This window comes from Macrobrachium rosenbergii, unplaced genomic scaffold, assembly GCF_040412425.1.
Source record: "Macrobrachium rosenbergii isolate ZJJX-2024 unplaced genomic scaffold, ASM4041242v1 13864, whole genome shotgun sequence".
Classification (NCBI taxonomy): Eukaryota; Metazoa; Arthropoda; class Malacostraca; order Decapoda; family Palaemonidae; genus Macrobrachium; species Macrobrachium rosenbergii.
Window position 1 is genome coordinate 671827 of NW_027100715.1, and position 72089 is coordinate 743915.

At 38.4% G+C, this 72089-nt stretch overlaps 1 protein-coding gene and 1 long non-coding RNA gene across 2 annotated transcripts; one reads left to right on the plus strand and one right to left on the minus strand.

The window, feature by feature from the left end:
• Window positions 1–8597: 8597 nt before the first annotated feature.
• Window positions 8598–58158, minus strand: LOC136837804 (uncharacterized). Its single transcript, XM_067102712.1, is given in 13 exon segments — window positions 8598–8776; window positions 15530–15685; window positions 16061–16221; window positions 18358–18563; window positions 19896–20046; window positions 37895–38089; window positions 38356–38514; window positions 44579–44738; window positions 44741–44746; window positions 49423–49548; window positions 53603–53846; window positions 53980–54012; window positions 57761–58158. Coding segments are annotated over 13 exon segments (2124 nt in total). The 3' UTR covers window positions 8598–8647.
• LOC136837799 (uncharacterized) lies at window positions 9735–15433 on the plus strand. The gene is made up of 2 exons (XR_010852778.1): window positions 9735–9875; window positions 15378–15433. It is a non-coding gene; the product is annotated as an uncharacterized lncRNA (long non-coding RNA).
• Window positions 58159–72089: the final 13931 nt, after the last annotated feature.

The window sequence follows — 72089 nt, forward strand, 5'->3', positions numbered from 1 at the left end:
GAATCTTTCAAGACTTTTGGTGGTTACTCTTTAGCTAGTCAGTGCTAAAGACAGTGAAAAGAGAGAGCTGGAGTGGTTGGACAGCAAGATAGAGATCCAGAAAATAAAGGAAATGAAGTACAATGATCTGAGGGTGAAACTGGGAGACACCCCCGTAGTTGCATTAACATTAACAAGTAATAGAGGATGCTGCTAGCACCCTTCATTAACGCTTACAGTCATGCCTTTCTTTTGTAGGGCTCGATACCCTAGTTTTCTAGAGGTTTTGTGTCAGTTGTAACCATAGTATGGAATGGTCTTCTCAGTCATGTGGTTGAGTCACTGGAACTTCAGAACGTCAAAAGTGGTTGAAAATGCTTTTTGTTGAATAAGTTCTAGGGTCTCATTTCATAGTTTATCTGGTTTGTCTTTTTTCCTGCTTATTTCTCTTACTTAGGGCCCTTTGGCCTGTAGAATTCTTCTTTTCTAACTAAGGTTTAACTAAGGTTGCAGCTTGGCTAGTAACAATAATTATTGTTATAACAATTATTGCTGCCAGGTGAGTCCACTCTCATTGTGACGCTGGGTATCGCTGCCATATTTATATTAATTTTTGTTATAAGAGACTTTTAGAAGATGAATTTTGATGAGAGCATAAAGTGATTAAGTGATACCAGTGTGCATGCTTTATAAAATGCTCATGATACCAGTCACCCTATGCATTCAGATTTTCCAAGACTACCATCCACCAGATACTACCAGATATGCATCTGATTGATTGTTTTATGAAATTTTAGGCCACCAAGCATAGCACTGGGTTACTCTTTAGCCATTCAGTGCTAAAGACAGTGTGGCGGAATTCAAACCCACAAACAAAACAACACACAACACTCACCCTGATCTTCGGTTGCTGGAGATGGATAAAGGTCCACGGTCGCCAATCACAGCACACAAAAACCACAAAACAAAACTTAAAACCGACCCTCCACCAACAACGAACGAAGAAAAAGAAGAGACACATGAACCATTAATGTTACTACAAAAAAAAACCAGACGAACTCCCCGTCCACTTTCAAGGTTTGACCTCAACTGCCCAAGACTTCCCCAAAACCGAAAAACTCCCGACAGACAGACAGCACCGTAAACGAACTCCAACAACCGAACCACTCACAACAATTACAATTACTCTTCTCTCTCTCTCTCTCTCTCTCACACAAAACGTTGGGAAATACTAAATACAAACAAATTTATTCATCCCTCTATAACAGTGAAAAGAGAGGTCTGGAGTGGTTGGATAACAAGATCCAGAAAATAAAGGAAATGAAGTACAATGATCTGAAGGTGAAACTAGGAGACAACCCCCTAATTGCATTAACAAGTAATAGCGGATGCTGCTAGCACCCTTTAGTAACGCCTACGGTCGTGCCTTTCTCTTGTAAGGCTCGACACCCCAGTTTTCTAGAGGTTTTGTATCAGTTGTAACCATAGTATGGAATGGTCTTCTCAGTCATGTGGTTGAGTCACTGGAACTTCCGAACTTCAAAAGTGGTTGAAAATGCTTTTTGTTGAATAGGTTCAAAGGTCTCATTTCATAGTTTATCTGGTTTATCTTTTTTCTTACATATTTCTCTTACATATTTTAATTAGGGCTCTTTTAATTTTTGTTATAAGAGACTTTTAGAAGTTGAATTTTGATGAGAGCATAAAGCGAATAAGTGATACCAGTATATAATTATTATTAAGATATGTAATGTATTGTGTTATTTCCAAAAGAACTCCACAGTCAAGATGTAATCCTGTCTACGATCTCCCACGTGTTTGATCCACGTATATTTGATAAATACCCCACATGACACAGTCGCACAGTGCATAAGAGAGCTTATAATTCAGCATGAAAATTTTGTGATTTTCCAGTTTCCAATTAATTATAACTTTTCACAAGTTGCAATTCATTCAGCAAGATCAAGTATATTTTAGAATAAAACAATCCTGTGAGTTAATAACTTCATGGTCTAGTTACGCTGCCTATTGAAAGTAGTAATTGCCCTAAAGATTTTTACTTGTACTATTTTAGCACCTGCTTTTGTATGTCTGTATTTGTTTTGGTCTCTGTCATTCATTTATTTTTATCAATATATAGCTCTCCTCTGCGATATTTTTATTTCGTCCTTTGGCTTATTTGCTCATGAAGAATAATAATAATAATAATAATAATAGACACCGTGACAGAGTGGTTTAGCTCATCGATGGACTGGTTTAGCAACATTGGGGTTGGCCAGTCATTGGATGGGTGACCGCTGTCCTCGGCGTTGATTCCTTGGGAAAGGATCTTTACCAAAATTTCCAGTCTACTCAGCTGTAAACGAATACCTATTCTCGATGGGGTAGGGTCCAGCTATTGGTTAAATAGCAAAACTCAGCAATGATGGAAAGAAATGAAAGAATAAACGACGACGTGAATGGAACCTTTGGCAACAGAGGAGCTTTGTCTGGCAGCCAGGTATACAACCCAATCGACAGGGAAGACAGTTCAGGTACTTGGAGGTCATCATCCAGCAACTGACCACCACAATGACAATAACCAGCAACCAGAGACTGGAGCTACAGAGGCATACCAGAAGAAGAAATGGACAAGAGAAGAAAATAAGGAAATATGGATATGCTACATCAGAAGCAACCCAACAGAAAGAGGATACAGAAGAAGACTGGTCATCATCTGGAATGACAGAAGTAACACCCCTCAAACAGAACAGAGGCTGGCAGATCAAGTAAGGAACATAAAGAAGAACTGGCTTTCCACAACAGAGAGGAACTGGAAAGAGAAATAACACCCAGCAACTAAGGGCAAGAAGACAAACTAAGAGACGATGCCACAGAAAACAACAGGAATGATGAGCTACCAAACAACGATACAAGAGGAAACACCGAAGATGTAACAGAGAGGTTGGAATGGGTGGAAAAGATCAGACAATGGATGAAGCCAGATACAGAAAGAACAAAGATCCCCTCCATGAAAGCCTACAACACAAGGAAACTAAGTGAAGTTAATGAAATAATGATACTAATCCACACCACCAGTATCACAGAAACAAATAACCTGGCATATGCAGGAGCAAGACTAGTAGTAGAACTCATGGGGATACAAACACCAACACCACCATCACAACCAACCCAACAGAAACTGCCTTGGAAAAGGTGCCTGGAAAATCAGATCACAGCAATGAGATCTGACTTGAGTAAACTGAAAGAGATGGCAGAAAAGAGGCTAAGAAGCAAGAAAACAAGAGAGGAACTGAATGAGAAATACAAAGCACAGGAGAAGGGACTAAACAACACAATAGAAGATATAAAAACGAGGCTTAAAGCCAAAGCACATAAGATCCAATGGTACATGAACAGGAATAAAGGATACCAAGAGAGCAAATTCTTTGGAACCAACCAGAAAAGACTATACAGCCAACTAAGAGGGGAAGATAACCACCAAGAAATTCCTGAAGCTGAACCAAGTAAGAGACTCTGGGAAAACATATGGAGCAATCCGGTATCACACAACAAACATGCAACATGGCTCCAGGAAATCAAGGCAGAAGAAATGGGGAGAATAAAACAAAAATTCACCGAGATCACAACAGACAGTCAGACACCAACCAAAGAAAATGCCCAACTGGAAAGCCCCATGTCCTGATGAAGTCCATGGATACTGGTTCAAAAGCTTCAAGGCCCTACACCCACGAATAGCAGAACAACTGCAGCATTGTATCACAAACCACCATGCACCCAAAAGGATGACCACAGGGAGAACATCCTTAGTACAGAAAGGCAAGAACAAGGGAAATATAGCAAGTAACTAGAGGCCTATCACCTGCCTTCCAATAATGTGGAAGTTACTAACAGGTATCATCAGTGAAAGGTTATACAACTACCTAGAGGATACAAACACCATCCTCCACAAACAGAAAGGCTGCAGAAGGAAGTGTAGGGGCACAAAAGACCAGCTTCTAATAAACAAAATGGTAATGAAGAATAGTAAGAGAAGGAGAACCAACCTAAGCATGGCATGGATTGATTACAAGAAACCTTCGACATGATACTGCACACATTGTTAATAGAATACCTGAAAATATATGGGGCAGAGGAAAACACCATCAGCTTCCTTAAAAATACAATGCACAACTGGAATACAGTACTTACAAGCTTTGGGATAAGACTAGCAGAGGTTAACATCAGGAGAGGGATCTTTCAAGGTGACTCACTGTCCCCACTACTCTTTGTAGTAGCCATGATTTCCATGACAAAGGTACTGCAGAAGATGGATGCTGGGTACCAACTCAAGAAAGGAGGCAACAGATTTAACCATCTGATGTTCATGGACGACATCAAGCTGTATGGTAAGAGCATCAAGGAAATAGATACCCTAATCTAGACTGCAAGAATTGTATCTGGGGACATCAGGATGGAGTTTGGAATAGAAAAATGCACCTTGGTCAACATACAAAAAGGTAAAGTAACAAGGACTGAAGGGATAAAGCTACCAGATGGGAATAGCATCAAACACATAGATGAGACAGGATACAAATACCTGGGAATAATAGGAGGAGAGGATATAAAACACCAAGAGATGAAGGACACGATCAGGAAAGAATATATGCAGAGACTCAAGTCAAAACTCAATGCCGTTAACATGATGAAAGCCATAAACACATGGCCAGTACCAGTACTGCATAGCGCAGGAGTAGTGGAGTGGATGAAGGCTGAACACTGTAGCATAGACCAGAAAACTAGAAAACACATGACAATACACAGAACACTACACCCAAGAGCATATACAGAAAGACTGTATATAACACGAAAGGAAAGGGGGAGAGGGCTACTAAGCATAGAGGACTGCGTCAACATCAAGAGCAGATCACTGGGGCAATATCTGAAAACCAGTGAAGACGAGTGGCTAAGGAGTGCACGGGAAGAAGGACTGATAAAAGTAGACGAAGACTCAGAGATATACAAAGACAGGAGAATGAAAAACAGAACAGAGGAATGGCACAACAAACCAATGCGCGGACAGCACATTAAACAGATAAAAGAACTGGTTGGCAATGAAACATGGCAATGACTACAGAGGGGAGAACTCAAGAAGGGAACAGAAGGAATGCTAACAGTGGCACAAGATCAGGCCCTAAGAACCAGATATGTCCAAAGAACAATAGATGGAAATAACATCTCACCCACATGCAGGAAGTGCAATATGAAAGAAGAGACCATAAACCACATAGCAAGTGAATGTCCGGCGCTTGCACAGAACCAGTACAGAAAGAAGCATGATTCAGTAGCAAAAGTTCTCCACTGGAGCCTGTGCAAGAAACACCAGCCAGCTTGCAGTAATAAGTGGTACGAACACCAACCTGAGGGAGTGATAGGAAATGATCAGGCAAAAATCCTTTGGGACTATGGTATCAGAACAGATAGGGCGATACGTGCCAATAGACCAGATGTGACTGATTGACAAAATCAAGAAGAAGTATCACTAATTGATGCTGCAATACCATGGGACACCAGAGTAGATGAGAAAGAAAGAGAAAAAATTGGTATCAAGACAAGAAAATCGAAATGAGAAGGATATGGAATATTCCAGTGGAAATTGTACCCATAATCATAGGAACACTAGGCATGATCCCAAGGTCCCTGAAAAGGAATCTGGGAAAACTAGATGCCGAAGGAGCTCCAGGACTCGTGCATAAAAGTGTGCTACTAGAAACAGCTCACATAGTGAGAAAAGTGATGGACTCCTAAGGAGGCAGGATGCAACCCGGAACCCCACACTATAAAAACCACCCAGTTGAATAGGATAACTGTGATAGACACACACAAAAAAAAATAAAAAAACAAAAATAATAATAATAATATCTTGGAAGAAGACCCTCTTTGAGGGAAACTTTGTTGAAAAGAATGGTGCTCGGACTTCTCAACTTGGCATATGAGTTTCTTCTTTGTTTCAGCAGGTAAATTATAGAGCAGCTGTCCAAAGTTTATTTATTATCCTTATGCTCGGCAGTCCTTACTACCACCTAAAATGGGTGAGTGGTACCAGGGGTACATGCATGGAATATTTATACCTGAAAATGGGTTGACAAAGAAGGGAGAAGATGGTTTTTGATTGGTTGGTCATATTCATGGAGCTCTCCTATTGGCCGCAAAGTCTGGCTGACTGATGGGAGCACCGGTGAGATTGAAATAGGTGTCTGGGTCTTCTTGGGGATAAGGAGATGGCCACCATTACAGTGCACAAGTTTCTTGTTAACTGTGTGCTGACGGTGGGCATAATCCCTGTCATGAAGATACTTAAGGGCGAGGGTAATTTCAACCTTATGATGTTCTCAGAGGGCATCCTGATCCTGCTAGTCACTTCAGGTGTGCAAGTGCCTGTCCCTCTTTATTTTTCGTGATGTCCAACTGCCGATGGACAAGTTGGTGACAGAATTGCAGTGCATCCCTTGAGTTTCTGGGATAAGGGCTGGTGCTGCAGAACAGAATATCTTGGGAGACCAACTTTGAGGAAAACTTTGTTGAAAAGAATGGCACTATTTATGCTGTTGAGCTTATTTTGCCTTCTCAACTTGGCATATCGAGTTTCTTCATATCAGCAAAGTTGAAAGGCACAATATAAGCTCAGTGGCATGCAGAGTGCCATTCTTTTCCACAAAATAGTATTGTAATATCAGAGGTAATCACTGCTTTCTGTTCCATAACATTTCTTTCTTAACACGAAAGCCACAATTATTTCACTTCTGACATTTCATATAATTAAAACTATGCACAGCTTTCTGCAGCATTCCTACCAGCTTAGCTGCATCATTCTCTTAATGTCTTCAGGTTGGAATAGTCTAGAGGTCTACATCTTTCAGCACCTTACCACACTTCTGGCCTCTCTAAGTCAAGAGCCTGTGATGGCGCATACCCAGCTTAATTAAACCAACCAACCATTGATCTGTCACTTTTAATTCACTCCCTTTAATTTCCTTAGACTTAGTTGTTCGTTTCTAACTGCATCACGATAAAGTGTTCGCCTCATATAAGAACAGATCCTTCAGACAAGCACTGTGGTCTGGGTAGATGACTTTAAAATAAGTTTACTTCTGCTACCTCTATGGCACTTAATGTATCTTTTTACTCTCGTAAAATCTTAACTTGACCTTTCACTGTCATTACTCGATAATGACAACAAGTGGTCTGTCCCTCAGCATTATGTGGTGGTGAGCAATTATCAATTCTCCTCAGCTGGTTCAATTGCCAGTCTCTCTCCATGGATTAGTTCCTCAACCATCTATTTTAAATTGCAATGACAACGGCCTATCAATTTTAACCCTACTGCTGATGTTATCTCTTCCCAGTCCTCCTATCCATCTACTGTATATTCATTGCACCTTAACCATAACTAATCTGAGTATTTGACCTATCCTTCCAACTTTGGATGCTTGGAAGTTTATTGTTCACTCCCACTGCTGCTGGTATCCATTTTGCAAACCGTAACTGACAGAAATGACCACCCTCCAAGATGACAAAGAAAGAGGGTTGTTTTTCTCCTGTAGCACTAGTTAGTTATGGTCTCTTTCTGAAATATTTTGGGGCAAGGTTGATTTTCATACCTTTTATGGCACCTGGTTTGCATTGCCTGCCGACAGACGGCTTTGGAGTGGTCTTTCCTGATATAGAAAGAAGCGGGAGATTATTAACTGTTGTATCTATCTTTACAGCAGAATTGCATGCAATTTTAAAGGCCATTAAGGAAGTATTAACTCTGCACGGAAATAATTTTACTATATACTGTGACTCAAGAAGTGTTCTTCAGTCTTTGGAATTTTTAACCCTTCACACCCACTGATTTTAGACGGTTAGTGAAAAGAGGTAAATAAGTCAGTTTTTGCTGAGTGCCTTCCCATGTTGGGGTTCTTGAGAATGAGCAAGCTGATCAACTTTCCAAGTCAGCAGTCACCTCTGCAGAACCCAAGAGATGCCTACTACCATAGGGATGTTTATCCTCTTGTGGGTCAGAAAATGAAAAAACTTCAGCAGTTTCTTTGGGAAAACCAAAAGATGTGCAATATTACATCATCAGTACTCCTTGGTCATATACTTATATGCCAAGGAAACTAGAAACTGTTGTGCAGGCCAAGGATTGGACATACAAGACTCCCTTGACTGTGAGACATTTGCTAGTTGAATTTCCCAGTTTTGGGAACCTAAAAGACATAAATTCCTCTCATGGGGACATGACGGAGAAGGACATTTATCATGTCCCCCTGTCGTTGGTGGAATTCTCATGTTATTGCTGGAATTCTCATGGAGAATTGTAATATAGATCAGTTATGTATCATTGTTAGAGAGGCAGGCCTCCTCAGTAAATTTTAAGTCTTATATATTTAATTTTATTATGGCATCAATAACCTAGATGTTGTGACGCCAGTTTTATTAACCATAAATCAGATCACCCACCTCCTGCCGGTTTTAATTCTTCTCTGCTGTGGTTTTTGGTACTTGATTTCTCTTACTTGTTAGCAAAGATATATAAATTGTAAATTTTTTCAGATACTTACTGTAACATTTAAATGATTAAAAAAGGAATCTTGATAATTAGTATATTTATTATTCTAAAATTAAAAACTCAGATTTACATTTATCTAGTAATAACTAGTCTTTCAAGAGAATATCCACTGCAAGACACATTTCCCTGTGGAGGAGCCTTGTCATTCCTAATTCTTTCTATGAGTGGCTCTAAGGCAATCAATTCTTGCAGAAGCTTGCGCTGAAAAAAAAGAAACAATTAAAACCATATTCAAGGACTGATAATATAAAATTTTAAGTACAGTACTGTACAGTAATTTAATACTCAGAAAGATAACTCAGTAACAACTATCTTTTAGAACTACAAGATGCAGTAATTATTACTGGGGGAGATCTCTTCCACCATGTATATCCGTTTCACCTTGTACTGTTCACTCGGTCTATGGTGCACCTATATTGAAATAACATGCCACAAGAAAAGAATATTCTTCAGCTACTGCTAAGTGCAGTTAACATCAGCACTCATAAGCAGTGATGAAAGAGATCTAGCAACTACCTGCTCAACTGCCAGAAGATGAGTGACAATATCTCCTGGTAAGTACAGTGGTCATACAGACTTCCAAGTACAAAATATTCTACCCATAATACACACATACAATTTTTTTAAGAAAATGCTGTTTTGCAACAAGAACAAAAAATAGTGCACATACAAACCAACTGAGAATAAAAAGAGTTTGGAAAGAGGGGAAATGGTAGGGAGAGGTCTCACCCATCAATGATAACTTTATTAATTTATATATTCACAATCCAATTATTCTGTCGTGATGTTCACAATATAGCAATTGTTTTTAAAGCAAAAAATATTTATACTAACCCAATACAATCTAATCATAATCTGCCTTGTTTCAGGTAAAATGACCAGGCTACATCAAATTATAGAGTTAAAAGAAGAAAGATCCACCCTGCATGCCTAGCCCACAACCCACTGTCAACTCCCAGCCATACCTTTCCTAATGAGCCAGCCCCATTGGAAGGGTGATAGGAAGGGAGGAGAGCACAGATAATCATCACTGGCTTGTATAAAATCTTGTCTTAAAACATAGTACTGTAGTTGGTTATATGAAACATTTTAGTCAAAATTAACCTGAATCGCAATTTAGGAGGGAGGAAAGGCAGAAGAACCCCTGAAGACAGTAGAAGACCCAGACACAAGAACAAAATAGGAATGCCTCTTTATGGGCTGCCAAGAAGCAAGAGTTCGTGCCAGCACAAGGATGGCATAATCTAACCTAAAACGAACAAAGATCCTCTCAAAAGAACACAAAACCCAAAAAAGTAAGGTGTGTAATTCTTGTAAGTGGTGACCAGTTGAACCAATAATGAAATTTAAATTCCAGGTAGCTTCTGTAAGTATACAATTGAAGGCACTCTGGATAGTAAATCCCTGTTTTGTAAAAGGTGGGTGCTTCACGAAAAACAAGCCCTACCCTTGGAAAGGGCCTCTTCAGAAACATCAGTGCTCAACTAACCAGGTGACTGCAGAGGCCAAGAGTTGATTCCAGCTACTCAGAGAGGACAGACAAGAACAAGAGAATCAGAAATACGAACTGCTGGGGGTATGACTTGAGAGGCCCCACCCAACTACGAACCCAAAGCCAAAAGAAGTCCCCAGGAATGTCAACAGTTGATATGAGACTGTCAGAAAAGGTATGAAGCCCTTGGAAGGGGATAGAGCAAGCAGAAACAGCCTCGAGGATGTGGTGTCTGATAACCATAGAAGTGACAGGAGAAGCCATGAGGATCAACAAACAATTCAAAGGCTAAAGAAAGTCTTTGAAATTTCATGAGTCCAAAGATGAAAACAAGAATAGTTCTGTCACCGTTAAGAGCCTGTTAATCTGGAGGAAGCCTGAAGAGAGCACAGGGCCAAGACCAGGTAAAAGAGAAAGCCACAGCATATGAGAATACCGCACATCATTTCAAACATAAACGCTAGTGAGTCTCTAAAGGAAGGAGAAGACCTGCCATCCAGCTGCTACACTGAATGAAGCGAGCCATCCTTCCTAAGGTTGGGCCTGATAATTGGGCTAAAGATTTACTGACTATAAAAGGCAGTAAAATTATGGAAGAGATCACTCCTGAAGTTTCTTTCAAGCCAGAAGAAAACAGAACTGTGAACAGCAATAGAAGTAGTCAGAAACCAGCCACCAGAGGTGAAAAAGATGGAGCCATGAGAATCATCCAAGCCTTGGGGACACCTGGAAACTCCAAGCCCATCAATAGAGCGTGAACAAAAAAGAACGCAAAGATACCTGCACTGTTCCCCAACTGGAGAGCAAAAAAACAAACTAGACTCCAGAGACAAAGACAGATGGAGCTAGACTGACATAAAGATTGCAAATAGGTACACCCAGGGCATCCTCATCACATCAATGGGCTTCATGGAAGGAAGGAAGAAACGATAGGATGATTCAGGACAGAGGCACAACTAAAAATATCATTATATTGCAAGTGAAGAACTCACTACTGTATCATCAACATGAAAACATGCTCTTATCCTTCCCTAATCAAAGAATGCCAAGAAGTACTGAAAGACCATAATCCTGATCCACCAACTCAAGAAGGGTTAAGAAAGATGGAGACTAAGCAGAGTAGCCTGTAGGATTAAGGTGTCAAAGAAAACTCTAAAAGAACCCTGGGATGACAGGCCTATAACAAAGAAATGTGGGCCAACACTGAGACAGCAGAGGTCAGCATCACCACTAACAAAGATTGGTGCATGGATAGATAAAGCAGTAAACACCTTTCCATTGAAGCAGACATCAGCATAACAAACTGTTGCCCATGAAAATGCAGGTCTAGAGAACTATGCCAAAATGCATGGTAGCAAAGATAGTGTGTGACAACCTGAGCGTAGCACAGACTCAGGAAAAGGAATCAGTAAAGAAAACCATGGACCTGTCAAAGAACAAAACGCTATCAAGAGTTGGAGGAATGGAACAAGCATGCATGGATCCTTAGGTATAACTTAGCATGCAATCCATGCACACTGATGACTGAAACAAACTGAAATATGCCTTAATGATCAATGCAAAAGCAAGGCAAGGAAATTATCAAAAGCCACTTTTGAAGTGACAAAAGTTGGAAGATAAGGCCACACAGACCATGCTATGGCCCTGCTCATCCTTCACTGATCAAACTACAGTCCAGCCTCTACAGTGATCTCCAAAAGACAGGAAAGAAATAAAGGCAATAAGTCATGACATAAAACAGGAACCCAGGTCAAGGAATAGCAGGAGGGGTACACAAGTCAACTTAAACCTGACCTCGTGCTGAAAAGACTTCCAAGTTAGGAAGGGACAGCAGAGAGTAAATTTCTCGAGGGACGTTCATTCCAAAGGAGAGAGAGACTTGCTAACATGAAAAGGAGAATCATAAGAAGCAGTGGGGACAGAAGAGTATGAACAAGGATGAGGCACCAAAAGGAAAGAAGATTATGCAGAGGTGGTAGATGCAGGCAGCCCTCAAAACACCTGCAGGGGATGAGCAAGGGTTATGAAATGCAGCAAACATCCACCAATGACTATGAAAATCTCTGCTCCCTCAGGGAGTGAGCTTCAGCAGAAGGGAATGTGACAGACGGGCACATCATTGCAATTGTATGCATACAGAACAACCGATAAACATGGAGAACCAATACCCACCTGAGGAAAAGGAAAGGGCCCAATGAGTAAAGGCCATATTCACAGTTGAAGGTAGACTACCAGTGAGAAGAGACTGGTGGACCCAGGACCCCTACTATAAATACTCCAATCAAGGCAATAGTGCAACAGACTCAACTAATGATCTATAGAGGAAGGGGCACTGAACCAAGCCTTCGGCAAGAGGGAACAACCAGCCTGGAGAAAATTCAAGATAAGTTCTTAATGAAGGAAATCTGTCCAGCATCCATAGGGTCGACAAAAAAAACCAGTGATGCCACAATTCCCCAGAACAAGAAAGAACCAAGACTTGAGATTCCCCTTCTCAACATCCCCATCTGAATACTGAAGGGCAGCAACTTGAAGCACAATGGAGAGGAAGGATGATCATGCAATATCTTAAAATCTATATATGTAGAGGATCTGTGAAGCAAATCATCCTGAAAAGCCATAATGACAGGGAAGACAGATGAACATGGTGAACATGACGAGATTGCAAGCAGGAAGTCATGAACTGCAATAATCAAACACAACATACAGGCACAAGCAGAGGGTAGAAGCCTAGGGATGACCATATCACAAGTAGGACTTAAGGAGGCACATCCCTTTGAGGCAACACGACAAAGCTAGGGATTTTTGCTGCAAGACAACACAAACTAGCAGCTCTCCCAGTGTAATTCCCACGAATCCTAGGGAGGGAGCTGCAAACAAGAACAGTAGAGTGCAAATGTGAAAAATATGGTTAACCATCATGACACGGCACCACAGCACCTCACCACACAGGAGGCGGGAAGATTCTGAGAAAGCTGCCAAAAACCTAAGTACTGGAGAGAGCTCACAGTCCAGAAGCACATAATACACAATGGACGTTAAAAATGACTCTCCCAAATCTAACAGTCACCACCTACAGCAGGCAAAGCTGAAGGCACTGTGAAATACAAACCTGCCAGAATTTAAGAGAAGAATCAACTTCACTTAACAGATAAATAAACACTGTGGAAAGGTTTGAGAACCCTCTCTCCATTTTCCTCTAAAAGAAAAATACTTAAAAAAATGGAAGGAATGCATTCTTGTCTCAAACCCTCTCCATTTTCCTCTGAAAGACTAATCTCCCAAACAAGACATTTTTATTAAGTATTAAACACTGATTCAGTAAGGCATCAAGAGATAGTGCTAATATGCACAGGCCGAAACCAAGGTATAAGAAGACACCCAAGTTGAGAGTTAGGTTATTTAAAAGTAAGAAGGAACAGCAGATGGTAGGACCTACATTAATTTGTCACCCCTCTGTAGTGTCTTAACAGTTGGTGCTTCCCGGTCTGTCTCTTCAGTAATGCAGTCGCTACATCTGTATTCAAAAGTCTCACCCAAGGATGTGTAATATCCTCATGTGAATTTCCATCTTAAGAAGAAGGTACGAAAACTATCCTTTTGGAAGTTGTTCCCTTGTTAGATATCTCCCACTCCCTGCAATCGTTCTGTTGCCACTGGCAGGAGGATGATTGTAGGGAGAAAGAGACATCTAACAAAGGGAACAACTTCAAAAGGATAAAGTGCAACCTCCTTCTTAAGATGAAAGTCAGCATCAGAATGATACACATCCTTGGGCAAGACTGAGACAGACACAGCATTACCAAAAAGAAAGAGACAGAATTACCAACTGTTAAGGCAGTACAGAGGATGACAAAATAATGTAGCCCCTACCATTCTATGAAAGGAAAATGCTGCTATATATATACATATACAATAAGGTAACAGTCTTCCCTTAGTTCAGGCACAAGTAGGGAGAAGTGAAACAGCAATATAATAAAAAAAAAATCAACAAAGAAAAGAATATACAAACAGAAACATGTAGAAAGCAACTGTTACTAAGAGCACAGCAAAAATAAAAGGTTGATGTGAATACATAAAAACATTCACTGTAAATAATGAGGGAAAAAAAAGTACCTCTCCAAATCCAAACTTATAGATAAGTAAGCTGGGGAAAGAGCACAAATAAAAAAAAAAAAACACAAAATTTACTAAAGTCCAAGAAACCAAAACATTCCTCATATAAATGGAAATGAAGCACCAGCAATGAAAAGAAAAAAACAAAAGGGTGTTATGCAAAGGCAAAAATTATTCTCTATACAAGCCAAGTCAGGATATAAAATAATTAAAATGGAGCTTACAAATACCCAAAGATAAACAGTGAACAGTCACAGGAACATGTTGGCAACATGACAAGATACCAACCAAACAAAAATACTAAAGTGGGAAATGGATAAACTTGCCAGACCCTTCAACACATTAGATGGGGGAGGGACAGGGACAAGACATGTGAACTACTTCAGAAAATGTACCCATGACAAAGTACACATAAGATAAATGAACCCGAAAACAAGAGCTCGGTATATGCTTGGAATGCACTGCACATATTTGAGGGAAAAAGGGCTACACAGAATAAAGTTCATGTTTAGTGGCTGACAGTGGACTGGACATGCAAGGCGAAATCTTTCTTATTTTAACTCTCCATTTGGAAGTAGATTTATAGCAGCATCCTGGCTATTAAAATTTTACAGTAGCATTCTGGCTTTAAATTTTAATTTTAGCCTTGAACTTGTCAGAGGAAAATTATTTTTCCTGTTGCAACACCTAATCAATATTTTTTCTTCTACATTTAGACAAGTTTTCTAGAACTGTGATAGGTGTAAATTAGTTACATGTCAAACCCACTGTGCATAGAAATTTTTCCTGTTCATACCAGGGGCTTAGTGAACCTGGAATACTGGATACTAGATCATTATAGATGTTTCACAGCTCTGATAAGTAGCTATCATCCTTACCAATAGGCCCGACACTGAAGTAATTTGTCAAAATTAGGTCTATAATTATGAAAATACAATACAAAGTATTATACATATACTAGAACACCGGATTTGAGGATGGTAACGCCTCAAAAAAAAAAACTCCAAAAGACATAATGATAACAACAAAGTATAACACTACTATCATGAAATTTCGAAAGTGAAATTACAAAAAAAATGACGGTACAAAGTGTGAACAAGGGTATGATATTAAAAGATCAGATACATCTTATAATCTACAATAGTCTATATTTTGTTATTTCTTAATAAATCCTTTACATTTTTCTATTTGCAGATTTGACTGTCAATGTGGCCTACAATTTCATTTTTTGCTGTATCTCTGTTACGCAAGGACTTAACTATCCCATGAAAAAAAAAATCATCTTCAACAAGCAATCATTACCAGCTTCATGAAAAAAAAAAATACTGAATACCAATGAAGCCTACCATGTCTGTAATTCGACTGAAACATGACAGCAACAGGCGATGAACGTCGACTTCAGATGACATGATTAGCTGATGGTATTTTGTATCAAGAATCAGGCTCAACCACTCACTCACTTCTGCTACAGAAAGATCTTCATCTCCTGGACAGAGCAAAACCTATAAAACACATACTTAAATATAAAAAAAATAATAAATAATTCCTCATTCAGGTATGTGTTTAATCTCCTGAACTGTTCGATAAACAATCTTAAATTACATCTATAAAATTTGGAAATAACTTGGCTTAGTTTATGTTCATGATAGTTTTATGACTGGCTGACTGAAAATTATGCTTTTATACTGTTATAAATATGAACAATATAGGGAAAAAATTAAACATCTATTTACCTGAATATTTCAAACAATCAAAATACACTGTATTAAAAAAAATGAATTTTGTGGGAAAGGCCACAAAAACATTCAAACGATGCTCTTCAAACAAACAGGTCAACTAAACACACAGTATTGGCAACATACATTACAAATTCCTACCTCCCCTGCCACTATTAAGAAGTACAGGTACTGAATTAGGGAGAGAGAGTCATCAAATGATAACATGTTGAGTTCTTTTGCAAGATGGGCATCTGTGTACGATTTTCTTAAGACAGCATTGATAAAGAAAGCTTTCCCTGGACCAAAAGGGCATCTCACAACTGAAAAATAAAAACAGAAATTGATAAAATGATACAAAATCAATACAAAATTTCAGATATAAGATTCAAAAACCAATACTTCATAACTAGGTAAACTGTAAAAATGAATGAATGAATGAATGATTCCATTAAGCAGGATTGCCCATTGTGTGCAGGCAACTTTGTCGCCTCTTCCAAACCAACAATGAATAATTACACTGATGCCTTGGGTTCCAAACAATGATGAATGATTACACTGTCTTGGGTGCATAAGCCTACGCAAGATCCAAGCCTCCTTTAGGTGTAACTCCACAGTTAACCCAAGATCAGACAAGCAATCAATAAACAGCAAAGGTACCATACATCAAAAAATCAAGCTCTTCTATACTGCATTCATGGACTCTATGGTTAAAATATACTGCCTCTTACTTGGTCAACTATGAGGCTATTATAAGCAGACTTTATAACCTTTATGTTGGAGGCTAACATGCGATCTTCATAGGTTTTAAGCAGCCAACAAAATCACTCTGTTGATGGTACACATACTGCCCTTAAACCTGGCATGTCTGACATGATCATTGGCAGTCTATAAAAAGCTTCATCACAGACTTTTTGATATCCCAAAACTAACACCAAGTTCTCTACTTGAAATAAGTACCATGATTGCCCTTTACCAACCACAAGGACAATTACAACATTTCCCAGCATCTAAGATACTACTTTTTTCCTGAAACGAGTCTTGGAAATTTACTGTATGTCCTAGAGGCCAAATTTTACATTTTTCATGCACTTACCCTAACCTAGGGACTAAGTTATTTTTGCTAGACAGTAATCAAAACTCCTGTGAATGACCTAAATGAAGTTTATAAATTAATACTTATTTACAATAGTATATAAACAAAAGTATCCTAAACAAACACATTTTTATGTAGTCACAAATACTATTCATTCTTGTACTGGCATACTAAAGTAGATAGCATATGAGTCAATAAACAAGTAGTAACTTGAATGCTGTGCAGTACATCAAAATTAAACAACCCTAAATTTATGGGAATACTATTAGCTAACAAAAAGTAAAACTGTGGTATGGTGAAAAGGTTTACTAATTAAATCTTACTATGGCAAAACTACTGTAACAAAACATTTCTGTCATGTTTGTACAGTATTCCAACAAATTAAATAGTAAGAATGCAAAATATTTTCATGTTTTCAAGAGTCAAATGTATTTTCATATTTTTAATTTCTGTATTGTATGGATTTTAATCTTTATTTAATTTAACTGTGCAAAATATTATTCCTTGATTCTAATATTTTCTATTGTGAGGCTTAGTTTTTCATTTATTAAAAAAAAATTGCTGCATAAGCCTACATCCCATACTTTCAAAATCTTAAAATATTGCACTAGTTGTAGCCCCATCCATTTGCATACACTTAGACAATGTAGACCAAGAAAATTTCTGATGAAACTCGGCTGGGCAGCTTATATTATGCACATTACTTTTCAACCTGCTCAAGTTTTTTGTACGCTAGTTTGTTAACTTCAGAAAAGCTCATTAAATATTAAAAGTCATAAACTTTAATAAATATAAAACAAAGTTCATTTTTAAAAAATGAACTAAAAATTTACAATAATCAATATGCTGTATCAACCGAAGTAATGATATATCAATGCACTGCAGCACACCACCCAAAACAAAATCTTCAATTCATAAAATTGGTGCAACCTTATTTCTATTTTGTTTCAATATTTTTCTGGTCAAAATTGAGGTGAGTCTTCAGCACCAGGGAATACAGTATACATCAGGGTAGGTGAAGTAATGGATTCCCCTTAAGGGTATTCTTTGCTGATTTTTATATAGTTATGATAGAACAACGCATCTTTTCTAGCACCTGCAATCCTTGCCTATTTAGTATTTCAGATACATAGAAGATACCTCTGTTGAAGTACCAACAAAGAGAGAACTAACCCAATTATGGAAACATTTAAGATTTGTTCTAAAATTCACTAATGATTCTTTAGCTGTAACTCTTAAAATAGGTTAAAAAAAAAAAAATAAAAAAATTTCATTTATTAGTATGGGAAGATGAAATCAGCCAGCATCACAATAAGTAACAGGTGTCTGCTACAATGTTTACTAAATAAAACCCTCATCTTACCTCCTTCCTCTCCTTGACATTTGACTTCCATCGGCATCACAGGGTATTTGAACAGCCCATCAAATTCAGAATCCTTACATCTAAGGTAGCACTGAATAACCTTGACAAGGTATGATTCTGGTACATCTTCAAATACAGTAATAACTTCATGCAAAAGCGCAAGTTCCTTATTTTCAACCATGGGGCTTATCACAGTTCCAGCAAGTCTGAAAATAGGCAAATTTTAGATACAGATCACTACTTGAAATGTTGGTCAACATCCTGAAATACACATCAAAGTACTCAAAGTATGGTGTCAAGTACACTACCCTCACAGATAAAAACACAGAGTAAATAACAGTACAGGTATTCCCATATCACTAAAACAAAACAACAAACTGTATATAAAATAATAATGAAGTTAATGGCTTTTGAAAATAATTGGTACTTCACAATACTGGAAAAATCAGTGTAATCCTGGAAAAGTAATGCAACATATGTCTCCTTAAATGAAGCCAAATGGAGGAATAAGAAGGAGCTTTCCAGAATACTAGAGTGCATGCACAGTGGGGTCTTCCAAAATTGAAGATCTATCAGGTTGGTGCAGCTCATCAAACTCCAAAAGGTACTAAACCCATACACTGATATAGTAGATAAGAAACACACACATTATACATTAGATAGCTCTCTCTCTCTCTCTCTCTCTCTCTCAATAAATAAAATATTTCTGAAAGAAATAAAACAGAGTAAGAGAGTACTGTAGTTTACTTTAACATGAAGCATACTCATGTAAGCACAAACTCAAAATTACAAGTAAGTAACACTACATTACTGCACTAATTACAATTCCATACTGCTTTAAATACATGTCAATAAAAATATACTTTACCAGAGAGAGAGAGAGAGAGAGAGAGAGAGAATGGGACCTAAGTGCAAAGTTTACTTGCAAAGATTCATACATGCATTTCATTGATGCAGGCTAGCCTATAAGCTAGGCTTACACACTGACTTTACATAAAAAAATACATGATCATGGAGTAAATTTAATGAATTTAACTTACTGAAAATTTTATTCTAATAGACAATATCTGAAACTGTTTTATTTTCAACCTACAATTTTGTTTTCTGTTTTCATCTCATTTGCAAATTTAAGGACTCATAAATTTATTGTCATCATCGGATTTATCCACTGGAGGCAGTGGTGGTATAAAATGTTTTCTGCTATACCTAAGCTGCTTTAGTAAATTACAACAGAATTATTATTATAAAGATTTTTTTCTGGTGTCCTAGCTGCGTCCTCAGTTGTCCAAGTTTTTTCTGCCATGCTGCAGTTTTATATTTCAAAAACATTAAATGCTTGCATAAAAACGCAAACTTTTTACTTAACATTCCTTCTGAAAATTAGAGTAGGGGGAGAGCCTCACTTCATCAAGTATGGTAAAATGCAAAACCATTCTAGAATTCAAAATTAGTGTAACTGAAAAGATAGGAAAGTTAAGAGAAAAATTTGGTTACAATTCTTCATGGATTCATGGAAATACTGTACTGTTTATACTTACATGCTTTCACTTAAAGAAAGTTTATTTACACTCCTGAGGACATCAATGAGCTTTTCACTTTTGTTTGCATAAATTGTCTGTGTTTCACCTTTTTTCACATCAACTGTTGCATCCCAGCCATAGCATGTTTCAGGGGGACATTCTGCTTCAGCTGTAAATATAAATAACATCAAAATACATGGTTTTATGATGCCTAGATTATTAAATGACACTTAATTCAAACTCTCCAGTACATGAAATATTTAATGCCTAAGATTCTAGAGAAAGCCTAGCCTTTCTAAAAAAAAAAACCTCTTCTCACTCTTCTAATTAATGTAAATTCCTAACAAACCTCTAAAACTTAAAGGGTATCCTTTCAATTTAAAGGCCACAGTTTGTAAAATGCAAGAAATGTGCACTTTTTAAAAATCTGATTTTCTAAAAACAAAATTAATTCATACAACTTATTTATAACACAGCTCATTTCATATATATAAAAAAACAATCCTAAACACATCAGTCATCTTTTAAAAAGAAAGATTATTGGCAGCTGGCAATCCAAATGGATTAAGGGATCCACAGGTACCCAGGGGCTTATTGCCTCATATCTTGTGTTGTCTAGCACATGAGCTGTGAGACAATGAGTCTTCTTTAATCTGTCAGACATAAGTCTATGAAACTAGGGACATTCAAAACCATGCATGTGACTACAGAAGAAAACATGAAAATACCTTTCTTAAGCAGAGAGAGAAGGTTAATATATATGGGAAAGACAGGAACAAGAAAATAATACAGTATTACAGCTACAGTGCACTTCAACTTAACGGATCTCAACATAGAGGGTTTCGTTACTTAGTGAACTCGCTGGTGTCTGCTAAAAAATTAAAATTATTTTTTACTTAGCGGAAAATCCAGTAAGTATGATAGGGTTATTGGACGATAAACTGTGCATGCCTAGCGGGCGACCTCTTATCATGAATGGATAATCCACTAAGTAAGCGAAGGGTATCAGATGGTGAAAAAACGAATACAATCGACCCCCAGTATTCGCAGGGGATACGTACCACAGCATCACAACCACCCGCGAATAGCTAAAATCTGCAAATACTTAAAACCCCCTCTAAAAATGCTTTTACCTGCCTATCTTGAATGTTCTATTACCAATACCTTAAACTATTATCATATTACTGTCGTATTAATCTTTGAAATGTTATTAATATTTCAAAGTCATCTTAAGCATTTTACCCTTAAAAATATATACATATGTACTTCTAACCCTTCCAGCCAATAAGAGAGAGAGAGAGAGAGAGAGAGAGAGAGAGAGAGAGAGAGAGAGAGAGAGAGAGAGAGAGAGAGAGAGAATGAACTGAGTTGCTTACATCAATTAAACAATTAAAATGTCAATAATACAGTACTGTATATATTACAGTAAACCCCCATATTCGCGTTCTCATGGTTCGCGGGTTTCTCTGTGGAACATATCTAGCCATCATTCGCGGAAAATTCGCCCATTCGTGGTATTTTTCACTAATTACTGTATTTTCATATAATTTTCATGAATAAATGCACTTTTTGTGATAAACTAATAAAATACTCAGGTATAAGCATTTTTACAGGGTTTTTCTTGGTTTAAGCTATCAAAATGGGCAGTTCTAAGTGTTTTTAGAGGTGTTTTAAGCATTCGCGGATTTGACCTATTCGCCGGGGGGGTGTGGGACGCATCCCCCGCAAATACGGGGGGTTCACCGTATATCTTTCTATTAACCACTCTCCCTTTCTATCTATCTATCTATCCATCTCTCAACTCTGGAGAGAGAGAGAGAGAGAGAGAGAGAGAGAGAGAGAGAGAGAGAGAGAGAGAGAGAGAGAGAGCGCACTGAGTGGGCAACATATATCTGACCAAGGGTGGGCAACACTTTCTACCCTTTGTGGTCAATATATCAAGATACAGTATTTGACATATTTGACAGGTTACACCCTCGCTCTAAAGCTTTCGGACAAGGCTGGGAAAAAGATGAGGGAAAAAATTTATTGAACTAGAATCTTACTAATTCACTATATATTTTCTTTAATTAGTTCATATTTTGCTGAGTTTACATTAATATTATCTGAAAATTAGTAAATCGTTTATTTATCATACAAAACAAATACAGTAAACATATACAATACAGTATTACATATGCATAAAAATTCTCGCATCTCAGAGAGAGAGAGAGAGAGAGAATTATAATTTTTATTTAATGTTATTATTTAATCTTATTAAACTTAATACTAATATTTGAAAATTAGTACAGGCAGTCCCTGGATATTGGCGGGGGGTCCCGTTCCAACGGCGTGACAATAAGCGAGAATCACTGATAACTGAAAATCAGCAATATTTGGCGCTTTTTCGGTACTTATCGGCGCAAATAAGCACCAAAAATCGCCGACTTTTGGTTATCAGCTCCTCTGTTAGGTATGTATTGGTGCCAATACACGATTATCGGCGTCGTTAAGTGGAAATTGGTGCATATCGGCACTGAAAATTTGCAGATTTTCGTCACTAAACAAGTGGCCAAAAACCGGATCGCCGATACCCGGGGACTGCCTGTATTGTAAATCATTGTTTTATCATAAAATGTATATGCAGGTACAGTACAGTACAGTACAGTATTTAGTCACGAAAATAATATGAAAATATTGCTCTACGAAAAAAACTGCAAACAGGCGAGATTCCCATGAATAATTTATAGATAGGTTCCACAGAAAAAACCCCAAATAGGTGAGTCTGCGAATAGTTGGATCAACTGTACTATACAGTATGCACATGACCTAGGCTTTCTTGTTTGAGCTTGTGAAAGTGGACGGTGAGCGAACGAACAAATCCACACACATGACCAACACTTCCCTGGGAGTGCCTGTGAGGGTGGATGGTGAATGAATGCACACACGCACACGACAACGTTTTCCTCTGTCCCTGTGAGGGTGGAAGGTCAACAAATGCATGCACACACACAACTGAAGACTTCCTGTTTGGGCCTTGAGCATGGGGCCTTTGTTTAAGTGACCTAGCATGTACAGCTGTTTTTATGCTTCAATTGGTCATTCTGCATCAGTTGTCTGCCCAGTGTAGAAATTGTGATCTGTTATCAACATGATCTTTTTTGTGCTTGCATTTACAAAGAAAAGTATGTGTGGTTATTTATCTTGTGAAAATTTTTTTACTAAAATGTACAATATGATAACATAATTTAATGTGCTTGCAGTACATTGTTAAATTTACGATTAAAAGGTTTTTTATTCAGTGAGACCATCACGCTTTGTTCTTCTGACACTTACGTCTAGAAATGCTGAGGTAATTGGTTAAATACAGTGTAATTGCATGCAATCACAATTACAGAGGTTGCAAAATGTACCACAGTTGTACTGTATGTATAGAAATTTTTTTCTGAGCATATGAGCGTGTCATAGTAAGTAACATCTGCATTATTTCAGAAACAATACGCACTTACTGTGAGACCACTGCTCTCTCTCTCTCTCTTACATTATTTTTTTTTGGTTTACGGTACTTAACACCAGTAAAGCACTTTGCTGTTCTTAATACAATGCAGTAATGTAGTGTTAAACATTTTTTACTATGTTTGCTTGTGTACAGTATATACACATGCAGCATAAGTATCGTGTCAGGATGAACTATGCACTTAAATGTGTTTGTTTGTCTTCTGCACGTCCTCTCTCTCTCTCTCTCTGGGATTACTCTTAAAAAGGAACAATGTTCATGTTTTTTATACTATATGGGATTTGTATCCAGTACTTTACATATACATATCTTGTAAGCATAAGTAAAAACAGTTATGGATATGCATACGTGTTTAGAAGCAACTGATTTTGCAGATATTTCTCTATATTCAAATAATAAGTAATTCATTATTTCAAACTGAATGATAATTATAAAACACTAATTAGGATAGGCTGTAAAGTGCTGAATATGGAACCATGCTCCACTATAAGCTATGTGAATAGGCCCCATGGTATCTGATTGTGTAGGTCATTGCCAGTCTTCATTACTGAGCAGAAGGGACAGACCCTTAACTATCCATAAGTTGAGGTGCCACTGTATTAAACTAACCATATACTGTAGATCACATTAGGCACACATTCATAAAAGAAGGAGCAATAATGGCAAAAATATATCATGGATGCAGGTAGACCAGATGGTCAATTAAAAGCTTTTCCCGAACATTCTACCTTTCATGCTACTTGCAACTACAACTTTCATAACTTTTGCCAACTATAAAACACAATATGAGTATAGTAAAATTGGGGACAATGATGGAATGCAAATACTGTACCACGAAAAACTGGTGCACACTACTAGTTGCGAAATTATTCCTCCATTGCAATGCCCACTTTTATTACTCGAATAATAATAAAGTTTAGCAATCTGAAAAAAATCTGACACTGACCTTTGGAAAAGAGTTTCAACAATGTGACTTTGAAAGATTTAATAGCCAAACATAATTTATTGTACCTTTCCTGCTTAAATAAGTTATATCTTTCACAGAACATATTACTAAATATACCCGATCTTTATGTGGCTTCCACTACTGGATCGGACCTAGCGAATATGATATTTTTATGATAAAATAAAGTTTTGTACATACTTACCGGCAGATATATACTTAGCTATAGTCTCCAGCGTTCCGACAGAAATTCAAATTTCGCGGCGCGACAGGTAGGTCAGGTGATCTACCATACCCGCCGCTGGGTGGCGGGAATAGAACCATTCCCGTTTTCATGTCAGATTTTCTCTTCCACCTGTCTCCTGAGGCTGGGCGGAGCCGTGTCGTATATATCTGCCGGGTAAGTATGACTTACAAAACTTTATTTTATCATAAAAATATCATTTTGTACATGAAACTTACCCGTCAGATATATACTTAGCTGATTGGCACCCTTGGAGGAGGGCAAGAGACAGCTAAGAACTAAAAACAGGAAAAACAACATATGTTGTAGGAATAAACAAAACCATGGTTCTTACCTGATTGGGCAGAAGACTTCATGGATACTGTCTATGAGTCTGCATGCCTCAAGAGCTTCAGCGAGGAAGTGACCTAAGACTGACAGCCCTTCTGGATCATATCAATGGGGATAAAACCCACTTACATGACAGAGCCTGTTATGGATCGTGTCAATGGGGATTAACCCACTTACAAGACAGAGCCCTCTACCTGAATCATATCAATGGGGGCTATCCCTCTTACATGACAGAGCTAGGTAATAAACATACAAGGAGCTAACAACCAAAACCGACCACCTGACCAAGCCTAACCTTGTTAGTAACCTGAGATGAAAAAGAGAGAGACCTGCAACACTCTTTTTCAACCGAACCATAAAACACAACAAACAATTAAAAATAACACTAAATTAAATAGGATTAGATTCAGCTCCTTTTTGACCCAGCGTCGAATCCATGGATACGTAAGCTCCTAGAGAGAAGCACTTCTCATATGTCACCTGAACATCTCTCAAATAATGAGAAGCAAACACTGAGTTACATCTCCAGTATGTAGAGTCCACAATAGACTGGAGGGACCAAGACTTGTGGAAAGCCAGAGAAGTAGCTATTGCTCTCACCTCTGAGCATTAACTCTTAGGAGCTGAAAATGTTCTTCTTTACATGAAAGATGAGCCTCTTTTATAATATCCTTAATAAAGAAAAGCCTGGGCATTCTTGAAATTGCTCTTTGAAGAATCCTTGACAGAACACCAAAGACTTTCGGTGTTGCCTCTGAGCTCTTTCTTTCTCTCAAATAATGTTTAAGACTTCTTACTGGACAGAGTGTGTGTTCCAGCTCCTGTCCTGAAAGATCGGAGAGTCCTTTGACCTCAAAACTCCTAGGCCAAGGTTTTGAAGGGTTCTCATTCTTTGCTAAGAAGAGAGGCTGAAAGGAGCAGATTGCAGAGTCCTTCTTAAAGCCTACAGAACCTTCCAGCTTGTAATTCGCTCACTCTTTTGGCAGAAGCAAGAGGAAAAGAAACAGCGATTTTCTGGTCAAATCCCTGAAGGGAGGCAGATGAGGCGGCTCAAACTTGTTAGACATTAAGAACTTTAGGACCACGTCCAAATTCCAGCTGGGAGGTCTAGGGGACTTATTTTAGAAGTTTCAAAAGACCTTATAAGGTCGTGAAGGTCTTTATTATCCGAGATGTTCAGACCTCTGTGTCTAAAGACTGAAGACAGCATGCTCCTATACCCCTTTATGGTGGAAACCGCCAGGTTACATTGCTCCCTTAGGTAGAGAAGGAAATCCGCAATCTCCATTACAGAGGTACTGGAAGAGGAAACTTTCTTAGATGGCACCATCTCGAAAGACTTCCCACTTCGACTGGTAGAGGCGCAAGGTAGAAGATCTTCTAGCTCTGGCGATAGCCTTAGCAGCCTTGTGCGAAAATCCCTTCGCTTCTAACCAGTCCTTCGACAGTCTGAAGGCAGTTAGGTTTAGGCGGGAAGATTCTTGTGAAATCTGTTGAAGTGGGGCTGTTTGAGAAGATCGCTCCTGAGAGGGAGCGACCTGGGAAAATCTATCATCCATTCCAGTACCTCTAGAACCAGTCTCTGGATGGCCAAAGGGAGCCGATCAGGGTGAGCTTGGTGCCCTTTGGCACGAACTGAACTTCCTGATTACCTCCCTATTATCTTGAAGCGGGGAAAAGCGTAGCCGTCTAGACCGTTCCAATCTAGGAGAAGGCCGTCTATAGCTACTGCTCTGGGGTCCGAGATTGGGGGCAGAAGTTCTCCAACCTCTTGTTCCAATGGGTTGCGAAGAGGTCTATATGAGGTCTCCCCACAGGAACCATAGCCTTTCATGAAACCTCCTGATGAAGGGACCACTCCGTGGGAAGAACTTGATCTTTTCTGCTGAGCAGATCCGCCCTCATTCCTTTCTCCCTGAACAAATCTGGTGAGGAGAACGATGTTTCTCTCCCCTGCCCACAACAGAAGGTTCCTTGCTGCAATGTACAGGGGAGAAGGAATGTGTCCCTCCTTCTTCCTGATATAAGCCAGGGCTGTGGTGTTGTCTGGAGTTGACTAGAACTACTGATCCCTTGACCAGAAGTTCGAATCTGGAAAGAGCTAGGTGAATGGCTACCAGCTCTTTCATATTGATGTGCCAGGCCTTCTGATCCGTGTCCCAGGTACCTGACACTTCTTCCGAGCCTAGTGTCGCTCCCCAACCCGACTCGAGGCGTCTGAGAACAACACTAGGCGAGGCTCGGCGGTTGTAGAGGAATTCTAGACCCAGCTTCTTTGGGTCTAACCACCACGGAGCTGTTCCTTTACCAGAGATGATATTTGGAAGGAATCCGACAAGTCTTGGGACTTCGATCCCAAGATTCTTTCAGGAAGAACTGAAGAGGTCTGAGGTGAAGCCTTCCCAGAGAAACGAACTGTTCCAGCGAGGAAATGGTCCCCAGCAGACTCATCCATTCCTCGCCGAACAACTGTCTTTCTCCAGAAAGTCTGTCACTTTTGAAGGCAGCGTTCCCTTCTTTCCAGGGAGGAAACGCTCGAAAAGAATCCATCGAATCCCCAGGTAGACAATTTCCTGCTGAGGAATCATCTGAGACTTCTCGAGGTTCACAAGAAGTCCTAGAGATTGGACCAGGTTTAAAGTCCGAGAAAGGTCCTCCAGACAACGGTTCTTTGAACTGGACCGGATCTGTCGTCAATCGTCGAGATACAAGGAAATCCTCACTCCCTCCAAGTGCAACCAGTGAGCCACATTCCTGAGAATGGTCGTGAACACTTGGGGAGCTGTGGAGAGTCCGAAGCAAAGAGCCCTGAACTGAAAGGTTCTGCCGTCTACCATGAACCTTAGGAACTTCCTGGAGGAGGGATGGATGGGAACGTGGAAGTAAGCATCCTGAAGGTCCAGGACACCATCAATCTCCTTGACGAAGACCTTTCGACAGAACTGAAGGCGTCGTCTCCATAGAGAACTTCTTCTTTCTGACGAAAGAGTTCAGGGAGCTCACGTCCAAGACCGGTCTCCACCCGCCCGAGGATTTTGGAACAAGAAAAAGAGCGGTTGTAAAATCCCGGGAGTGAAGATCTTGCACGGTTCTATGGCAGACTTTTCTAGCATTTGATCGGCGGCTAGAAGAAGGGCTTGCCTCCGCACAGGATCCTTGTATCTCGCCGATAACTCCCTCGGAGTTGTAGTCAAGGAGGTTTGAAAAGAAGGGAATGAGGTACCCTTCCTCAAAACAGAGAGGGACCATTCGTCCGCTCCCTTTTGTGCCCAGGCTTGGCGAACTGTAAAGTCTGGCACCTACTGGAGTCTGGAGGACTTGATTTTCACTTGGACTTCCTGGAAGGGAGTCCTGAAGAGCCTGGATCTTCTCTCAGGTTTTTCTCGCCTCCTAATAGACCTGGATGAGCGAAAGGGCTCCTGAAAAGGGGGCTTCTCCTTCTTAGCAATAGGCGCAGCAGGTCTCATCCTCTTCGACGACTGAGCTAGAAAGGTCTTGAGAAGCCTTCTCCGACAAAGAACGTCAGAGACTTCCTTTACAGTTTCTTGTGGGAAAAGATGGCTAGAAAGAGGAGCGTACAAGAGGAAGACCTCTGGGAAGGAGAGCCGATTTAGAGGAAAGCGCTGAAGACTGACCTCTTCTTAAGCAGGCCAGTGCCGAACAGGAGCGATCTCCATCGAGCCGTCCTTAACAGCTTTGTCAAGGCAAGACAACACACTGCTGAGGTCCTCCATACTGACTGAATCCTCTTGAAGACTTCTCTGGCTAAGGCCCCAAGAGACCAGTCCAAAGTTGAACACTTCAGCACGGAAAAGGCCCTTGAGGAAATGGTCAGTTCACACAGTCCCCAAGAAGCCTTGGCCGAATTAAGGAGAGTCTTCTGGAAGAATCTACCAGCGAAGAAAAATCTGAGCCAGCAGAAGAGGGGAGAGCTAATCCCATAGGCTCCCTGGTCTCGTACCACATTCCTGCTCTTCCCGAAAGCCTAGGGGGAGGCAAAGAAGACAGTCTTGCCTGCATCCTTCTTTGAGGAGAGCCACTCTCCGAAACCTTTAAGAGCTTTCTTCATGGAGATCGTAGGGTAGCATTTTAACAAGAGGAAGATTTGAAGCCTTGGTGCTCGAGAGCATAGAACCAGGGAAGGAGGAGAAGCAGGCTTGAGGGAATCTCCATACTCCTGGACTAGTAGAGCTGTCAACCTCTTGTAATCAGAAATTGTGATGTCCTTAGGAGATTCGTCCTCCGATAACGCCTCCAGGCCAGAAGGAGGAGGAGAGCGTCTAGAAGTAGCAGGGCATTTAACAGAAGAAAGCGCCTAGAAGGAGAAGAGCCTTTGTCCACTGGAGAGCGATGATCCGGAGAGAAGCGCCTATAAGCTGACTGGCGCCTGACAGAAGAAGCAGCTCGAACCGAAGAGGAGCCCTTGCTGGGAGAGGCGCCTAACAGGCAGGAGGCCCTGAGGCGAACGAGCAGGGCGTCTGACTGAGGAGAAAGTATCTCCACAGGAAGACCGGCGAGCCGATGGCGCGGCGCCTGGGTGGGTGTCTGCCGGGAGGAGGCGCCGCTCTTAGCGCCTACCAGGAAGGCGCCTACCAGGCGCCTATCAGGAAGGCGCCTACCAGGAGAAGCGCCTATCAGGAGGCGCCTACAAGGAGGCGCCTGGAGAGGAGCGCCTGCAGGAGAGGAGCGCCTACCAGGAGAGGAGCCTGGAAGGAGAGGGCCTGCTGCTGGAGCGCTTAACAGGAGAAGGGCGCTTCCTAGAGGCGACTTGCTGGGAGAAGAGAGTCTCTTGGAGGACTTAATCTGGAAGAGAGGCATCCTTCCGGAGGGGAGGTGCTCTTTGATAAAAGGAGCCAGCAAGAGCAGCGAGTTGAGCCTGGAGGCCTACCAGGATCTGCTTGGTGGACTCCTGAACACCAGAAGAAGAGGAGGAAGATCTTGAGTCCTCTTCTTGAAACAGAGAAGCCTTCAGGAAAGCGCTCAGGGCTAGAATCAGCGTCTCCTCTAGGAGCCTTCCCAAGTCCTCTTCAAAGGGCGCGACTCCTCAGCCGAACTCCAACCACGTTTAGGAGGCGAAGAAGCAGAAGAAGAGAAACACTTCTTTAAGATCCCTTTTCTCACGGCGATCTAAGGCAGCCTGGGGCGTCAGCAGGCGCTGCGAAGGGCGCCTGACCGTTGGGAGGCGCTCTTCATCTAGTTTGCGGTCGACATTCCTCCTCCACTGGGTCTGGGAGTTTGGAAGAGGTCTAGGCCTAGGAAGCAATGCGGGCGGTCAGACGCCCCTCCACTACACTGGGACACTACACAAATCACTATCACTTATCACTTTCTTTTTTCCTCCATAGGTGCATCCGCAACTGCATCTTAGCGGATCGAAGCCTTTTGCAACCATCTCCGGTCATGAATCCACAGGTTCGGCGAAAGGGTGAAGGAGCTGAAACAACTGGGTGACAGGAGAATCTGGAAAGTGTTAGGATCTAAATCTACCTCCTTGAAAAGACCTACTAAGCGCTTCTGGAAGAAGCCTTCCTAACTCTGATCCTTCTCCAACTTGCGTACATAAGAGTTTAACGCCTTCCATTCCAGTTCAGTGAGATTCTCATTCAACACACGTGTTCTCAAGAGCATTCATTCTCCCTACACCTCGAACACACAGAATGAGGATCTACCATAAGCTTTCGGTAGTCTCAGTTACAATCAGACCTTACACACACACGAAACACAGTTAACACTCTGATCAGACATTCTTAAGAAAATACCAAAGCCAAAATCAAAACAGTCCACAAAAGCGTATGCCAAGCCAAAGATCAATACGTCACCAAAGGTCAGTCCAAAATAATCCTCAGCAAGCGAAAAATGAAAATCAAAGCAGAAGGAACCAACAACAGATGTTGCGGAACCAGCGACAGAAAATCTGACATGAAAGCGGGAATGGTTCTATTCCGCCACCCAGCCGGCGGGTATGAGTAGATCACCTGACCTACCTGTCGCGTGTGCATGAGAATTTGAATTTCTGTCAGGAACGCCGGAGACTATAGCTAAGTATATATCTGACGGGTAAGTTTCATGTACAAAACTACATTTCTTTACTAGATTTATAGTAACCATGATGGAACTCATTGATAAATTCACTAGGATGCATATTTTCTGAATGATGTTAAGTATACAATATAAAATGCAACCACTGTCTATCCCCTTTGTCAAGCAGGAACAAACCATCAAACTGTGTGAATAGTGTTTCCACACATCTCTCTTTTTCATATCCTTAACGCTGACTTTTGTAAAAGTGGCTGCTCTACCAGTTGGTGACAAATGAACTGCTAAAGTAGAATTTTACTGTGGTAATTCTTTAAGTTCTACCATACCAATATCAAGGTTCCGACTTTCTTAAATAGCACCACTTTCAAGTTTTGGTGATCACTTAGGAGACCAAACACTTATATTACAACTAGAAGTTTTGTTGAAGTTCTACTTCTGAGGTAAACAACAGTCTTCACTCATCTCACAAAGACTGCTACCTTAGCCACACCAACCACAGCTGATGACAGTTAGCCAGGTATAAGCAGTAATGACATCATGGCTACTGTCGCCATCACAAATGATACCTTCACACTGGCAGTACTGAACATGAAAAACAAATGGACTTATTTATAAAATTCAACAATATAACCATTCAATAATAGTCCATCTATAAAACATTTTAAAAAAGAAATTATGAAATGAGCCATTCAAAGAGTGTCAGAAACACCAAGAAAAGGATCATCAAAAACAAGCTGAGCAGAAGTACAAGGTGAGTGATGAGCTTTGTTGACGAGACGCTGTACCTAATTCCCAAGAGGAAGATGCCTTAGTCATCTACATAATTACCACTAAAACTAATTTGGGATTCAAGTCCTGCTCTCTCCAGACTATCAAAACAAAGCTTTTGCAGATAAATGGATTGTAATTTCATATGAATACAAGTTACCAACATACTAAACATTTTTACTTAGAGATTTCCTTTCCCAGGTTAGACAAAAATTGAGTTCCCTTCCTTTTCTTTAGTCTTGTGCAATTTCTGTTTGAATTTTCACTTGGTGTCAGTCTTCTCTTGTGTAGTTTCTCAATACTTTTCTGGTCCTTTATACCAGTCTTCATGCTACTACTTCCAGAATTATATAAATTTTCACAATAAAATTTATTTGGATGCTTACCTACTGTTAAGATAGTTTATATCTCCGTGTTGATAGGCGAGTCGACATTCAAACAAAAGAAGAAGATCGCTTGGCTGGTCCGGATGACTTGTCTAGTACACGTTCTTCACCAGGGGTGTTTCAAATGTCTTGGCTCTTGTCAAAATTCTCCTTGACAACCCCACTAAGTTTGTAGGAAGGTTGGGCAGGTCTACATTAAAGACAGCTGATTCCATTTTTGAAAATATAGTGGGTAGTGCAGCTAGACAAAATCCACTCAGCCAATCAAGCTAAATGTTTCTTGCACAAAACCCAAAACATTCTTACCCAATCTGGAATAAATACCTCTACAATATAAATGTACGCTCCTATACAATGTATGCACCTCCATGCTCCCCAACATATCAAAACCCGGGATTTAAAACAAAGAGCCTAAAAGGATTGCTCTTTCTTCAGTTCAGAAAATCACACCCTCAAGCTACAGATTTTTCATAAAACTGAATGAAACTACTTTCTTATATGGCAGTCTGCTCAAATATGTCACAGAGAACATCGTGTTCTTTGACAAAGGCAATCTAAGTTTTCTTACCTTTGCCCCCTTCCAGGCAAAGGTATGAAGTAAACAGATCTTAATTGCCCTAACAGGACAGAGAAGTGTTTCCTCTTCCTTCCATACCACAGAGGTTGAATTCAGACTTCTTACGGTTCTTGGTAAAATCTTAGGATTAACATAATTCTCCGCTCTAAGAAAAATAAAAAAGATAAAATAGCATCCCCTTTACACCAGCTTTATAGGAGAATGCTTGTGATAAACCTAATCTTTTAACTGCCACTAGTGGTAACAAAAAAGTGTTTCATAGTAAATATTTTGGTAGTGTGGGTCAATTGTTCTTCATGGAAGAATACGAGAGAGATCTACCGAGAGTGCTCAAGAGTCTGGAAATAATTCCCTAAGAGGCCACTAGGGCTCTACATTGGTACCTATGTGTTCAAAACTTTCCTCATAATTTCTAAATTGGGTAAACTTGCATAAATGCATTCACTGCTCAAGCCTGAAGGCCCTGAAAGGAGAAGTAATGGATTGGTTGTTTCTGTTCATCTGTATGCTAATAAGTTCACATTTTGAGCTCTCCCCCAACTCCAGTGACTGGCAGGCTTGCAGATGTAATGACCAATCTGTCGGCAGAACTTGTCCTTCTTGGACCATCAATTGCCAAAACCTTGTTCTTCCCTGAAATGAACTGAAACCAATACTACGTTGTCTATTTCTGCCCAAAGAAGCAGTCTTGCTGCTATGGTTTAGTTTCTGACCAAGTGTCTGCATTGTAGAAACTCTTCCATGTAGCCAAGAGTTCAAGGTCGTTTAACAGCAACTCTTTCTGCTGATCACTACATCCTTGACCTCTCTAGGGTGTCCAGACCTCACTGAAGCATCTGAAAACAAGGAGAGGTCTGGGTTCACTACTCTTCCAGTTAAAACTACCAGGAATCTTAAACACTCTTTCCACCACCCTATCATCTCTCTTAAGGATTATCCTCAGCTCTCCGTTGGGCGAGTCGGTAGAGCTTCGGACTGTCACTTGACGGGCCAGAGTTCAATTCCCCGGCCGGCATAAAGAGTTAGAGGAATTTATTTCTGGTGATAGAAATTCATTTCTCGCTATACTGTGGTTCGGATTCCACAATAAGCTGTAGGTCCCGTTGCTAAGTAACCAATTGGTTCTTAGCCACGTAAAATAAGTCTAATCCTTCGGGCCTCCCCTAGGAGAGCTGTTAATCAGCTCAGTGGTCTGGTAAAACTAAGGTATACTTAAGGATTATCAGGTGTAGTGTTGACCATTCTATGGTGTATTGTAAGTCAGTGTCACAACCCTTATCCTAACTCTTGTTTGTTATGAGATGGAGGGATAAACAAAAAACCTGGATGTAGGTTTAAGAATAAGTTTATTAATTTAACTTGTTGTTTCAAAGTCCCTCCTGCAGAAACTGGTGATGAATATGACCCTGGATTTACTTAAAAGGTTAATGAACATTTGCTGTACCTTTGCAATTCTGTTATGCTGAGACCACACTGTAATTGTGCCTGATTGATTATTCTAACAAATTCTCCAGTAAGATCATGTGTCCAAACAAAGAAAGACATTACCTAGTAGGGAGCTTCCTTAAGGGCTATAATTCTTTGAAAAGCAAGATGTGTCTATTTACCTTCCAACACCAAAGCCTGTAAATTGCAAGAGTCTACCCTCATTCCCAGACAGAGAATCATCTGAGAAGGAATTAGGGAAGTCTACTGAAAATCATAATGCACAGAGACTGAGCCACATGAAGCAAAAGAACCTTGCCCTTCAGAAAACCATCAGAAGAGTTGGCCAACTTGAACCAGTTGACTCAGTACAAAATTATTCTTCCTTGTAAACGATGACACCATCGCCCCTGTGGTCAACAAAATCTTTGTGAATACTTGAGGCACTGTACATAAGTTGAAACAAAGCCCTTAGAAATGGAATACCTTCCTTGCATATGCACATCAAAGGAACCAGCATAAGTGAGGATATTTTGGTAAACAGAAAAAATGCATCCTGCATGTCCACCAAACCATCCCATAGTTCTCTTGGAAAGTCACTAAAACCTTCCTGGATAAATCTCATACAGAATGGGGACAGGTGAATAAGGTTGTTCAGTCTCGATATGTTCAACACTGGGTGCAAATCTAAGGTTGCTTATGGTGCTAGAAAAAAGTTGGTAGTAAAATCCTGGTGAATTGCCTACACCAACTCCACTGCATTCTTCTAGAATTACAACCTCTTACTAAAGATCAAGATATTTCTCCTGGTGGAGAAGATATGAAGGAAAGGTTATAAGAGATGCCACCAGTAGAGGGGAACCAAAAAAGGAATCATAACTCTCCCTCAGTACCTCTACCATCCAGGGTTCTGCTCTTAAGTCTCTCTAAACATGCTAGAAGGCTTGTAATTGACCTCTTACCAGCACCTGAGTGCTCAAAAAGTATAAAAGACAACTTAACTGGACGGCTTGAAGGAAGAGGAGACAGGCCTTTCATCCCTAAGTGAGAGATTATCTAAGAAATTCTTTATTATTCTGTGCTAATATATCTACCTTTATTGCCTTAAAAAGAGTCGGGCTTAGAAGATGACCCAAAGGAGAACAAAACAGATGCCATCTCCTGTGCAGGAGAAACCTTTGACGAAAGGTAGGAGCATAGTTATTTTCACTTCTTCAAAATCAAGTTAGTATAAGCATGACAACATTCTCCTGCAGCGTCTGAAATGGCATTCACCATTCTTCCCAAGCTAAATTCCAGTTGGCATCATGAACCCTAAGCTGGCACAGAGAAGAGGAAATCATACTGAGTGAAAGTTTAGCAAAAGATAATACTTCAAAAACTCTGAACAGAGACCTGGACAGAAACTCTCTGTCTCAGCACATCCAAAGCACTATATCAGTCTCAAGAGCATGTCTCTTCAAAGAAACAAGACAGACAAAGAAAACTGAACCTTCAACTGAAGATGTTTTAAGTGTCAGTAAAGTGCCTGTATCATAACAGGCAGCTCTTCACAACTTCAAAAAACCAGGAAGACAAGAGCGCAGACTTGAAAGAGACTTTGTGTGCCAGAGTACAAATCTCATTGAAATGTACTCTAACTGTAGGAGAAGCCTTTGGTTTCTTTAAAGACTTAATGGGACCGAAATATTCAAAGATAACAGTCATTTTTTTCTTTACAGGACCTCCTTCCTCCAGTAAATGAGGATCAAAAGAAGTGCAACACTCCTGCAAATCCCAGGATTGGAAAGAGAAACCTTGTTGGAAGCAGAAGGAAGAGACTTGCAAATAGATGAAGAAACAAAATGTAAACAACAAACAGGTGCATTTTGAGGAGGGTGAGGAATAGCAGATAACAGAAAAGATTTAGTATAAGTAGATGTACAAGAGATTGATATAACAATCAGCTGAGTCAACATAACAACGGATATTAGAACTCACAACAGACACATTACAGTATTATAAATAACACTGTCTATACAGTCAACCTCTACTTATTCGTGGTTCAGCATTTGTGGCTTCAGTTATTCAAGGATTTTTCTGTGGAACATAATATATCCACATTATTTGCGAAAAATTCGCCTATTTGCAGGATTTTTCATTGGGCAATTACTGTATTTTCATATTTTCAGGATTAAATGTTTTAGGATGATAGTTTACGGTATATTTGGTGTTTGAATATTAAAATAGGCAGTGATAAGTGTTTTTAGAGGGGGTTTCGGTATTCGCAGATTTTCAGTATTCGCAGGTGCATGTAGTATGCATTTCCTGCGAATACCGGGGGACGGCTGTACTTTTATCATTAGTCCTCTCGGTGCTAACAATCTCATTACCAGATGCCAATGATAGATAGGTCGAAACAAGGTGCATTTACCCAAATTATCTTTCAGCGAATGCATTAAATGAGACTTTGTGTGAAAAATGAGAGGCAGGCAATGGATGGCACATCTCCTGCAGAACCAACCCGGTTCCCTGGCAGCGGACTCTTCCAACTGTTGCAGGGCAGTCCTGAACTTGGGCTACAAACAAATGAGGGCACCGACAGGAGAACACAAAAAAGATCACACACTATAGGGGGACCGGAACAGTTCACTCACAAAAATAGTCAAATCTCTTACTGACTTAAATAAGTTTTACATCCTGTTCTAACTTCTCAATATGCTTTTCCTGAAGCAAAAGGGGATTGGAAGGCAGAACTAATGAGAAAGTCTCAGTACTAGCTAAAGCATTAGCAGAAGAAAAAGTCGCAGACTCAGTAGGGCTAACTACAGACAAAGTACCCGGAAAAAGGGGGGAAATGACAGGTTTATGACCTGACCTATTTGCTTTCGCAACCTATCTGCTTCTCTTCTCCTCCTGTGTCTAACAAACTCAAACATAAAGTCCTTACAACAATCCCTACATTCCTCACATCTATTTTCTAGATCACACTCTATATCCCTGCAGCCAGCACAAACAGTGTTCATTTATGTAACTCAAATTCAACATCCTATTAACAGAGAAACCATTCCTACAGAACCTGACATTTTCAGCCTTGTTTCCAGTGAAACACATCCTAGGAAAAATAAATTTACTGTACCATGAGAGCAACATACAGCCAAGACCATGAAATACCAACGAGCACTGTGGCAATGGCAGCAAGGAGAATTCTAACAAGAGCTAAAACATTCAAAAAACATCTGGCGGAGAACAAGCAGAAAGACAGTCATCCAGGACAGCCAAGTGGTTTTCACTGTTAGAATGCTGACTCGCTTATCAGCAAGGAGATATAAGCTATCTTTAGCAGAAAGTAAGATCCATCCCAAATAAGTACTTTTCTGATTAACTGCTCCAAACCCCTTTTAGCCACAGATGCCCACCTAGTCTTAGTTTTTGGCATCTCTTACTTTTTGTACTAAAGACACTACATCTCTGAACCTTCATTACTAATATGACCTTCCTAACACATTCAAGTCAAGAATCTTAGCATTTTTTAGTTAAGTCTGTTGAAAACTCCTATGTTTTCTTTTAAAATGCCTATATCTATTTGCTTAGTAGAATAGTAAAGGTCTTATATATGCATCATACACTTTTGCTCAGTTTACTAAACAATGTAAATAAATAGAGATCATCAATAATAGGTTTGTAAATCTCTTGTTTTTAAAACACAATTCTTTTGAGACAGCTAAATAACCATGGCATATAATTTTCATATCTCTTAATATTAATATAGCTAGTTTTTATAAAGATAAATATAGCCAAGAAGTCAACACACATTTTCCAAGACTTACATGAAATTCGAGACCCAAAAACTGTAGCAAGAGTGGAATTGGCGAGGACATACGGTGTGCAAGAAAGTGATCCACCATCAACAATAATTACTCCAACTGAAGAAACCCAAGCATATGGAGGATCATAATACATCTTCAGACATCGAGTACTTGTAACCATGGCAAATTTAACATCCCAAAGTACCAACAAACTGCCTGTAAGAAAACATTATGCTCATCAGAATGATTATTAATATACTGTAGTAGTAAAATTAATTAACAACTCATATAAAAATGATTCCAACTGAAAATTTTGCTTTGATTCAGAGCTTCTAACAGATATGTCAAGAACAAATAACTCATTACAGTATAAGGATTTTGTAGAAAACAGACAGTCCGCTATTTGTCAAACAGCTATAATATCATAAATGCAATATAAAGTATTAACATGGCTGAAACAGCCATGAATGAGTGTGGCTTACCAACACATGTATGAGTAAGACAAGAAAAGGCTGATAACTGGCAACAGTTAGTGATTCCATTATGATTTTCTCTTGCCAATTGTGTTGCCTGTACAGTTGCTCTGGAAAGTTCTGGCATACTTTTCAGTGGATTTCGTTCACCAAAATATATTTTTTTCCCTTTTAAAATCACATAGAAACCAAACTTTACAATTAGAATAAGATTACTCTGCATACAAACAATATATAATTTATAAAACTGGCAGAAAAATAAGATGAATGAAAAAAATTTAATGAAACATATTGAAACCCAAAACTGTCATTTGATGAAATTTGAGGACTGAAGTACGGAGGACAGTGAACCAAAATCTCAATAACTGTGAGCATTTACTTTTACTATTACATTCAGATATTTGTGTTTAAGGCTAAAGTAATAAAATTATTGCTGATATCTAGAAATATTCGTTGCAATTTAACAGAAAAAAGGGATAATATTTCCTCCGTATTTGAGTTTCGCTGTTCGTCATGACGTTACATACTGTGTGGGCAGGGAAAACAAACAATTTAACATAAATAGTTGAATGGCAACTATATCAAGATGAAACATCATCGGCCCACACACTGCCATCTCTCTCAGAGAATCAATTGCAAATTCACACAAGGCCATTGTTTCTGCGGGAGAAATTTCACAGCAGCTTGGCGCGTGCGAAAGGACTGTATATAGATGGATACAACAAGAGAGGGAAAGGGGAAATGTCAAGAATCTTCACAAAGTGGACGACCACACCACACAACTCTTCTACTGATCAAGATCAGCTGATCACAGACATGGTCCATAGAACTCCAACTCCAGCAATAAGGAAGGAGACAGGGATTTAAGTTGGAGTCATTCCCATAATCCTGGACAGATTGCATGAGACTGAAATATATCACCACATTCTATGAAAGTTCTCCTTACCCAATGTCATCAAAAGGACAGGCTTTTATCTGCTTTGAAATATTATCCAATGACTGATGAGTTTTGGAACAAGGTCATCTTTTGTGATGAAAAAACATTCTCTACTGATGCACACAGTAGCTTTCACTGTTCGTAAATCTGCAAACACAGTACGTAAAAAAACGGTTATAAGGGTAAAAGTTGAATAAAGAATATGTAGACTTTAAAAATGGGAGGCTTAACATTCCCAGTAAGAATGTGTCACTCAAGATGAATTTTAGTTTTTTTTTTATTGTAAGACTGTCATAACAATCATATTGTTTCATTCCATAATATTCCAGTCAAAAGAATGAAGGCTTTATTGTCAAAATGTCTATCTTAAGAATTGGCCATTTATATTATTATAGGTCTATTATAAAAATTAGACCATTAGACTTCTTATTATAGGCTTATTATAAGAAATGTCACTATATTATTACAGGTATATAGTATGGATTTGATCTTTTTATCACTAGATATTTGTGTCAGTATAGGTATACCGTATGCATCAATGTTTTATTTATTATGGAGCTATTATATTAAGTGTATATTTTATGGATACTTTGTCTATTCTAGTTCTTTTCTTTGATAATGATCCACCTATGCTTCACACACATGTTAAAATGTAAATAATTCTAAGAATACTTTTGCATAAACAGAGATAGGGAATAGAACTAGGATCTATGCCCATTTTCTTCTTCATCATCTTCATTATCATTTTCATTGTCTTTTACAATTGTTTTATTACCTTCAGGTATTATATACCCTGAAAACGTCTCATCATGGTTGAGTGGAAGAATTACTGCAGCATCCCTATGGTGATGGATGGCTGCCAGTGATCCAGGGGAAATGATAGAAATAGACACATGAATGAACAGATCCCAGTATATTAGCATTCTAGAGGGAATTTTGGTGCCATCAGTGAGAGCCATACTAATCCCAGAGCCAGAGCCAATATATGTAGTCATGGACAACACTTCTGCCCATAATGCTATCCAAATTATAAAAGAACAGTTCAGAGAACATCCACTCGTAATCAGAACCGAATTACCAGCAAAGTCACCTGACTTGAATGCCATTGAAAACCTTTGGGGGTTATATAACTAATAAATGGGATGCAAGTAATACCAAGACCAGGGATCACTTAATAAGACATGCCAAGCCAGTCTGGGAATCACTTAGACCTAAACAGGAAGAAATAAACATTTGTGAAAAGACAGTGGGTTCAGTGTTCAAGACATGAGGTATGTTAACCCTTAAACGCCTATTGGACGTATCATACGTTGACTAAAATTGTCTGTTGGGTGCCAAAACAAAAAATTTGTCTTTTGTCGACCGAAATGGTCGAAAAAATGCAATTGTACAAGCTAAAACTCTCACATTCTAGTAATATTCAATCATGTACCTTCATTTTGCAACAAATTGGAAGTCTCTAGCACAATATTTCTTGTAACTCACGAAAAATTTCATAAACCTTCGTCATTTTGTCAATTTTTGCACTTTTCTATATTAGCCGTTACATAAAATTTTATATATGAAAATGCAATTTCATGTACAATACAGCAAAAATACAACCCATGGTTGTAGCTTTATCAGTTTGAAATATTTTCATATAAACCACGATAACTGCCAAAATTTCAACCTTGGTCAACTTCGACCGAAATGGTACAGCTAAAACTCTTACGATTAGTAATATTCAATCATTTACCTTCATTTTGCAACAAATTGGAAGTCTCTAGCACAATATTTCGATTTATGGTGAATTTTTGAAAAAACTTTTCCTTACGTCCACGCCAGAAATTCTTTAAATCACGTTGTCGTAATGTTTGCACTGTTTTATATTAGTCGTTACATAAAGTTTTATATATGGAAATGCGCGAAATTTCATGTAGAATACAACAGAAAATAACTCATGGTTGTAGCTTTTATCAGTTTTGAAATATTTTCATATAAATCACGATAACTGCCAAAATTTCAACCTTTGGTCAACTTTAACTCGACCGAAATGGTAAAAAATGCAATTATAAGCTAAAACTCTTACATTCTAGTAATATTCAATCATGTACCTTCATTTTGCAACAAACTGGAAGTCTCTAGCACAATATTTCGATTTATGGTGAATTTCTGAAAAAAAATTTTTTCCTTACGTCTGCGCACGGTAACTTCGCCGAACATCTCAGAAATTCTTTTGTCATGTTGTCGTAATGTTTGCATCGTTTACATTAGTCGTTACATAAACTTTTATATATGAAAATGTGCGCAATTTCATGTAGAATACAACAGAAAATAGCTCATGGTTGTAGCTTTTATCAGTTTTGAAATATTTTCACATAAATCACGATAACTGCCAAAATTTCAACCTTCGGTCAACTTTAACTCGACCAAAATGGTAAAAAACGCAATTGTAAGCTAAAACTCTTACATTCTAGAATATTCAATCGTTTAACTTCATTTTGCAATAAATTGGAAGTCTCTAGCACAATATTTTGATTTATGGTGAATTTTTAAAAATAAACATTTTCCTTACGTCTCTTGCGCTGTAACTCGGCCGAACATCTCAGAAATTCTTTTGTCTCGTTGTCGTAATATTTGCACCACTTTATATTAGTCGTTACATAAAATTTTATACATGAAAATGTGCGCAATTTCATGAACAATACAACAAAAAATAACTCATGGTTGTAGCTTTTATCAGTTTTGAAATATTTCCATATAAATCACAATAAATAGAAAAAATTTGACTTTTGGTCAACTTTAACTTGACCGAAATGGTCGAAAACTGCAATTGTAAGCTAAAATACTTACAGTGTAGTAATATTCAATCAATTAGCTTCATTTTTCAACAAACGGGAAGTCTCTAGCACAATATTTCGATTTATGGTGAATTTTTGAAAAAAAATTTTTTACGTCTCCGCTGCGTTACTAATTCATGCATCATTTTGTGATAATATTTTCTCTGTGTTGCTTTGATCGTTTTAAAATTTGTTATATACCAAAATCATCGCAATTTAGTGTACAATACAACTAAAAAAATTAACTCATTAGCTTTAACCGTTTTGCTTACAGCGATTTGTATACAATTATATACGAGTTATTTTTTTTTCGCTGTCATATATTCCAATATTTATATATGATAAATGATATTTTTTTTTATTTCTGATGGTTGCATACTAAACTTCAGGCAATGACAAAAAAAATGAGCCAAAAATGAACTCTTAATCTTAAAACCTAAGCGTGCTGTGAGTTTTGAAAAAACTTTTTTTCTTCGGTGCTAACTCACTAAGCATGCGGCATATGGAAGACGTTTTTGTAAATAGGGCTTCGGCGTTAAAGGGTTAACTGATAACTGGGGTTCATAGGGGGCAGCACGGCTCTTTAATTTTTCTATTTATAGTTATATGGTAACTGTCTGACTATGTACTTCATTCATTTGTTTATTTATCTACTTTATTTACATTTGTTTTTTATAAGAAACATATAGACCTATGTAAAAAGTGTTGGACATATTGGATATTGTTGAGTAGGGATAAATATATTTATTCATTTTATATTCAATATTTCATTTATCTAATATCTTAAAGGACAATGTTGTAGTTTGTTACAGCAATGTTGAGCAAATAAATACATACGATGGCAAAGCAATGGGAATCTTATGCACCACCAATCTCTCTCTCTCTCTCTCTCTTATAATTTTGGCATGTTAAAATCTATAACAGCAAAAGGAAAAGCATTAAACAGGAATTTAGTAATACAATAAAACAACACACTCATTATTTCTTCTGAATCTGTTTTTTCTTGTAGTAGGCTATATATGACCTGGTAACAGTACTGTTTTATAAACTTGTCTGAAACACAATGGAAAATGTGCCAGAACTTTACAGAGCGACTGTATATCTTTAAATAGTTTACACACAAATCAAGATACTATATACCAAGTGTTCTTTGTAACTGCCATCAACAATCAGTGAATCCTTTTTTAAAGTGTGGCATGAGCTAGTATAGAACTATAGAGCAGAGAGGAAAATAAGAGAGAAGAAAATGAACAGAATAATATTACATTTCTTAGAGATTTATGATACATATCACTTGGTAAACTGCATACAAAAGAAGTAGCGAAGCAAAAATAAAAAAAATCATGAATAATAGAAAACCAGGTGGGTCAAAGAGGCTTTTAAAAGTTTACAACAAGAAAATATAATTAATGCATACAATCCTGGAATTAGGACCTGATAGTCGGTTAAAAGCCTTTCAAAACTTTCACATTTTAAAAAGATATACAGTAATAACCACTTCAGGCAATCTAAACATTCAGGAAGCAAGTTAACAAGGTAAGAGGTTGGTACAGAAAACAATAATGATGGATATGAAAGCAAGAGAGCTTACGAAGAGCAAGATAACAATATCTATGGAGATTGAATAAGAAACTAGAGAGCCTGATAAAAGCAAGATAACATTTACTTAGAAGGCACTTAAATAAAGTGGGGATTTCCTTAATGATCTACCAGGTAACTTATGCTCTCTAATTAGTGTAACTGATACATGGTTTTGAAATACACATTACATAAAAAGTACTGTGGTTAAATCTATCTTCAATCATGGGAAGTTGTGTCCAAGACTACAGAAGGCCACAATACTCAGGCTATATGTTACAGCCCCAGATCTAAGAACATCTGGCATTTGGCATCTAACTGTGGCATCCAAGATGATTCAGCAACAGCAAATAGTTAACTACATGCTACTGTGAAAGTTGGAGAAAATAAAATCTGGAAGGTTAAGTGGAGAGGCAGGTCAAGCACTTGATATACCAATCTATCATAAACTCATACCAGTGAAACAAGGTACTCATCACCTCTGGAATGGAGGATGCACTTAGCACTGCTCATTTTCAACAGCTATTTAACACTATTTGTTTACATGAGGGTATAATGAAAAGCAAGAAGCTAAAAGTGTCCTTATCCCTGTAAAGTGACTTGTGAGATGCAAGCAAGTATGAGGGAAGGACCTCCTAAGCCATAGGGCCTCTTACAACTCTATCACCACTAACATGGCAATTCAGATCCATGACTTTCCATCCAGATTAGCAAAATATGAAATCATAAACTGATCCATGACTTTCCATCCAGATTAGCAAAACATGAAATCATAAACTAACTTGTATCTTTAAATAATCATATAAAAGTTTGCATGAGATGGCAAACACAAGGAAAACCATAACACAATACTGTTTGAAAACTAAAAAAAAAAAAAAGTTTTCCAAAAAATACTTACCTTCATCTTTAAGATCAGCCCCAATCAAAGCAATGTGACTTGATGAAACAGGCAGAATTCTGGCATTCCTTGAAGCATCAATCACATTCACAGTTGAATACTGCCGGCCTGGAAGCCTCTCTATTGGATCATTATGTAGGTTGTGACAATACATAATTCCACTGGACCCTACATATATAAAAAGAAAAAACTGTAAAATCCGTCAAGTTCTGAGTATTGTAAGTTTATCGTACTATACATTAAAAAATTAACTTCAACTAGCTGTATAATGGCTAAACAATACTATATAAGATGGTAAGAAGTGAAAAGCTACTTATTCGATCACTTTCAAAACAAAATCTTTGACAGCTGCATCATTACAAAATAATGGAACCGATAACACCTACAATTAATAAACAGTTCTTTCTGCCATAAACCCAAAAACATACAGGTATGTACACAATAATTACTTTCCATGTTAAATTCCCAAAAGATTTTCCATTGAAAACAACTTTTTTGAGAGAAACCTGAAATTCACATAGGTTTCATGCTGTGTAAGATTAACTAATGATCCGTGTCACTCAGATGATCAAGTTGCTGATTAAAATGTACCTGATGATAAAATATGTTAGTGTTTCATATAAAATGTAATTGAATTTCAGTAATTTCATCATTTACATACCTTATCAAAATACAGTATACGACTTTTCAATTTCAATTAATCTATCATTATATCATAAGATCAAGTTGATATATATCAGTTACTTCGGAGGCCTATAATCTTGAGGTTATCTGGTGATGAAAAATCAAGGAAGAATGTCAACATCACTCTAACTGTATGGAACAGTAACATATCTTTCATATACAGTACAGCCCCTCTTGATTGTACATGACCCATAAAAAAATAAAAAGTATTACAGTCATAGCATTTGATCTTACATGAGTTCGACCTGAAAGCGAATTCACACACACAGTAACTTTTCATCTGGAACCTAACTAATTGGCAGACGCGATTTTCCATCACCCATGTGAAATTCTTGAGAAACCTTGCAGAAGTGGTTATGTTTAATTTTTGAAGTAAAATTTATAAATTTTCATGCTTTTATTAAATTAAAAATTGTCAATAAAAAAATGCATTTCCAGCTTTTGTGTGTCAAATCTGTATGAAAAACCTTACAAATTTTTATTTTTGTACATTCATCAATATGATGCAAAGTTAGTGTACTTTTACAAGATGTATAACCCATTTACAAAGTTACTGCACTAAAAAAAGATGATACAGTCTCTCATCTAAAAATGCTTGTTTAATGTTTAAAGTACAGTACAGTACATTTATAAGTTTTCATGCTTTTAACTGTAAAATCAATATGGAAAATTTATATTTTTGTACATAAATATCATCAAGTATTATGCATAAAGGTTTTGTCACTGTGACTTTACATGAATGAGAACAGGTTGTTCACTGCATCAGTTTGATAAAAATGATATTTTTAATGTAATATCAGAGATGTAACTAAAAGTTGTATAAATGTCATTTTTAAAATTACTTTGTTAACCTCAGAGAAAAGTGCTGGATAAAATCTTTATGAAAAATAAATTAAAAACAGCACGTTCAGTTGGTGTACTTTACAAGATGTGATACCCAATCACAAAGTTACTGCACTTTTCAAAGATGATACCCCTGCAGAAAATATGTTTAATTTTTTGAAGTATTTGTTTTATAAGTTTTGCCGTGTTTTTAAAAAATCAGCATGGTAAATTTGTATTTATATATTTGCACATAAATACTATTCAAAAAAGTGCAATACTGTTGGTTATGTGTTACTGCCTGCACCTCACATGACCTGGAGATGAGGTTGTTCATTGCAACCAGTTTGATAAAATCCAATGTATTAACATACTAAAACATATCAGAGACATAACTAAGAGTTGTATTATCTGTCATTCTCATTGAAAATTACTTTTTGTCTTCAAGAAAAGTGCTAGTGCATCTGTATTACTGTATAAAATACCAGTAAATTAACCATTATGAAACCCCAATCTCATCGACAAAATGTATTTGGTTTAAAACTAATAATATACAGATTATAGAGACATGCCTAATCTTACAAGAATAAAGGTAGCCAATCATAACAGGCCGGTTTGCGACTGTTAGAATGCACTGATCAGCATCAGTTACCTAATTTCTTGACATCGTATCTCATCAGTTTCAGAAAGGCTCAAATACTGTATTTCAGTGTTTTTACATTTAATCATCAAGATGCCTGTTTATGCTCCTTCTAAAGCTACTAGCAGTCTTCCTAAGCAGCAGAGGAAAAATGACCATAGAAGAAAAAGTTAAAGTGCTATAGATATGTTGAAATCTGGTCAGACTAATATCTTTAAGCAAGGTCAGCAGTTGGGGATAAATGGATCTTACATGCTCTCTCTATAAAGAAGAAAGAGGTGGAAATACAGGAAAATGGTCTCCAGAGCTATGTCAGTGTGACACAAGGTTCTTTACAGCAGGTTTCTGCCCAAGAGCATTTCTTCAAACATTGTAAAGATGGAATCTGTCCATTCGTTATGGATACACATCTAGCTGTTCAAAGACTTGCCCCCTTTGCAGGGAAATGTGATTCACAAAAAAATTTGCAACTTTATAATAAGATTGTGAAAAGGTTCATTGAAGAACTACAGCCAGGAACATCAACATCACCAGACCGTAATAGTTTTCAGGCCAGCAGGGGTTGGTTTGACAAGTTTAATAAAAGTGTTTTAACATCAGGAGTGTGAACTCTTGCGGAGGCTGCATCTAATTAAGAACAGAAGCTGCAGAGATCTATCCAGAAACCTTCAAAGGAATCATCCAGGAAATGGGATAAAGGCTCTGAACAGGTCTTCAACATGGATGAGACTGGGCTATTCTGGAAGAGAATTTGTCAAGAACATACCTGATGTTTCAACATCCAGGTTTAGGCCTTTCCTGGATTTAAGCACTCTCTAAAAGACAGATTAACACTCATCATGTTGGGAATGCTGCTGGCCATATGCTCAAACCAGGCCTGATTTATAAGTTTCAAACCCCAGGAAAGAATAAAAAATAAAAATAAGTAAAACCCTGCCTGTCTACTGGATGTACAAATATTTAGGCCTGGTACCAAAACAGTAAAGCATCCGACTGGTTCCACCGGTGTTTCATAACAAACCTGATAGACGCACACCTACTACTTTTCATAAAACCATGGGCCTTGAATTTAAGGCCTCTGCTGATCATGGACAATGCCGGAGGGCACCCCACAGACCTGAATCTTCCATGATATTGTGCAGATCTATTCAAAATCCCTGCCAACACCACCTTAATAACATACAACACTGGACCAAGGTGTGAAATGTATTTTATAATAAATGTAAGGCTCTGCAATACCTGGTTAATGCAATGGATGCGATGGAGACTCTCACCTTGAAAGAAAATTGAAAAGACATTCACCATAATGAATGCCTTTCAATAATTCAATCTGCTCTCAAGATATGAAAAAGGAAACACTCAATGCATGCTGGAAAAACTGTTTGGCCAGATGCAGTCCATGAGGGGAGGAGGTGGGCTTCTGCGGAGGAGATTCACAATGGGGCTGTCAACAAGGCTCATTGAAACTGGCAAAATTGCATTGGGGTGAAGGATTTACTGATTGCATATATAAGAAGAAGTCAACACTCTGATCGATGGGCCTGGCCCCTGACAGATGATGAAAGTCTGACCAAGTCAGCAAGTGAAGAGGAAGAAGTTCAGCTCAAGAACAAGAGGATGATGAGGGTCTTTCAATTGATCGTCTTGGGATAATCCTGAGGGCACAACTGCAGGTGTTATCATATACAGAAGAGTGGGGCTCAGTTTGAACTTGCTCTGATAACCGAAAATAAGTAGATTCAGCCATGGAGACATACAGAACCCTCTAGAACAATGAAAAAAAGCAGCAGCAGAGTCAAAATAACCTGGTTCTTCAACCCCAAAACCCAAATGTAAGACTGTTGCAAGAACCCCCACCCCAAAAATCCCAGAAAAAGTACCTGTAACCTGGCAGAAGAGTTTCCTCATCTGAAGAAGGACTCTCGAGCTCCTTAACTCCTCACCAACACCGTGTCAGTCATATCATTGACATTCATCGGACTCCATCAGCTTATTCATCATCACCTTCAAATCAACATTCATCACGGTGAGTACATTTCCAAACTTACTGTTTTTATTACAATCCAATATGCCAAAGAGGTTGAGACATCTCTCTCTCATAGTTGCTCAAACATATTTTTACAACTTATTATTTCTCTACCTGGTCATTACCTGTACAGTACTGTATATAATTTTAAATTGATTGAATTTTGAAACTGTACTACCTTCACAGAACACCAAACATTATGTAGAGTTTTTGATATTTTATTCAATTGTGCCTCTGTTATGACTGTGATTCAAAGCGTTTTACCTAGTGGCATAAAAAGTCGGCTTTTTACTCTGGTGACAAAGAAACCGGGATCCCATGAATTAGGGTGACATTAGTTTATGTACTCATACTGTAAATGCACTATTAAAACTGTGCAGTACAATTTTTATGTCAACCATTTACTGTATTTCTTTTTTAAGGGTAATAAACTAAATTTTAAATAAAATTACACTAACTTTTAGTTCATTTAAAAGCCAGTTAATACGTTGGGAGCATGATTAGGTCATACTGATTTAGCAAGACTTAAACTCTCAAAGTAAACATTTATTAGCCATTTTTAAAGACCATCCAAATTCCAGGAAACCAATCTTCTCTGGCTCTTGGAACTTCAAACAATCTGTAAGTTCTGAGGTATGACTCATTTGAAAGTTAGCATTTGTTCATACTTACAAAGAGTGTAGAGTTTAGCTGAAAGCATACAAATTGCAGTAAGCCTTTCATCTTTAACCACCATATTACAGCAGACTGGAGAAGATCCATCACCCATTCCAATTTCCACACTTTCAAACGGCTTTCCTAATTTTGAAGAAGTAAAAATGAATAAACTTCTGAGCACATATATAAATTAAATTTTGTCAATAAAATTAACTTCCAGCTTTCTAGAAGCTATTAACACACCTACAAAATACCTATTTCCTATTAGTCAATGCCTATTCACATAAAGGACCCATATGAATACTGGTAAGCTGAATATAAATTTAAATAATGGCTAACCTAAAAATACAGAATTTATGTACAGTCTCTCATCTAAACATATTTTTGGGGAGATTGGCTGACCATTAAGGAAAATATCTGTTACATGAGGGAATTTGTCAGGTGTCCTTTGTGATAACTTGCAATATTTATGACATACATCTATCTGAATTATGCATAATGGTTGGTTAACTGCATTACTGTGCACTTACAGAATGGAACAACTTTATTCACTGCATCCAGTATAATTAAAAAGTCCACATATTTTTTATTTGCTTACATATGAGCTTTTCAGTCGAGAAACATGCCAAATGCCATTTTTAAAATATTGAAGACGGATCTGTGATGATTTAGGATAAAACTCGAAAAATAAATTAAAAATGAAAGCTCCTTAGGATGGTGCTTGGCATGTTTCTCGACTGAAAGTCTCATATATTTTTTGAGGTCTTTACTACTGCATATCTCTCATTCCCATTTATTTGTTTTCTTTTTGCCTTGTTTTTAAAGCAATATATACTTCACCTTTGCAATAGCTTGTAGTATTTATGACATGGATCTATCTGAATTGTGCGCAATGGTTGGTTAATTGTGTTACTGTGCACTTACAGAATGGAACAACTTTATTCATTGCAACTAGTGTAATTAAAGAGTCCACATGTATTTTCTACCTGCTTACATATTTTTTTGAGGTCGTCACTACTGCATATCTCTCATTCTCATTTATTTACTTTTTTTGTCTTGTTTTTAAAGAAATACATCCCAATTCAGTATTATATATTTTCATTCTCAACCCTTATTTAAAGCCAATTAGTAGAGTTTGGTACCAACAAAAGCCAGCTCAATTTAAAACTAAAAATATACAGCATTATGAATATATTCTAATCTTTCTCATTAATAAATGCCACTAAATAACTCCCGGTTTGCCTGTCATGCACTGATGAATAGCACCTATTTCTTGACATCTCATTCTCATCAGTTCAGACAGGCATAAAATCATACCTGAGGTTACCTAATGGCAGATACTGTTTATGATGCTAACAGATACTAGCCTGAACTCCCAAACGCCTGTTGAGATGGCACCAGACGTGACTAAAATTGTCTGTTGAATCCCAGTGGGCGTTAGATGAAGACGTCGACTACAAAAAATTTCAACCTTCGGTCAACTTTGACTCGACCGAAATGGTCAAAAGCCACAATTCTAAATAAAAACTACATTCTGTAATATTCAATCATGTACCTTCATTTTGCAACAAATTGGAAGTCTCTAGCACAATATTTCGATTTATGGTGAATTTTTAAAAAAACCTTTTCTTACGCCCAAGGTAACATTGCCCTGAAAATTTCTGAAATTCTTTCATCATTTTGTCGTAATTTTTGCACTGTTCTTCATTGGCGGGATTACATAAAATTTTATATATGAAAATGGCGCAATTTCCTGGAACAATACAACAGAAAATAATTCATGGTTGTAGCTTTTATCAGTTTGAAATATTTTTTCATATAAATCACAATAACTGCCAAAATTTCAACTGGTCTCCAGCCTCCTGACGCCGAAATGGTAAAAAACGCAATTGTAGCTAAAACTCTTACATTCTAGTAATATTCAATCATTTACCTTCATTTTGCAACCAGTTGGAAGTCTCTAGCACAATATTTTCGATTTAGAGAATGAATTTTTTTAAAAAACTGGTTCCCTGGACAAAGGAGGATCCCAGAAATTCTTTGAATAGCCGTTCCTTTAAAATGTTTCCACTGTTTTTATATTAGTCTTTCTACATAAACTTTATATAGCTGACAATTTCTGAATACAACAGAAAATAACTCATGGTTGTAGCTTTATCAGTTTTGAAATATTTTCATATAAATCGCGATAACTGCCAAAATTTCAACCTCGGTCAACTTTAACTCGATCTGGGAAATGGTAAAAACGCAATTATAAGCTAAAACTCTTACATTCTCGTAATATTCAATCATGTACCTTCATTTTGCAACAAACTGGAAGTCTCTAGCACAATATTTCGATTTATGGTGAATTTCTGGTTTTTTTCCTTACGTCTGACTGTATGTAACTCGGCGAACATCTCAGAAATTCTTTCTGTTGAAGAGTTGTCGTAATGTTTGCATCGTTTTACATTAGTCGGGATAAATGTTTTATATATGAAAAGTGTGCAATTTCAAAGTAGAATACAACAGAAATTAGCTCATGGTTGAAAGAGCTTTTATCAGTTTTGAAATATTTTCACATAAATCACGATAACTGCCAGAAAATTTCAACCTTCATTCAACTGTTTAAGCTCGACCAAAATGGTAAAAACGCAATTGATAAGCTAAAACTCTTACATTCTAGTAATATTCAATCGTTTACCTTCATTTTGCAATAAATTATAGTCTCTAGCACAAATTTCGATTTATGGTGAATTTTTGAAAAAACATTTTCCTTATGAATACTTTGGTAATTAAGAGCCAACATCTCAGAAATTCTTTCGTCTCGTTGTTGTAATATTTGCAGGCGTTTTATATTAGTCGTTACATAAAGTTTTATACCATGAAAATATGCGACAATTTCATGGGGAAAACAACAAAAAATAACTCATGGTTGTAACTTTTATCAGTTTTGAAATATTTTCATATAAATCACGATAAATAGAAAAATCGAATTCGGTCAACTAACTCGACCGAAATGGTCGAAAACTGTCTGTCCTATAAAACACTTACAGTCTAGTAATATTCAATAAATTAGAGATTCTTTTTCAACAAACGGAAAAGTCTCCAGACAATATTTCGATTTATGGTGAATTAAAAAAAAAAAAAATTTTTCTTTCTGGTTACAAATTCATGCATCATTTTGTGGTAATATTTTCTCTGTGTTGCTTTGATTGTTTTAAAATTTGTTATATACCAAAATCATTGCAATTTTCGAGGACAATACAACTAACAAAAATTAAGTCATTAGCCTTTAACCGTTTTGCTGAAGGAGCATCGATTTGTATACAATTATATACGAGTTTTTTTTTTTTGTCATATATTCCAATATTTATATATGATAATGATATTTTTTCATTTCTGATGGTTGCATAAACAAAACTTGAGGCACTGACAAAAAAATGAGCAAAAATGAACTCTTAATCTTAAAAACTAAGCGTGCTGTGATTTTTCACCAGGAAAAAAATTTTTTCCGCTTGGCGCTAACTCACAGGAGGATCGTAGCGCTGGGCATGGCGCGGAGACGTTTTTGTAAATAGGGCGCGTGGCGTTAAAGGGCTGCAGCAATCTAAAATGAGCAAAGAAAGAAAAAATGCTCCTAAACACTTAGGCTATAAATAATAACTTTAAGAACAAGTCAGCAATAATATCTTTAAGAACAAGTCAGCAATTATGATGTGAATTACATGTTGCTAAAACCTGGATCTTACATATCTCTCTCTCTCTCTCTACTGTAGGAGGATACCACTTACAGTAAGCCTTGCAGAATCCAATGTTGGTGTGACACACTAGGTTCTTTACAGTGTCCCTTCTGCCCAAGCTGCATTTCTTCTTTTTTTTTTTATTTTTACTCTTCATCCATTCACTCTGTTATACACATCTAGCTGTTCAACTCAACTTCAACTTGCCCACTTTTTCCCCTTTTTACACAAAAAAAAAATGTCCAAGCTTGTTCTAAGAAATTCTGAAAAAGTTCATTGCTCTTCTTAAACTACAGCAGTACCTCAAAATAATAATAATAATAATAATAATAATAATAATAATAATAATAATAATAATAATAATAATAATAACAATAAAATAACTCTTCATCACTCTCCTAATTAAGAAAAGAATGCAAGTATTGTATATGTCAATAATAATAGCCAACTATAATTAAGGATAAAACTCTTACCTGATCCTCTACTACTAAGACAGCAATATTTTCTTCTTTCTCAACAGCAGCATATGTGATGGTTTCATTTTCTTCTACACATCCAGGTTTAACTTCTTTCCGCGATTTCAGAGCACTCTCTAAATCTTCAACTCGACCACTGTTGAAAACCACATATACAGTCCCTCCAGAAACAATGAGTTGGTTGATGGATGTTTCAAACTGGAAAGAATAAAAAATATTTACATGTAGTAAAACAGCAAGAAAATAATAATGCACAAATATTTACATGTACCAAAACAGTAAAGCATCTCGCATCTTTACCCCGATTATTCATAACAAACCTTATAAAACCAATCCACCTACTACTTTTTCATAAAATAAACATGGGTAATTACTTTAAGTGCACTGCCTCTAACACTGCTAAAATTCTGTTGGGGAAATATACATGAATTACTGAATAACTTCCATGATATTGTAAGCTATTCAAAATAACTGTACAGTTATTAATAACATACTGACATTGGAACTGATGGAAAATAAATTTTTGCTAACCACTGGATGTATGAAAATGCAATGTTCTGACAACAGAAGCGTCTTTTCATATATTAATTATATATTGCCCGATTTCCTTTGACTCAAAATCCTACATCCAGTAAGATACATAAAACAGCAATTTTTATCAGTAAATGCAACTGCTATCAATTCCAAAACAAAAGAGGCACTTCAACTCGTCACTTACCTTAATAATGCTATTTATCTGGAACCAGCAGATTAACAAAACTTGCTTAGAGATAGTCTACAACTGGGAGGAATACACAGCAGTAGATGACCTTGTTACAGGCCTCTGGAGCCCTGGATCAACAACCTCCAAATACATGACATTTTTATAATAAAATAAAGTTTTATATATACTTACCCACTGATGTCATAGCTATTAGTTTCACTTATTTGGCAGCTAAAATTTTGAAATTCGTGGGTTGCGCTAGTTTGCTTTGGGTTAGGTGATGTGCCCCGCCCACTTTTGGGGGAAAGAGAGGAACAACTTAGCAAAGAGCTCAATTTGTTATGCCTTTATGTCCATGCGAGGGGAGGAGGGAGGGCTCCAATCATGTAATTACAGGGTAAGTTAATATAAAACTTTATTTCATTATAAAAATGTCATTTTTATATACGTAACTTATCCAGTACAGTAATTACAGAGCTGATTCCCACACTGACAGGAGGTGGGAAGCATGGACATATCTACCCCAAAACATTAATAAAGGTAATGAATTTGAGGATACAAAAATTTGCTAACACTGGATCAACATTCGCTGTTTCCTTACCTGATAAGAGAGCTGCTGCAGTTAGATAATACCTCTGGTTGGCGCTCATCTCATCAGGCAGAGGCGAGGCGGTATAGCCTGGGGCACCTACTACTTTAGTGGGTACTCTGCAGCGATGAACCAATTCTGATGGCTGGCAAAGAATACAAGTTGCCCCTGCCCAGGGCACAGTACCATACAAAATAACCAGAACAAATATACAGTCACCAAAACCACCAAAACAATATAAAAGACACCAATACCCAACCATTAAAGAGGACTGGAGGGTACTCCAAGTACACAGTAGCCCCAGGCTCCCCTAGAACTCAACACCCTATGCAAGGCGACGAGATAATAGGAAGGAATATTTTCTCCTACATTTCCTCTCCCAACACCACACCAACAGCGTAAAATGGACCAAGGGTACTGCACTCATCATAAGCTGTTCCTATATCATGTAAGTAATGTGAAGCAAACATCAACTTACACTTCCAAAAAGTCAATTGCAAGATAGAGGCGAGGGATAAATTTTGTTTGAATGCTAACGAAGTAGTGACTGCCCTTATTTCATGAGCTTTCACTTTACATGAAGGAAAAAGCTCTTCTCCAACCATGGAGTGCGCTTCGGAAATGAGATCTCTGAGAAAGAATGCCAGGGCATTCTCAGACAGAAGGCATGAGGGATTTTTTATTGAACACTGAAGACTGCTCAAAGTCCCATGAATTGCCTTCATTCTGTGAAGGTAATGCTTAAGGGCCCCTCACAGGACAGTGGGTCCTCTCCTCTTCAGCTGGACCCAGTATAATGGACAAGCTCTTAATTTTATAAGAACGGGGCCATGGTTTCGATGGTGTCTCGTTCTTTGCCAAGAATCCCAGGGAAAAAGAGCACACTGCATTACCTAGGGAAAAGCCGACTCTTTTATCCAAGGCATGCGTCTCACTGGCCCTTTTTGCTGTAGCTAAAGCGACAAGGAAAAGTCTTTTTGGTAAGGTCTCCAAGAGAGAGAGGCTGCATGGGCTCACAATGGGAACTGGATAACCATCTAAGAACTGTCTAAGTTCCAGGAGACTAAGATTGTTTCCTTCCGTTTGACTGAATCGAAGGACTTGATGAAATCTGACAAATCCTGGTTGGAGGACAAATCCATTCTTCTGTTTTGGAAGATGAACCTTAACATGGCTCTATAGCTCTGTATCTCTTAATAGTGGAAGATGAAGCTTAACATGGCTCTGTATCTCTTAATAGTGGAAGATGAAGCTTAACATAGCTCTGTATCCCTTAATAGTGGAATTGGAGAGACCTCTACCAGTTCTTAAATATAACAGGAAATCTGCTATTTCTATTATAGAGGAAACATTGTGTCTTCTACACCATGTCCTGAAGATTGTCCACTTTGCCTGATAGACCTTTTCTGAAGATTGCCTTCTACATTGGGCAACAGAGTCTTGAAGCCGCTTTTGAAAAGCCCTTCTTTCTGAGCAATCTCCTGACAGTTCGTAACCTGTCAGGCCCAGAGTATATAGGTTTTGATGAAACTGCCTGAAGTGCAGTTGTCTGAGTAGCTGCTGCTTTTGAGGCAACAGTCTTGGGAAATCTGTGAGAAGTTCGAGCAGATCTGGAAACCACTCTTTCACTAGCCAAAATGGGGCTACCAAAATCATTGATACATTTTGTTGTGACTGAAATTTAATACTTGTCTCACCCTACTGAAGGGAGGAAAGGAGTAGAGTTCTTTCTTCAACCAGTCCTGTAACATGGTATCCGTCGCCCAAGCCAGAGGGTCCAGGACTGGTGAACAGAACAGAGGGAGATGATAGTTCCTGGAGGTCGCGGAAAGGTCTAACATCGGTTTCCCCCAGAGTTTACAAAGACCTAGACATACCAATGGGTCTACCGTCCACTCCCTGGGGAGAACTTGTTTCTGGCGGCTTAATTCGTCCGCGAGAACATCGAGTCTTCCTTGAATGAAGTGGGTAACTACTTGAGTGTCATTCTGGTCCAACCAGAAAGGGCTGTCCCTTGCTACCTTGTAAAGAGAGAAAGAGCGAGTTCCCCCCTTGTTTCTTGATGTAAGACAGGGCAGTCATGCTGTCAGAATGGACTGCCACTGTCTTGTTGCACACCTCTGAGGCAAAGAATTGCAGCCCAGATGTATTGCCTTTAGCTCTTTTACATTTATATGCCAGGATCTCTGTTCCTGGGACCAAGTTCCTGAGACTTCTTTGCTCCCTAGAAGAGCTCCCAACCTAGATCTAACGCATCTGAGAAGAACTCTAGATTGGGGCTCAGAAGGAGTAGAGAGTTCCCTTCCGCCCGTCTTCTTTCGCAACTCCACTAGCACAGATCTTTCTTTATTTCCGACGTTACTGGAAATACAAACATATCTGGGAGACTTTTACTGTTCCAGCTGACTCTTCAGTAATACTGTAGAGGTCTCATGTGGAGTCTGCCAAGAGACGAACTGCTCCATGGACGACAAGGTGCCCAGAAGGATCATCCACCTGTTGGCTGAACTATCTTCTAGAGTCAAGTTTCTACTCTCTTCGAACTAGGAAAACCCGAAAATCCCGAGAGTTTATCTTCATTCCTGAATAATGAATCTCTTGAGAAGGAGTCAGCTGCGATTCCCTCATGGTTATGGGAAAGCACAAATCCTGACCAAGGAGAAGAGTTTTTGGAAGGTCCTCTGTACACTGTTCTCTCGATTGGGAACGCAGTAGCCAATTGTTAACATAAAGGGATATCCTGATTCGCACCAAATGAAGCCACTTCGCGAGAGGAGCCAGCATTCTGGTGAAAACTGGGGGAGCTGTCGAAAGGCCGAAACACAGGGCACGAAACTGGAACACCTTGCCCTCGAAAACAAACCTGAAGTACTTCCTCAAGTTTGGATGGATCAGTATGTGAAAATACACTTCCTGCATGTCTATGGACGTCTTCCATTCTCCCTGGTGAATGGATGCTAGAACTTTGATTTGTTTCCATTTTGAAATCTGTCTTTTGTACAAAGCAAAGACATCTAAAACAGGTCTCCAGCCTCCTGACGACTTGGGGACTACAAACAATCGGTTGCAGAACCTTGGAGAATAAATGTCCTCTACCATCTCTATGGCTTCTTCCTTGACGAGAGATGTGACTTCTTGCGAGGGCTGCAAACCATCTTTGAGCCTGGTGGGTATGCTGTCAATGCAACAGGCATGTTGACTAAAGGAGGCTTCTGCACGAAGGCTATGGTGTAGCCCTCCTTCAGGACAGAGATTATCCATGGTTCTGCTCCTTTCTTCTCCCAATGCTCCCAAAAGAGAAGGAGCCTTGCTCCTACTTGAGTATGGAGGACTCTGTTCTTACTTTCTGGAGGAAGATCTAGAGGTGGACTTTTTAATGGCACGTTGCATAAAACGTACGTTGGACCTTGGTCTAGCATATGGTCTGGGTCTGCTGCTCCGAAAGGGATGCATCTGCAGCGGTGTCATGGAACTGGAAGCAAAAGCGGGTGTTTCCTTAGGGTGTCTCGAGAATTGGAAATGAAGATCTTGGGTACTCTTCTTCTGAAGATCGGAAGCTATACCATGGACAGTAGTTTGAGGAAAAAGGTGCAGCCGATCCCAGGAAGAGAAAAGGAGTGCTGATCTCTGTGAAGGAGTCACTCCCTTAGATGTAAATGAACAACACAGTTCTCTTTTCTTTAAAATGCCCATAGTACAAAGGCCTCTATCAATACAGGAAAGAATTCCTGGCCAGTCATTAGAGGTATCCTGAGGCAATACAGTACTGTACAATCTCCAATCTCCTGAGTACAGCACCTACAGCCCAGCCTAGAAAGCTCATCACTTCAAATACTTGCTCCAAAGCAGAAAACATGATTTTCACCAAAGTAAAAGCAGGCCTCCAGGCAGAATCTATTAAGCTAGAGAAGTCCCCCTAGGAGGAGGCAGAAACTCCCAAGGAAGGAGCTTCTCCTGTGGCACAGAAGCAGTAACTCACTCACAAAAGTCTGGAGGGAGGAAAACTGAAGGTAGCTCTACCTTGGTCCCTCTTCTCTGCTAACTATCCTTCTACTTCACTCAATGCCTTTTTGCTAAAGAAGAGAGAACCAATTTAGATAACTTCGAGGCACTGAACGTCTGCGACTCCATTAAAAAAGCCAAGGCAGGAAGCCAAGGCAGAGAGGAGGGTGTTGCTGGGCCTTGGTGGGTGTTGCTGGAGAAAACAAGCTAGGGAAGGTCACCAGCAGGAATCTTAACAAGGAGGCATATGCTGTCGAGGGCGCGTCATGTTCCGCTATCTCCTCCTCATCAAAGGATACAGGAGACAATGACAAATCAGCTGGAGTCTGGGAAGGTGGGAAGCCTTCTTAAGCAAGCTCAAAATGCTATCTATCTTACTCTGAATAGGGTCTGGGACAACTGTAGGAGCCAGAATACCAGGAGAAGGAGCCTGAGTACTAAGGGGCACCTGTGCAGTTGATGGCTCTGGGTGAGGAAGAGACAAAATTCCGATCAACGTACAAGAAGCAGGAGCAATGAACGAAGAAGTACATTGTGAAGGTTGCCGTGCGGGCGCCGTTGGGCACTCTGAAACCACTGGGAGGTCAGTAGCTACAGGGAGAGTGGACAACTTAAGGTGTTCAGGCGACAAAGAACACGGAACACTTGGGAGTTCTGACGATAATGGCGCACATCTTCTACTGGGAGTTGGGCTTTACCTCACATGCAGGAGCAGCTAGGCGCTCGGGCACTATCTGGTGCTTTGAAGCTACTGGGCGTTCAACTTCTGAAGGGAGTTCCGACACTGCTGGGTGCTCAGGTGCTTGATGATGTTCCTTAGAAGAGGTTCTTCTAGAAGATGAAGGGCGCTTAAAGGAAGACTGATGTTTTGGCGCTGAAAGCATAACTTCTGCTGAGAGGTTACTCGAGGAAAAACACTCTGGGCTGTCCCAGTGACTACACGAGGGGAGCTCGGGATCTTTACTCTTCTTAGAAGGCACAGGAGAAGAGTTGGACACTTCCACCGCACGCTTTTTCAAAGGGCGTGACTTGTCCATGAAGAGCCATTGACTCCTGGGACTTAGCTCCTAAGAACTAGATGACATACAATGAACATCCACTCAGAGACCTTTCCAATGGCTCTTGGTTGCAGCCTGGGATACATCAACAGGCTGAACCAAGGGGGCAAGTGCTTGTGAGCAGACCCCACCGACCTCCCTTAGGCTACCAGTTTGAATCCTCCCAGGTTTTGGGGAGTATGCCACGGACCTTGGCCTAGGAGAATTGGTGGGACAAACAGCTATCTCCTCCACCAACACTTCACTAGCACTGGGCACAACAGGGCACTCTGAATCACCTTTCTTATGCGTAAGCACTGTCACTGAAGACGCTATCTGTGCGATACACTCTACTGTCAACTTAAATCTCTTGTCGATTTTTTACTCAAGGCCTGCCATGGGGTTGGGTTTGGAAAGGAGAGTTTTAAATAGTTAGAGGGACTGGAATTGGGTTCATTGAAATTAAAGGAACATTAGAATCAGTCTTAGCAGCAGATGATTCCTGTCTAGCTAATGACTTACTATTTTCCCCTAGCAGTTGCTTTCCTTCTCTTGTCCCAAGTGAGTTTCTTTAAGTAAGAATCTAAAGTCTTCCACTTTTCAATGTCCCAATCAGCATTCTGAACATCTCAAATCAACAGAGCATGTCTGCCCCCTACATTCTATACATATTGTGTGTGAGTCATATGATTCTTTAATCAAACGTGTATTGCAGCCTTTGCTGTTAAAGGCTGCAATACCTAAAACTAGAGGTGCTAGAGTCAGACATTGTGAAAAATCAAATTACAAATCCAAATCCTGAAAAAAGTCATAATCTGATGATATGGTTTCAATAAGGACAACCTATCACTAACTAAATATGCCACAAGGCTACCAAGAGAATACTTCACCAACTGCTGAGGAAACAACCACCAGGAAAGCATGAATTTCAAAATCAAAGCTGCTGCCAACCACTGAACTTCAACTATCAGCCGCCAAAAACAAACTGAGCTCTTTGCTACATTGTTCCTCTCTTTCCCCAGAAAGTGGGGGGGGCACATCACCTAACCCAAAACAACTAGCGCAACCCCCGAATTTCACAATTTTAGCTGCCGAACAAGTGAAACTGATAGCTATGTAATTACTGGATAAGCTACTTATATAAATCTTTAATTTAGACTAATCAATCTACAAGGGCTCCAGTGCAGGGTCATGCAGCACCAAGAGATAAGACTCAACACTGGTAGAACGCTGTATGGATCATGAAAGAGGTTACGGATGTTGGAGGGATCATGAAAGAGGTTACGGATGTTGGAGGTAATGGGGAACAAATGACAGATGAGGAGGCAGAAGCCTTTTTCATCAGCTTTCTTAAAATAGCCTTAAATGGATGTCAATACATATGATGCTGTGTAACCTCCAAACTGGAAAAATTAGAACACTTCACAACAAACTTAAGTACAGTGCCATATGCTTCTGACAGTTTTTAATGTCACTTTCATTGGTTCTTTCTCATCTTTAACTTTTCACTTTCCAACCATGTCTTAAGTGCTGGAGGTGGACACACTTGATATGATTTCCTAATTTGTTAGCTCCAAAGCTTCAGTTCCACCCAGTCCACAATATCCTGTTCTGTTAATGTGCTCATGACACTAACAGCTCTGGCACCTATAACAATCTGCTGGATGTATTTGCAGTTGTGAGTCATCTTGTCCTCAAAGACTGCAAATTTTGATGGGTAATCCTCATCCTCATTGAAACACAGCACAAGGGTACAATTTTCAATGGGAGCCATGTTTGCACATGACATCTTTGGCTGTGAAATCACTCTAGAGGGCTGGCAAAGGTCAGGTGGAGTCAGTTTTTGTGCATAAGATGCATTACATGCTTCTGCTCTCAAGTTCATGTGCAGGAAAATTGGTACCATATATGTCCAGCAAGAGAATCACCATGAAAACCCCTAAGTATATTACTGAATCTAAATAAGATTGTAAATAATATTCTGTTACTATGGAACAATTATTATATGCTCTTGTTTTTATACATTATATAAAAATAACAGGTTTTGATGTAGGAAAAACCTATTTTTGGTTGTTGCTGTTGAGTCCTCAAGGAGTTACCTTCCATGATCTTCCAGAGCTCCATGGTGACCAAACTAATATCAAAGAATTCTCTTCTAGTTGGTCTTTTGGCCAGGTATTGTGTCGTAATGATTAACATTATAACATGTGATGGAGTATATAACAGACTCAAAAGAGAAGAGGGCACTTTCCCTTATCTTCAATGAAGCTGAACCTAGTTTTTCCAACGTCAAAAGAACCTGCAAGAAAGAGAAGTGACTATTGCGCATGTGCATCCGCCCTCTTGTTTACAACCAGGCCGTTAAAAGATCAAGAAGCCATTACTCTCTGTTGGTCAATGCATGTTGATCCCTTGCCAAATCCATGCCTTTTCGTCAGGGAAGTGGGAGGGTTTTGAGGACTCAACAGCGACTACCAAAAATAGGTTTTTCCTACATCAAAACCTGTTTTTTGATAGCGTAGTCGCTGTTTCGTCCTCAAGGAGCTCTACAAAGAAACTGACAGGTAACGAAAAAGGCTTAAGCTCTCACTTTTTAATCCCAACACCCCAAAAGGAAATAACAATTCTGGTCCAAGGGCGAGCCACAGATTTCAAGTCCCATTCTTTATTCCAAATACTCTTCAGGTTTTGATACCAAGGAACAAGAAACTATACATGAACTTATGTTTTAGGATGTAATTCTAAAGTGGCTTACCTAAGCATGCTGGGTTTGGTTGTAGTACTGTCGCCCCTCTCCCAGCGATAGTTGGTATACCCACCATCACTAAGACCCCTGGTTTTCTGCTGCAGCACCTAGGGGTTAAGACTAACCATGCCACCTACTGATACACAGTGTAGTCAAATTTGTTCAAGCACGTGGCAATAATTTAATTGATGACCACCCTGTACATTTGGAGACTTAAAGGCCAAAGACATACTTACTTTCCTAACATCATGTGACCTATGGAAGGAGTGTGGATTTGCCTTTTTAATGAGAAACACAACAATCATTCTCAGCCTTTGTAGGGAGGGTGGTTAGTTTGTGCTAGGGCGTAGGAAAATAGGACCGTCTGGGATTTTTACCATGACTTCTAGGTAAATCTTAAGTGCTTGAACCTGGCATAATGTCTTGCCTGCTAAATTGAGTTTTCTTATAAGAATGGATTTCCTTTTTAAAGGATCCATATTCTTGGTCAGGAATGATGGGCCAGGGGACAATAATAATTGATGGTCAGCTATTTGCATGATGCATCGTCCCCATCTAAGAGAGCCCAGTTCACTAATTGTAGCCTGTGCGCTGTGGTTGTATTGGGTCCATTGAATTCAGGGGTTGATAGAAGTCTAAGCACCTTGTCCAGGGACCAAGAAATTGGAAGCCTTTCGGGAGTGGGCCTTTGTAGAACAAAAGACTGCAGAAGGGAAGTGACAACTTCTATACTGGAGTCAATCCCAAATCCATAAAGCAAGGTTCCATTAATGCATCCTCGTATTCCATGACTGTTGTAACCACAAGGCATTTGTCTTCAAAAGGGTATACAGTATAAGAAAAATAAAGTGTTTCTATAGAAATCTCAACTGGGCTCTCAATATGGATATAATCTAACCATATCTTCCACATGGACTGGTAATGCCGGATAGATGTCCGTAATTTTTGCACTATGTACCTAGCAATGTTGGGTGAGTAATTAACATAACAGATATTTTTAAAAAATCTATATGTGAAGGTCTCGGCTCAGAAAGGAGGATGCGTAAGAGACTTTCCATCCTACTGTCTGGGATAGAACAGCGGACGCCAGTGGAATTGATCTTTTTGTCCGTTGTTGCGTAATAGGAACCAATGCCTGTTTGGCCAATTTGGGGCTATTTAACACTGTTCCTGTTGAAGGTTAGAAGTTCGATTAAAACCTGTTGAATCTGGGACAAAGGAGGAAAAATATCGTCCTCCTCCCCTTGTTCCAGTCTTAAGGAAGGTATCTCTTGCTGTTGCTTGACTGTCCAGGTTTGGGGACACATATATTAGGAGTTTGTGATTCTAGTAATATTCAATCAGGTCTACTTCGGTTTTGGAAGCAAATTGGAATTGTTTAAAAAGAGTGGTTGTTCAACATCCACTCTGTTGAGGCTGTTGTTTTTGATAGAGAGTCTTTATTACAATGAGACCCCCTGTGAGGTGAACTGCAGAACGTGCCACTTCATTTTGCGTAATTTTTGCACTGTTCTATCGAAGGATGGCTAACATTTTATAATGAGAAAATGTGAACATGATTCAGACCTCTTGATGAACAGAAAATAATTGTGGTTATGTTCTCTCTCTTTCTGGAGGTCTGAGTTTTTGAGAGAAAAAGACAGCTATCAGCTCCAGGAAATTGATAAAATTTCAAGCTGATCACCTCCATCTTGACTTGATCCTCCCAATGTCCTCCCAAAAAAGGCATCTGTGTGTTTGTCAAACATACAGACATTCTAGTCATTCAACCATTTACCTTAATTCCTTTGCAAACAAATTGGAAGTATCTCTCCAATATTTTAATGGTGAATTTTGATGAAAAACTTTCATCTTTTTCTTGCATGTGATAGCCAGAATTTGTTCGCATTTTAGTTGCAATCTATGTATTGGATCTATTATGATGAGAACTGCAGCAGGCCCATCATCATGTTCTGAATGCCATCTGGAAAAGGGTCATGGAACCTTTTGAGGACTTGCCTTATTCTGTTTTGAGTATGATGGGGAGAGACAACAGGCCATGAAGAGTATCCCAACACAGTCCCAGCCACTGAAAGTGTCTGCGAAATGGCGTGAGGCAGGATGTTTTCAAATTTATAAGCTAAAACTTTTGACTGTCTAGTAATATTCAACCATTGCCTAGGTTTTGCAACAAATTGGTGGGCCCTAGATCTTTTTGTTTGAGTTCTCGAATGAATACCATTTCTGAAAAAATATTGTTTAGGCAATGTTCAGCCCAAAGGGCATGACTTTGAATCTGTAAATTCTTTCATCATGTTATCCGTAACCTTAGGAAAGGGTGGAAGGGAATTGGCTAGAGGGATGCACCAGTCTGCATCTTTCAGATTTATAGAAGCTGTCCAAGTTCTTTTTTTAGAATGATTCAAAAGAAATTAGGCAACATGGTAATTAGCTTTAAAACTTTTGCAAACAATGCTTGTTCAATGTTGATTGGTTGAGGATCACCTTCTTTTGGAGGAATCCTTTTTGAGAACAATGAAAAAACGCAATTGTGGTGGCTAAAATATACACGTTTTCTATGGTAATAATTAACGGCCTTTCATTTTGCAATAAATTAATGACGTCCCCCACAAAATTTCGATTTATGGTGAATTTTTGACCCCCAACCAATATTTTCCTCTTGGTATCCATGCCTCCTCTGCCTTCCTTTGATAGACATCTCAGGTGTTGTTTTTCCTTTTTCCCGTTGAGATAATATTTGGACCGTTTTATAAAGGATGGCCTTAAAGTTGTTATTGTCCCTTTGCAAAATTGTCCCTTCTGACCACCTACCTGTTTTTTGAGGAAAAATTTTTGGGGTGACCAAAGGCTTATATGATTTTGATCAAATATTTTTATGGGGTCACGATAAATAGAAAAATTTTGGGTTCTTTGTTTCCTGAATTTAACTTTCCCAGTCGAAAACTGCAATTGTAAGCTAAACCTGTTGGTGGGCATGTATTATTCAATAAATTAGACTCCTCAAACTTTTCATTACAAAGGGTTAGAAGTCTAAAGCAGTGACAAGTGATTTGATTTATGGCGTTCCATTTGCAATTTTTGAAAAAAATTCTAGGAAGTCAAAGAGTGCTTTCCATCGGGTTCTCATCATTTTGGTGATAATATTTTCCTGGGATCTTTGCCTTTATCGTTTTAAAAATTTATTATATACCAGCAAGGTGGCAATTTAGTGCTCAATACAACTAAAAAATATTAAGTCATTAGCTTCTAAGAGTCTTTGCAGGGGTCCCAAACTGCTGAGTAGCTATATCTAATATTTTTTTTTTTTTCAAAGGAGTCATATATTCCTAATATTTATAAAATGGGATAATGAGATGGTTTTTTTTCATTTCTCTTATGGTTCATACTAAACTGTCAGGCAATGATTAAATTTTAAATGAAGGGACAAAAATGAACTCTTAATCTTGAAAAAATAAGCGTGCTTGATTTTGGAAGTGAATCCACTTTTTCACTGTTTGGTAAAGGTGATTTCTATAACTTTTTTTAATGCTATACGGCACGGGTAAGAAAACCATTAAATAGGGTTTCTCAAGTTAAAGGGTTAAGTGCACTGTTCCTATGAAGGTTAGAAGTTTTTTGAAAACCTTTGAAATCTGGGACAAAGGAGGAAAAGATATCATCCTCCCTTGTTCCAGTCTTTGAAGGTATCTCTTGTTGTAACATGACCTGTCAGGTTTGGGGACACATATATTCTTTACAGTACACTTGTGATTTTACACTATGTGGTGCAACAGGTCTGACTTACGGTTGCTTTTTAGAATCATGCTGGCATTGTTTGATAAAAGAGTGGTTGTGGCAACATCCACTCTGTTGAGGCTTTGTTTTCCAAATAGAGAAACTGTTTATCCCCTTTCAGGTGAACTGCCAATAAACGTGTATCCCTTTGGGGAGCTTGCTTGCAAACTTCATCCCTTTTGAAGCTTGCCATAAACTAACATTCCATATTGGGAAGTTTGTGCAACATAATCCAGACCTCTTGATGTAGAATAAACTGTTATGTTCTCTCTGTTCTGGAGGTCTGAGTTTTGAGAGACAAAAAGACAGCTATCAGCTCCAAAAACATTGATATAAAAAGTCTGAGTTAGGTGATCACCTCCATCCACATTTCCTCCCAATGTCCTCCCAACCTGTCAACGAGGCATCTGTGTGTTTGCACTCATACAGACAGAGAAGTCTTCTGGTGACCTGTTTCTCCAGATTCCTTCAAATGTTGTCCCTGATCTCTCAATTCTTTTAGGGCCTTTGATGAGGTTGGCTCAATTCATTTTTCTTGCATAAAAATGTCAAATTCCATTCCATTTTTAGTTGCAATCTGCAATGTTAATTGGATCTATTACTGACTGAGAACTGGGCAGGCCCAAACATTGATGTTCTGTTCAGATAAAGGGTTAAAAACTCCAGGCTCTGCCGGGAAAGATTTAACTTGCCTCTCACCCCTTTTGAAGTATGAGGACCCATTGAGACACAACAGGAGCTGAAGAGTATCCTTAACACTGCTCCCAGCCACTACAAATGTCTGCATCTGGCGTGAGCAGGATGTTTTCAAATTTATAATAAAACTATTTTGACTGGCACGTGGTAGTCTGTTGACCATTGCAATTGGCAATTTTTCAAGCACTCTTTTCTTGTGACAAAGCAATTGCCCTCAGATCTTTTGTTTGAATTGTTTTTAATGAATACGTTGCTAATTTCATAAAATATTGTTTAGGTTAACTTGATTAGCCCAAATTGGCATGACTTTAAATCATTTAATTAAATATCTTTTCTTAAAACCTTAGGAAAGGGTTTTTTTCATACCTGTATATGGCTGTATATTTTATCCATTCTGCATCTTTCAGATTTATAGAAGCTGTTAGTTCAATTTTTGGAATGATTCAGATAAAACTATGAACAGTAATTTCCGAAACTTTTCAGCAAACAACTAAGTTCAGGGTGTTGATTGGTTGAGTATAATCTTCTTATGGAGGAATCCTTTTTGAGAACACTGCTTAACCTATTCTAGGCTTATTTACACGTTTCTCTTAAAGATATAAAGGGCCTTTCTGAACATATAAATAATGCTGTCCTGTTTTATGGGAAAACTTCCATTGTCTGTGATGTTCATCGCCATTACCCCCAGGCCAATATAATTCCTCTTGGTAAAACCTCCTCTGCCTTAACCTTTGATAGACATTCCAGGTATTTCTGAAAGATTTTTCCCTCTGAGATGGTTTTGGATCTTGTGAAAAGGATGGCCTTGAAGTTGTTGTTGTCCCTTTGAATGGAATTGTCAATTTTTCTGACCACACCTCTGTTTTTGAGGAAAAATTTTTGGGGGTGACCGAACCACCTTATATGATTTTTGATCAAAGTGAGCCTTTTTGGGTTGAGGGTCGCGGAAATTTTTCTTTCTTTGTTTCCTGAATTCCCCTTTCCCCAGAACAGCGTGCACGGATGATACAATTCTGTTGGTGGTGCATCCTTCATTCAGTTGAGCCACAAAGACTCCTCAAACTGGTCCTTACAGAGAGGGTTAGAATGTAATAATGCAGTGACACTGGGGAGTGATTTGATGGAGCTCTCCAACGCTTCTATTTGCACTTTTATGCGCCATTCTAGGAAGTCAAAGAGTGCTTCCCATCAAGGTTCTCATAAGACTTTTGGCCTCAACAGCTGATGAAAGTGGTCCTGGGATCTTCTGAAGCCTTTAGGTGGCAACTTCAAGCAAGGTGGTAGTTGTAATGCTAAGGATGCTTATCAAGCCTGCAAATAATTCTGATGAAGGCTGTCCCCTCTGAGAGTCTTCTCATAGGGGTCCCAAACTGCTGAGGTAGCTATATCTAAAGGGGAGCTTTTCCTTTCAAAGGGGAGTCGCAGCATTGCCCTTTCCTTGGTGGAATTTCCTAAAACTGGGATGATGGGTGGCAGATGGTTTTAATTCCTCACTTTCTCTTTTTTAGTTCAGCTACCAATTTTGAAAAGCTGTCTTCACATGATTAATTTTTTGAAAGTGAAGGAACAATAGGCTGGGGCTACTTGGTGAGGAACTTGGGTCTTATTCAAAATGGAAGTAGAGATCCATTTTTCACTGAGATGAAGAAATGGGTGATTTTGTTACTTTTAATGCTATAGTGTACTGGCTAAGAAACCATTTCCGTTAGTGGTTTCTCCAAGTCTGAGTGAAGATGGTACCAGGTGCCATTCTGTATTATGGAAAATGCTGCCCGTTTGTAAATTCTACATTTACAACAGTTCTTGATTTCATAACAATTTTTCCCTCATTAACTAGTAATGATAGACTGAGAAAATGAGATGTCTTGAAATTCTAACAGGAAACCTTGTTTGGGTGGCATTTTATCCCTTCCAAAAACTTTTGTGGATTACAGGATGTAGTTTTAGACTGATATTGGTGTAGTACTTAAGAACAACTTGACATCGTTTTGGGACTGACTGACTTATTTTGACTTTTTAGCGGGAGTATGTTCATGTCCATTGTCATTTATACAGGTTCTGTGCAGGACATCTTTAATGATACTCAATTTGGGGCATTTGACCAAATGGCGCTAACTGTTTATCCCTTTATTGGAAGCAGGCCATATCCTGTAAAATGATAACTATCCCAGCCGGGGCAAAAGCTTATCTGCAAACTGTGACATCCGGGTTTTGGATGGTCAGAGACCATAAACTGCCCAAATCCCTTTTGGGGAGTTTGTGCAACCTAACTGAGCTGTTTTCAGCAACTAAACTGCTCATCATCTGCTTGTTAATGGAGAGGGCAGAAGTCCTGGGCAATCTGTTACCTTTCCAAAAAATAGACATTTCACTGAGTTAGGTGGATCCCAATATCCCTTTTACAAAAGATCCTATTTTGGAAAGCATGTCTTGAGATAAATTCCTTCTGATAAGGTTTTCTCCATGGCATGCACTGAGGAGAACAATGAAGTGGTCCCTGAGCCTATTGGGTTCATAGGGCATTTTGATGGCAATGTCAATTCATATTTTATTAATAAAAATGTCAATTTCCTGCGCTTACTTCCTCACTCAACGTGTGTAAACCTGGGAGGTATTGGGGACTGATGAACTGCCAACCAAAACTGATGTTGTTCAGCAACCAGGTTAAATATCTCTCTGGCACCCAGAAAGATATAATCTCCCCTTCCTCACCCCTTACTGAACCCTAGGACCCATTGAGAGAGGACCTTAAAAGGGCTGTTTCAAAGAACATTGCTGGAAGGAGCATAGTTGGTCACAAATCTGGTGCCCAACATCTGGCGTAAATGTTTGCAAATTTTTCCTTGTTTTTACAAGGACTATGCTCATGGAGCTACAGGGCTGTAAACTTCAAAGTCTTTAGAGACTGAGCAATTTTCTCGGAACACTTGAGACTGAGGATCCTGCCTAAAAGCCCTGTAAAATACATGTTATCATAAGTTTTATTTCAAGTAAACTTTGTTTTTTATTTAATTGTTTTTTCTTTTATGGGTCTATTATTCTCACTTGACAGTTTTTTATATTACAGGAGAACTTGATTACAAGAGAGTAGAGAGTTATGATACATTTTAATTAAATATCTAGAGTTAAACCCTTATCCAGGTTTATTGAGTTGAAAGTTGGCATACTTGTATATTTCAATTTCATGGCATTTCGGGTATATCCATTGTTAGTCCTTTTGCAATGGCCAAGTTTTAATTACGGGTCTTTTAAATTCCATTTTGTCAAATGCCATTCAGACTAACTGCTATGAACTTTTTCTTTAACTAACTTTTTATAAACTTTTTTTACATTTATGGGTAATGATTTTCAGTATAATCTACATTAAGCTAAAAATAACTTTAGAGGACTTCTTTGTTCTTTTACAACCTATTCTAGGCTTATTTACAACTTAAAAGATATAAACTATACAGAAAATAATTCTAATATAATCTGTTTTTCCTGTTTTATGAGAGAGACTACCCTTTCATCTGATATTCAGCCATTACTGTTTTAGGCTAATAGTAGGATATCCGTTAAAGGGGTTTGGCATTTTATGGGTATAACTTGATGGGATTGTTCTATTTAATAACTTTTACTTTATTACTAAGGTTTCGTTAACGGTCTTTCATAAATATTAATATTTTTCCACTGATAAGGGCAGAAAAAAGGCTTTTTGCAAAAATCATAGCACATTAGTTTTAAGATTACTTTTTTCATTTTGGCTCATTTTTGTCATTCATTTGCATTTTAGTATGCAACCATCAGAAATGTAAAAAAATATCATTATCATTATAAATATTGTTATATACAAGTGCAAACTTTTAGAATATAATTTTATACAATTGTTTGTTAGCGTGAGCAAAGCGCCAATTCTTTTCAGTTATTTTGTTTTTCTTTCCATTGTATAGCTACTTTATAATCAATGATTTTGGTAAATAACAAATTTTTTTAAAACGTTCAAAAAAACTTTCCATAGATATGTATTTTATCACAAAATGATGCATGAATTTTAGCGGTCTCAGATGTTAAAAATGTATTTTTTTGAGGGTTAAATGCCGAGCCTCATACAAAAACGAAATATTGTGCTAGAGACTTCCTGAGTTTCTTCCAAAAAAAGATTTTTCGAAAAAATCACAGCACATTTAGTTTTTAAGATTAAAGAGTTCATTTTTGGCTCATTTTTGTCATTGCCTGAAGTTTAGTTGCAACCATCAGAAATGGAAAAAATATTTATCTATATAAATACTGAAATATATCGTGATTTTTCATATATAATTTTATACAAAACTGCTGTGAAAAGCGGTTAAACTAACGGGTTATTTTGTTTTTCTTTGTATTGTACACTAAATTGCGATGATTTTCATATAATAAAATTGTAAAACGATCAATAGCAAAACTGTGAAAATATTATCACAAAAATGATGCAAAGAATTTCTGAGATGTTGTCCTTGAATTAAATGCGCGGACGTAAAAAATGTTTTTTTAAAAAATTCACCATAAATCAAAATATTGTGCTAGACTTCCAATTTATTGCAAAATGAAGGTTAAACGATTGAATATTACTAGAATGTAAGAGTTTTAGCTTACAATTGCGTTTTACCATTTCGGTCGAGTTAAAGTTGACCGAAGGTTGAAATTTTGGCAGTTATCGTGATTTATGTGAAAATATTTCAAAACTTATAAAAGCTCTTTACAACCATGAGCTATTTTGTGTTGTATTCTACATGAAATTGCGCACATTTTCATATATAATAGTTTATGTAACGACTAATGTAAAACGATGCAAACATTACGACAACGTGACGAAAGAATTTCTGAGATGTTCGCCAAGTTAGTTACGTGCAGACATAAGAAAAAAAGTTTTTTTCAGAAATTCACCATAAATCGAAATATTGTGCTAGAGACTTCCAGTTTGT